Below are 71,533 nucleotides of genomic sequence, written 5' to 3'. Positions count from 1 at the left end.
TTTATTCCTCATTTTTCATTGATAATTGCGAATCGGGTATTTGTTTATGTGAGATGAAAGATAAGGGGGTGAAAACGTTAGTTTTTATGAAAGTGAGAGGGAAATTGTTAAATGCTATTATCCTTTTTAGCTGCATCTATAGATATTATATTAGATTAAAGCAAAATGTGTACCAATTTAGCGTACTTTGCTTGTTACATTCATTAGATTCTGTATTCATTTTAACAAATGTGGGAGAACATATGAAAAGGAAGCCGCGTTTGCTTTAATTGTACGTATTTTATGTTTCGCAGTTTTCATACAGCTTTGATTGCAAACTTTTTTGGCTTATTTGCTTTTCTATTGTTGTGAAACTTTAGATGGATGGGAAAGTCGGTGGGTAAAATCTGACTGGAAGAAAGATGAGAACATGGCTGGGGAATGGAACTACACTTCTGGAAAATGGAATGGAGATCCTAATGACAAAGGTAACCTTCTGGAATCACTCATAACTTGTAGAAAAAGCCTATTTTTCAAGTTAGTTACTTCTGGCTCTGCATCCTGTACAGGTATTCAAACCAGCGAAGACTACCGGTTCTATGCCATTTCGGCTGAGTTCCCTGAAGTTAACAACAAGGACAAGACTCTAGTCTTCCAATTTTCTGTGAAGCATGAGCAAAAGCTTGACTGTGGTGGTGGCTACATGAAGTTGCTCAGTGGTGACATTGACCAGAAAAAATTTGGTGGTGATACCCCATACAGGTTGTCTCATGCCCTGTGTTCTAACCTATTCATATCTCTAATAGATATTATCGTTAGATTTACTGATTTTTTTTTCTTATATTGGTTGCAGCATCATGTTTGGGCCTGATATCTGTGGCTACAGCACCAAGAAAGTACATGCTATTCTTACCTACAACGGGACAAACCACTTGATCAAAAAGGAAGTTCCTTGTGAGACTGACCAACTCACTCATGTTTATACATTCATTCTTCGACCAGATGCTACCTACAGTATCCTTATTGACAATGTTGAGAAACAAACTGGTAGCTTGTACTCTGATTGGGATCTTCTCCCACCAAAGAAGATCAAGGATCCTGAGGCCAAGAAGGTACTTGGTCATACCCTATCTCAATTGTTATCTTTTTTGGTTTGTTTTTTTCTCGTATGCATTTTGAGTACAACATGACTACTTTGCATGATGGGCAGCCTGAAGATTGGGATGACAAGGAATACATCCCTGATCCTGAAGACAAAAAGGCAGAGGTAATAACATTCTCTTATGCTACATTATATGTACTGTCTGAAGATGAATAGGCAACTAACGTCTAGTGTTTTGGTATCACAGGGTTATGATGACATTCCCAAAGAAATTACTGATCCCGAGGCTAAGAAGGTAGTTATTTATTTCTTTTTAGAATGTCTTGTTTGAACTAAAATTTATTAATTAAAATCATCGACCCCAGCCCGAAGATTGGGATGATGAGGAAGATGGTGAATGGACAGCACCAACAATTCCCAACCCTGAGTACAAGGGCCCATGGAAGCCAAAGGTTTGTGAGATCCTTACCTAATTGCAACATATGGCATGGCTTTTGAGCTAGCAACTTGTAACAATTCTTCCTCTATTTTTCAGAAAATCAAGAACCCCAACTACAAGGGCAAGTGGAAGGCACCAATGATTGACAATCCAGGTCTTTTGCTTGCTCATTTCTGTTGTGCCTTTTTTTTCTTTTTACATTTAACTACGTAGTGTGATAGTTTATTTAATCATATGCTTTTCTATGGTCCATAGATTTCAAGGATGATCCAGATCTCTATGTTTTCCCTAACTTGAAGTATGTTGGTATTGAGTTGTGGCAGGTACCCTTTTGCCTACTATCATGTTATCATTGCGACTTATTTTATAACTATATAACGAGACAAACGTTTGTTTTTTGCAGGTGAAATCTGGAACAATGTTTGATAACATCTTAGTTGCCGATGACGTAGAGTATGCCAAGAAAGTAGCTGAAGAAACATGGGGCAAGCAGAAGGATGTATGTGAATCTTTGTATTTTATGTTCTCATAATTCTATTGTCATATTTGGCTGATTCCTGATGTAATTGGCTTTGCAGGCTGAGAAGGCAGCATTTGAGGAGGCTGAGAAAAAGGAGGAGGAGGTATTTTCTTGACTAGAGAAACATCTAGTTTCAGTATTACTTGTACTTGCTGTTTTTCCTTTCTAATTAATGGAAACATGATCTTCAGGAATCAAAGGATGACTCAGTTGATTCTGATGTAAGAATGCAACATACATTTTCAAAAATATGATTGTTCTGTTTGCTATTTTTTGGTTTTTTTTATTGTGTTACCCGTTTTTCCAGGCTGAGGATGAAGATGATGATGTCGATGACGCTGAAGGACACGAGTCTGATTCTGATACCAAATCAGACGATGAGGCCAAGGAAGATTTACATGTGAGTAATTATTCTGATGTCATGACCTAACTAATCAATTTCTTATATGTTTTTTGATCAATGATTGTGTTTTGTATGCAGGATGAGCTGTAGGGCAATTGATCACTGCTATTTTTCGCTGACAATTTGGTTTGGAGATAAAACCACTCTTGGCACTCTTAAATTTTCCAGTACCGCCCCCCCCCCCCACCAAAAAAAAAATAAGGGAATTGTAGTTTTAGGAGTTTCCAGTTAGAGGAAAAGGGAATTGAATGCTTCATGCAAATGAACTTTGACTGATGCTTCCCAAAATATGATTTACCTTTTTTTTCCTTTCTTTTATGGTATCCGGTAGCTTGAACTATTCAAATTCCGAACTTAGTCAATGCATGTCTCCAAAGATTGCTTATAAAAGGTTTTAATTTAATGGGGGAAATATCAGAAACTTTTAGGTTCTTGATTATTTCTCTTATTTTCACGTTCGAAATCAGGACTCACTTATGATCTTGAATTAATGTCGTTAATGAAGTTAAGAGGAATGAAAATGTCCTCGAGGACAAAGGCTGCAACATTTTTGGTACAAGTCACTGGCCAATCACTCTGACCCAGTGATGTTAATTCATGTGATTATTATTACTATTATTATTCCATTGCTAGAAACACGTAAAAAGTTGCCCCCCTCCCTCTTCCGTTGCCACTTGTCTTTTGGAATCTGGATAAAGCTAAAGCTCTCGACTTAACTAGCATTTACACAGTTCCCCACTGTGCTCACTTCTTAAGCTGTCATCCTTTCTGTTCTGCAACACTAAATTATACTCTTTTTACGTAGTTTTAGTAAGGTTTTTTCTCATAAAATACATGATGAAAATTAATTATAAAGATGCTTTATTTCCTGAAAAATTGAATACAGTGAAAAGTTAAGAGAATAATAAAAAAGAAAATAAGATTTTTAATAGTTGAAATTTTCAAAGTGACAATTTGGATGAGATAATTGGAAAATAGATGAGTTACATTTATTGGATAAAAGGAGTAATCCGTATGGACGAGTTAGTGTTAGAAGTTGCATAGAAGAATTTGAAATTAAATGTCGTTACAATGTGCATTGTGCAACGTTAAATGCACGATGGTGAGCACGAAAGAAGGAAAAGCCCGGATAGAAAAAGCTAAAAAGAGCCCAAATCAAGTCATTGTCGCTTAATTTTCATCTCAATGCCTACCAACCAAAAGGACCCACTCCACACATTTTTCATTTAATTTTAAAGCTATTCATCTTAATCACCAATGACGTTATTAGTACTTCATTTTCAACACCACAATAGTTTATTAAAAAGTTTTTAAACCTTACAAGCAACATATTAACATATTTAAGCCTTATTTGAGAAAGTTAACACACAATGGACATTGATTTTGAAATTAACCAATATCTTCTGGTTTAAATATTTTTAAATTTTTATTTATTTTGATATTAAACAAATTAAATATGACCCTTATTTTTAAATTTAATTGCTAATTGAATCGTTATCAATTTCAAAATTAAATAAAAATTCTTAATCCACTAATTTTAAATTTTTACATTATTAACTTGATAACTATCTGTCAACTCTCATTTTATTACCATTTGTAGTTATTCAGTGAACTCTCGTCCTAATTATATCCATAGATGATATATATATATATATATATATATGTATGTGTGTGTGTATGAGAGAGAGAGAGAAACAAAAACATCATGTGCGTGTGATTTACGAAGTCGAATCAATAAGGAACAAACAAAAGCTTGCCGAGTTTTGTTTTGGATTGGTAGGTCATATATCATGTGTGATGTCAGTGATGTGATTGCTTCAATAATCTAACGGGAAAAAACAGGAAACCTTTGTTACCTTTTTTATAAACTCGCGTCTTACACAAATGGATCAATGATGGGAAGTCCTCTTCTAAATCATTGATCTTTGCAACATTTGTCAGATAAAAAATGATAGTTTTACAATTTTCCACGGCCCTTAATTAACTTGATTCAAAGCTCTAGACAGGCCATTCATGGCATTATAACTCCTTGAACTAAATCCCAAGCAGCCAAGCAAACCTTGCTTGTAAGGCAAGAATGTCTTCTTCCTAGTCTCTTCAGCTTGTGCTCTATTTGTAATGTAGAGCAACTCATGTGGCGATGGTGGAACCCTCCTTTTCCCTATCCCATTTACCGGTTTCTTCTTCGATTCACCACCTCCACTGGTTTTTGGCTTCTTTTCTTTTGCTTGAGAGAATGAAATTGTTGACCATAATTCATGATAATTGTTTCTGCTTCTTCCTTCGTTTTTTTCCCTTAGAAAATCTTTCAAGAAAATCCATCTCTTTGACCTTCTTCTCCCAGCTTTGTTGGTGTCACCTTTATTGCCCCTTAAATCTTCTTCGTCGTCTTCGTGTTCTAGATCCAGCAATGGATCCAAAACCTGAGGCCTTTCCAAATGAGTGGATAGCTTCATGGGTCTGATCTTTCCGTCGAAGAAAAGCTCATCGGCCGAGCCCGTGGAACCTGTTCGACCCGGCCCCGACGACTCGGAGAATTCGAAATCAGGAGAAGAGGGTTGGGTTGTTGATGACGACACCACTATTAAAGAACCAAGTGATGATGGCATTGCGAAATGCATAGGGCTAGACGGTGCACTGTAAAAGAAGCAGCCGTTGATGAACCCGGGACTTGGGACTTGGTCCGGGCGCCCGTCCAGGTCTTGAAGGCGCACTTGTGAAGGGTGTGGAGCTGGTGCTTTCGTAGTAGCCTTCATGGAGATGTTGAGTCTGGACATTTGGGGTTCGGGACTCCATTTCTTTTAGTCAGTGATTGGTGAGATACTTATTGTGAAATGTATGTAAATAGAATAAGATAGAAAATAAGCAAAGTGGGTGTGTTTCAGATTTGGTCATCTATGGGGTTTAAGTAGGGGAGCTTTATAAATTGTCAAATAACCCCCCGAAAGGTCAATTTGGACTAGCCATTTGTGTTTGTCCCTAATAAATGACTCTTGTAAAATACTAATTCATTAATTCAAGCGATATTATTATTTTATTTTATTTTTCGAATTAAAATTTTAAATTTAAATTTGATATATATTTCAGTAATATTGTTAGTAATTAATCTATTGATTAATTAACACGAATCAAATCACTTCAATGATTAAGAGATTTGTTATTATTACTTAAAGTTTCATGTCTATGCAAGAAGTTAATTTATGAGTTGATTTGATTTATAAAAACATTAATTAATTAAGATTGAAAAAATATTTCTTGTATTTGCCCTGAATTTATAAAAAATAATAATTAATTAAATTAAATCGAGCATTATAAATATTTGTTTTTAAGTTAATATTTTTATTCATAATATCAATATTTTTAAAAGAGATTGAACACTTTATAGAATCTAATCAATATTTATTTTAAGTAGGTGATTAGATTCTATACTCTAATTTAATATAATATAATTTGATTTGTATATATTTTATGTCATTAATATAAAATAACTTATTAAATATTCATAAGAAGAAATTTTGGAGGTTCAAAGGTGATAAAGAACAACCATGGGAGTATAGTATTGAGGTGACATCGGTTGAATTCATAAATACTACACACCTCTTCGAAAAATGTTGAAATTCAATTTTCCACCCAAAATTGATAACTCAGTGTCAATTAATAATCCCATGCTTATAAGCGTGAATACTAGTATAAATGTAGATTCCAAATTTTTGTGCAGAAAACAAAAACATAGAAAAATCATAAATTTAGGGTCAAATTTCTATAATTTTATCATTCAATAAATTAAAAATTTGTTCGGTTTACGCCCTTAATTTTGAAACTGTGGTGCAAGTTACCCAGACTCATTTTTGTGTTATTAAAAGTTTGTGACATTCTACGAAAATATCACATGACACATGATATGTATTAAGTTATTTTTGTAGAAAAAATAATTAAAAATATTTTAAAGAACAATCAAGAAAATATTTTAAATCGTTGAGAAATTTCTCTTGTATTAAATTTGATTGATATTTGTATAATTTCTAAACTAATAATTGCATCGCTTTGTTGAATTCTAGAGATTTATGAAAAGACTGAAAATTCTCGAGACATTTGCTCGAGGAGGAAGACTGAAAAAAGGTATAGTGTTTAGAAATATTTTACAGTAAATCAAGGAGTCAGAAAGACAGAGCGAGTGTTAATGATAGAAATTACAAATTAAAAGTTAATGACATAGACTAATATTTAAAAAAAAAATTATGATCATCGTTTAGATGAGGATGAAAATTTTAAAAAATGATTAAATTAAAGTACATGACTAAATTCATAATTTATGCATATCAGAAAGGTTAATCATAAAATTTCACCTAAAACTTACCCCCTCCTGCCTGTTGACACGTGGATATTGCCCTCCTCAAAAATATTTTGGCGGGTGTTTCCGTAGTATTTTCATTTTCACCAAGAACGGCGGCGGCGCTGCTTCGCTATTAGCAAGGTCATTATCGTCTTTTCATTAATCTCTGTCTAGGGTTTTTGTATCTATCCATATCGGCTCTATTCTCCCGCTGGCTTTCTTTTCATTTTCGAATGTTTTTTTTCTTCCTTTTTACCTATGTTCATCACCGAAGCATCTCTTTCCTTTTGGGGAGCTTCGGTTTTGATGTCTTAAGTTTATTTTTTCATTTCCTCTGTTTTCTTTCCCGCTGGTTAATGAATCTCTTTCTACACATGCATCATGGGTGTATTGGATCTGAAATCAAAGGTTGATTGAAAACAACAACACTCAACTTCAATTTAAAGGCTTCTTCTTCTTCTTCTTTTAAATTCTGATTTGATTGGTGTTTATGATTCAGGAATCATTGGATGAAGATGCTGCAATGAGGGAGACTATCAAGAAGTTTTGTACTGATTGCAAAACCACAAAGACCCCTCTTTGGAGAGGTGGCCCTGCTGGCCCCAAGGTATTATCAATCATTTCAACTTTCCATTTCACCAATTCCTTAATCTTTTTTTCTCTCTAAAAAATTTGGGTTTATTTAGTGTCTTCTTTAGTACCATTTACTGGGTTTATCCCTAAATCCTTTTCTCATCTGCTTTTTGAAGTGTCGACGGCTTATGATTGATGGGTTTTTTTTTTGGTAATTTCAGACCTTATGCAATGCATGTGGGATAAAATATAAAAAGAAAAGAAGAGCAATTTTGGGTTTGAACAAAGGGTCAGAGAATAAGAAAGTAAAATGGCATTCATCATCATCATCCAGCACCATCACAACAAGCTCAGCTTCTACTCCTACAACAAATAATATCGCTGTTGATGATAATGATGATGATGACATGAAGCCTAGTGGCAAATTTAGTGAGTTGTGTGAGCCATTGAAGATCAGATTAATTGCTTTGGGCAGTGAAGTTCTGTTGCAAAGATCATCATCATCGTTAACATGGATGGTGAAGAAGCAGAGGTGTCAAAGAAGAAGGAAGTTAGGAGAGGAAGAAGAAAATGCTGCTGTTTCTTTGATGGCTTTGTCCTATGGCTTAGTTTTTGCGTGAAAAACAAATTAGAGACGGAGACAATGTTGAAACCCCCAAAACAAAACCCTAACCCATAAAACTCCCTGTGCTTTTTTATAATGCCATAGTTCTTGACGGCTGTTTTATGTTGTTTTTTCTTTTCTTGGAGAATTGAAGGGGAAGTAAGCTAGAAAAATGGAGTCTAACAGGAGTGATGGGGTGATGGCTCAATCATTTGTGTAAATAGCAGTTTTCAGAATTAATTGACAATGAAATTCGTTTAAGGTTCAATGATGAGTTATAGTTTATCTACTTGCATTGGTGTCTCTAATAGATATTTTGTATCATCATAATTCTGACATTATCCTATCTTTCGAGGATAGGATTCTAACATTCATTTGTTTAATGAAACTTCTTTTTGAATCAAGTCATGACTCATTCATTGTTCATGTAATGTTTCAAAATTTGAAGTTAAAATTTTGTGTTTTGATTGGAGCTGAGATGAATCAAATAATAAATTCATTTAATGAATATGAGTTAAATATTGTTGTGACGAGATATGGACAAATATGAACGTACCATGTAGTTTTAAGGGCAAATTATGTAGTTAATCATTCAACTATCATTTCGGTTATGTTTTAATTATCTAATTATTTTTTTAAAAAATATCATTAACGTTATGTTTTGGTTTAATTTTAGTTATCTGTCGTTAAAAAATTAACAGTGATATTGACGAGTCACCGTAAGATAATGTCACGTTCACATTGAAAAAATTTAAAAGAAAAAGTCAGGTTAGCAATTATGTTGATTTTTAAACAACGAAGATCAACATGAAATCAAAATATAACGTTAATGATATTTTTAAAAAGTAATTAAATGACCAAAACGAAACTAAAGTAATAATTAAGTGATTAAATACTTATCTTAATTTTATTACCTTTATGATGTTTGAAATGGTCTAATCGATGACAATAACATTCAAAGTCGAAAAAGAAAGAAAAAAATATAAAAGAATAAAATAAATAAATGATAAAACTTCTTAAATAATATAGTGGAGAAGAGAATATCCTCATATAAGTGGCGTGAAAATGTACTTCTTCAGCTTAAGGTGTTTGTTATAATATCCGTCGGAAATTGTTTGAATCAATTTACGAATTTTAGAAGATATTTAGACGATTTGTCGACTTCTAAACTATACGATTGTACGTTCTCAGAATCTATCTTACTAGATTATATATTGATTAAAAAAGATATTGTATCTTCTGTGCATCTTTTCAAAGATGTCAAATAATTCGTAAGATTTTCTATTGATATTATAACATTCGTTTTATCTCAACATTTAATTTTCTCAACAACTTAAGTTAATCATTTTTCTCCAAAACATTAGCTCATATAGGTGATTTTATTTTTAAAAAACATTTAAAATAATAAAAACTATTATAACTGTCGAATGTTTATTAAATAACAATCTTTATCAAACTTAAAATAATAACGGAAAAATATTAAGCACTTAACTTAAAAAAATAGTCCCCTAAAACAAAAAATAATTATAATTTTGTAAATTGGTTTTCGGTTACGCTAATATAAAATGCAAATACTTGATAGCTCATATAGGTCATTACCATTTCCTAGAGATGTAAACTTTTTTTTTTCTCGAGAAAAACCCAGTTCTGTGACCAATGAAATCAGGATTCCTTGAGCATAAGATGAAGCCAAATTCATCCAAATGAAAACACCCATGAAAATCTCAACAACCCTGTTTTTCATTAGGATTAAACCCCAAATTAAGCATTCGAAAATCCATGTCAGTATGTAAAAAATTTTAAAACAATTTATGGCCCACACAACTCGTATCCTCATACGACTTGGTACATAAATGCATTTATTATGAAAAATAGTGTATGGAAGCCACACCCAAGTAATATATATTTAGTAGGGTTAGGTCTCAAAATCTGAAAAAGAAACAGCATGCAAGAACCCAATCATAATGCTGAAAACAAATTTTTAGAAATTCATATAGTGAAAAGTTGAAGAAATGGTCAACATTTATGGACAGTTGAAATAGCGTCAACTTGAAATTGTTCCGCAATATTTGAAGCACCGTTGCATACGTCTCCCAAATAAACTTGAACCATCCAAGGTGTAACAAGTTCACGGTCGGACCAAGTCTTGTGCTTGACTAAGAGCCTGCTCAGTAGAAAGATGCATGAAGTGCTTGATAACCTCTTCCAAAGAACTAACATTCACTTGTTGCCATACAACTCTACATATTTGAACATTATGTTTTCAAGTGGCTTCTGCCAAGCTCTTTCGAGTTATTACATTTTGAAGCGCCTGCAATGCATCTTGCTTCATCTGGCCCACGCTAATCTACTCTGCATAAACCCCATTACAAAGTCACACAATCACCTATATCATCAAAACCAAAGGCAAAAACAGATTCACGTTAAAAGCGCACAATTCTTCCAGCATCAAACAAAGGGTACGCATACATTCACAAAAATCAATTAGAAAAGAAAAACAGATCTTAGTAAAGGATTTCTTTTTGTATCTAACCTTCTGCTCGCTTCAATGCATTCTCTGGTTTCACAAAATGCGCCATGTTTGCCAACCAAATTCTTAACACTGCCAGCTATTACCTAAAAAAAGACATTTTTTATCAATCAATTAAGATCAAAAGATAATTAATCGAAAAGATCAAAATGCGATTTTCAAATATATTAAATATGAGATTAAATTTTCGATATAGTCGCACGAAAGTTTTTTAAGAGCAGTGGCGACTCGCCTCGCAAGCAATGGTAAGAAGAAGCTTCAGCAGCTTACGAAGAGAATACACTAATTTACAAAAAAAAAAAAATCTCAAAATCTAAAATTCAATATTTATATTATTAAATATTAGACTTGTCAAACTCGAGTATCTTGCCATATTATATGTATATGATATATTTTGATAATTAAATTTGGATACAATATTTATGCTATTAAACAATAGAGAAAATCGCCTCAGTGACCAAAAAAAAGTTATAATATACGATTTTAACCAACTTTTTTTGGATTTGCCAAAATGACCAACAAAATCGCAACGCGAAATAAAAATCGCAACGCGATCCCCAGAATCGCAAATCAGTTTCCAGAATCGCAACGCGATTCTTGAAAATCGCGATGCGATAGTACAAATTCGCATTGCGATTTTCCATAATCGCAACGCGAATATGAAAATCGCAACGCGAACACATAAATCGCAACGCGTATCCGTAAATCGCAACGTGTATCCGTAAATCGCAACGCGTATGGGTAAATCGCAATGCGTATCCGTATATCGCAACGCGTATCCGTAAATCGCAACGCGTATCCGTAAACCGCAACGTGTATCCGTAAATCGCAACGCGTATCCGTAAATCGCAATGCGTATCCGTAAATCGCAACGCGTATCCGTAAATCGCAACGATAATCCGTAAATCGCAACGCGTATCCGTAAATCGCAACGATAATCCGTAAATCGCAACGAGAATCTGTAAATCGCAACGATAATCCGTAAATCGCAACGAGAATCTGTAAATCACAACACTGAAATTTTGGGTATATAACACTGAAATCATAAACTAAATCCCTAAATCGCAACTCATTCCATCTCCATCTATCACTCTCTCCGGCGACATCCGTTCCTATATCCAACGACATCCTTCCCCATCCGGCAACAGGTCTTAGTTTCGCATCTCGTTTGTTTAGTTACAACCATGAAATCATCTAATGTTGATCATGTTTGGATAGATTTGTGTTTTGGAGGGTCATGGGATAATGTTAATGGTGTTTTACAATATATGCCTTTACCCATAAATCTTCAACTAAAATTGTCTTTACAAAAGTTAACTTATGAAACTCTAATGCTACGTGTTTCAAATAAATTGAATTTAGAGCCCCTAAGTGGATTTAGGCTATCTTATCAGAGAAATGGTAAAGTTTATTTGTTAACCGACAATGAAGATGTTGAACGATTCATTGCTTACATTAGTGTTTCACAAGATGATGTTACATTGTATGTTGTTGAACCTAGAAGTAGTATTGTTGGGTCAGTAGCGGGTAGTAATCAACTAAGTTTTTCTCAAAACCCACAACCTTTCTCTAATCCAAATCCCAATCAACTTTCAGCACCAAATTCCGGTTTTCGTATTGACCAGTTAGACGATGATGAGCCAACAGAAAAAATTGTGAGTACTAGTCAGTATTCGAAATTTGGTCTTGATCAATATCCGGACTTTGATATTGGTCAATACACGGATTTTGATGATGTTTCAGAAGAAGAAACAGACCATGCGTGTAATGATATTGATATTGGTCAATACCCGAATTTTGATGATGAAACAGCCGTTGCCGAAGAATGTAATGTTGATGATAATGAGGAGGAAGTTACGACTGTGAATGAACATGTTGAACATCCATTCTGTAATTCATATAATCCTGAAGAAGAAAAAGAAGAAGAAAAAGTCCCCGAAGAAAAGAAAATGCCACGGGCGTATAACTGGAATATGCCAGAATTACTTCAGATACCGGAAGAAGAGTTGATAAAGAAAGCAGTTGATTGTTACACAAAAGTTATTCGTATCAAGAAAGATGATTGTTTTGATACAAAGGAAGACTTGAAGATAGCTTTATATACGAAATGTGTGGAAGATGGCTATCAACTAAAAGTTAACAAATCAAGCAAAGATCGTTTCGAAACAAGGTGTATGATTGACAAAAACTGTACGTGGCGTATGATTGCAAAGAGAATAAAAGATTGCAAAATGTTTCAAGTTAGGACTTTTATTGATAAACATACATGTTCAAGAACCCAAGTTTTTCCTCACCATAGACAGGCAAACAAAAAGGTGTTGGGTGGTTTTCTGGCTGAGTTAATGTTTTTGAATGGCAGGGTATATCGGGGACATGAAATTATGACTGACATGAATGCTCGGTTCAAGATTAGTATATCATATTCTCAAGCTTGGAGAGCCAAATGTTATGCCTTGGAATTGTTGAGGGGGTCGCCAGAAGCATCGTTTGCCCAACTGCCGGCTTATTGTCACAATTTAAAGCTGAAAAATCCTGGGTCGGTAACTCATATCAAAACAGATAGAGATGGACGCTTTGAGTTGCTGTTTATCGCCATTGGTGCTACGGTTAGTAAATCAATATAATTTTGTTGACTCATTTTTGTTAGTTACATGCATTTCACATTTAAATGATTATATTTCTTGTGTATATTATTTTGTAGATTCGTTCGTTTATTACTTGCATGCGCCCAGTTATTATAGTTGACGGAGCACATTTGAAAGGTCGATACCTTGGAGTAAACTTATTAGCAGTAGCCATGGATGCTAACAATGGGATATTGCCAATAGCTTACGGGGTTGGCAAATCTGAAACCTCTGATTCATGGACATGGTTTATGGGGCATCTTAGGGATTGCATAGGTCCTATTAGCAATCTGACAATCATATCCGATAGGGCAAACTCAATTGACAACGCTGTTAGAAGGTGTTTCCCAGATGCTTTTCATGGACTTTGTGGTGTTCATTTGTATAGAAATCTAAAATCAAGGTCTGCTGGTATAAAAAAGCACAAATGGACATACTGGAAGGCTGTAAAAGCTTATCGGGAAGTGGATTTCAATAAGCATATAAATTGTTTAAGACGTGTTTTGCCTCAGTGTGCTCAAACACTAGAAGATGTCGGGTTTGAAAGATGGTCAAGAGTACATCAACTTGGAGCAAGATATGGTTTCATGACGTCTAATAGTGCAGAATCAATCAACGCTCTAAGTCGTCATTCCCGGAAATTACCCATTACTATGTTAATGGAGTTTTTTCGAGCCTCTATTCAACAGTGGTACTACAAGAAAAGAAACCATGCAGGTATTATTTCTTTGAATTCGTAACTTATCATATTTATATATTTTACTAAGTATTGTTTATTTAAATTTACAGGAACATTGGAACATCGTGTTACACCATGGACTGAAAAAAAGATAACGAAACGTGTTGTGAAGTCAACGTCATGGAGAGTTGAACCATGTTCAAACACTTTGTTTCAAGTACTGGATAATAACTTAAATGGGCTAGTCGATCTAAATGCAAAGACGTGTAGTTGTATGAAATGGCAAACATCTGGTTATCCGTGTGGCCATGTTATAAAAGTTGCTCTTCATTTAAACCAAGATGATTCAAGCGCATACGCTATGGATTGCTACACTACAGAAGTTTATCGACAGACTTATGCCGAGATTGTCTACCCTATTCCACATCCTTCTGAGTGGGACATACCAGATGACTTACAAACAGTTTTGCCACCAGCCATGGACAGAAGGCTACCTGGCCGACCAAAAAGTCACGATCGTATACCGTCTAAGGGTGAAGAGAAGAAGAGATCGACATGTAGTCGGTGCAAGGAAAGTGGTCATACAAGGTTGACATGTGGATCACCAGTGCCATCAAAATCATCTTTTCCTCTACCAAAATATGGATCCTCATCAAAATCCAAAGCTCATATGGTGTGAACTTTGTATTATGTAAACGTTGTTATTCAGTTGTATTATGTAAACGTTTTAACATTTAACATTTTATGTGTATTATGTAAACGTTGCCATCAAAAGCTCATATGCAAACGTTGTATTATGTGGATTTTATGTGTGAACTTTTAACATTTTCAGTTGAATTAATGACTCAGGCCAACCATTTTGACTTAACCAACTCTTGTTATTCAGTTGTTATCACTATTAGGCATGCATTTGACTATCGCAACACGGAAAATACAATCGCAACGCGAAATGAAAATCCCAACATGAAAATCGCAATGCGGAAATGAAAATCGCAACGAGAGAATCGCAATGCGAAATGAAAATCGCAATGCGAAATGAAAATCGCAACGAGAGAATCGCAATGCGAAATGAAAATCGCAATGCGAAATGAAAATCGCAACGAGAGAATCGCAATGCGAAATGAAAATCGCAATGCGAAATTAAAATCGCAATACGAAATGAAAATCGCAATGCGAAATGAAAATCGCAATGCGAAATGAAAATCGCAACGAAAGAATCGCAATGCGAAATGAAAATCGCAATGCGAAATGAAAATCGCAACGAGATAATCGCAATGCGAAATTATAAACGCATTGCGATTTTCATTTCCGCATTGCGATTTTCATTTCGCATTGCGATTCTCTCGTTGCGATTTTCATTTCGCATTGCGATTTTCATTTCGCATTGCGATAGTCATTTTTGCCTTCAACATAATGCAGATTGAAATCAACAAAATCAACCATTACATTTCAATCAATTAAACAAGCACAAATAAGAATTATGTTCGCATCAATTACACAAATCAACTTTTACAAATCATCTTTTACAAATCAATTAAACAATCAAAAATTGAATCAACTTTTACAAATCAATTAAACAATCAAAAAACAATCAATTAAACTATTGAATCAACTTTTGCAGCTCGACATCATTTTCACGCAGTTCACTTCTGAGATTAACCTGCAGAAACCAAACATTTGTTCAAACAACACTTTCTACGCAAATTATTGAATTCTAATTACTTAACCAAACATTTTCATTTATAAGTATATAAACTTACCAATTGTTTATGGACATTTTTATAACGCGGATGCAGGTAGGCAGCGTCTCGTATATATCGATTTAGCCATATAATGCCGAAACCACAAGCCTACTGCAGCTTTATCTCTATCGGTGGGAGGTAGATACTTGATGCTTCCCGTCGTCAAACGCTCCAACGCCAAGCATACGAGAGGACCACAATCTCCTCTGGCTCCGCTCGTTTGTTGTGGCGCGGTCTCGTCTCTAATAACTGTAATATTGAGCTTCTTTGGCTTCTTGTTTCCAGAACGAGTCCAATAATTGATCGCATCCAAGAATTTAGCCAAATGAGAGCTCCATCCCTTAATAACATCTCTTAAATCAGCCAATGATATGTAATTTATCATGCTGTCATACACTATTGTCTTAAGGGATGGGAGCTGAAGCTCGACGAGAATCCAATGTTTACGTTCCAAAACAGGGATAAACACCTGCAATCATAAGTAATAATTCATTCATTTGCGCACTTATTTCATAAAACCTTTAAACTCAATCTAAAATAAATACTAACCTTATCGACCTCCCACCATGCAGGATAAAGTTTAGCTTGTCCATTGCCCAAATCAAATGATTCATCTCGTGCATTCTTCAAGTGAACGGCGTGAAAAGACGTCGGCATTATTGTATATCGTATATTTTTATTTTTCTTAAGTTTTCTTATTATTAGAAGACGTGTCACCCACGCATCGATATGCTGTTTTACAAAAAAAGACATATATTAGTGACTTACATAAATTTAAAAAAAAAATTAATCAAATTGAAATATAAGAAAAATATAAGACTTACCCCCCCATCGAAATAGCCATTGTCTTCGACCCCTAATAATACGCCCCACCAAGGCCGTTCAAGCAACAAAAAGATATCATCGGTGAGCTTGCATATGTCAGTGAAACACCCCTTGCTCCGCTCATGTAGATAAAAATCAACTGCGGTCTTAGCCCAAAGGGTGTTATCCAAAATTGTGTCCGGTAGTTGTTCCCTCTCCTCTTCAGATACCGGTATGGTACTGGCCGGTAACTCATACGAGAGCTAACTCTCATCCATCATGTCCGGAACCGGTGGGGGTTTCTCAATACTTCGATATATTACCCCATGTGAATCGGGCTCTGGAATGGTGGGAGGGACCTCTTCAACGATGACAGTTGCCTCTTGAACGGTGGGAGGGGACTCTCGAGGAATGATATGGGGGGCCTCTTCAACGATAGGAGTGGACTCTTGAGGGATGACAGGCGAGTCGGGCTTCTTCTTGCGGTGTCTTCGCACTATTGGGGTGTACGGAGACTTAATAGCACGTGCACGCTGTCTGATGCGTGAACTCCGTCGTGCAAGCATAACCCGACGTAAAGCATCCACTCTATCGGGCCGCTAAATAATTAAATACAAAAATCAGTAAATAAACAGACATGATATTTAAACAGTGAAAACAAAGACAAATATGTTTCAAACTTGCATTGTATTCACCCAAGTCATTATTCTATCATAGTTCACAAAATGCATCAGATAACAAAGAAAAATATGTTTCAAACTAATACCCTGAAGTTAGTATTTGTCTTTGATTTGTCTATTGGTTGAAGTAATGCAATCCATTCAAGTTTCAATTTGCAGAAGAAGAAATAGTTTACTTTCGCAACACGAAACTTAAAATCGCAACGCGAAACCAAAATCGCAACGCGAAATGAAAATCGCAACGACAGAATCGCAATGCGAAATGAAAATCGCAACGAAAGAATCGCAACGCGAAATGAAAATCGCAATGCGATTTTGGTTTCGCGTTGCGATCTTGTCGTTGCGATTTTGGTTTCGCGTTGCGATTCTGTCGTTGCGATTTTCATTTCGCGTTGCGATTTTGGTTTCGCGTTGCGATTTTAAGTTTCGTGTTGCGAAAGTAAACTATAAATTCTTCTGCAAATTGAAACTTGAATGGATAAATTTACTTTCAACCAAAAGACAAAACAAAGACAAATACTATTTCACAGTGTTAAAGAATACACAGTTTAGCAGAATTGGCAGCAACCGAACAAATTTACTTTCAACCAAAAGACAAAACAAAGACAAATACTATTTCACAGTGTTAAAGAATACACAGTTTAGCAGAATTGGCAGCAACCGAACAAATTTACTTTCAACCAAAAGACAAAACAAAGACAAATATATTTCACAGTGTTAAAGAATACACAGTTTAGCAGAATTGGCAGCAACCGAACAAATTTACTTTCAACCAAAAGACAAAACAAAGACAAATATATTTCACAGTGTTAAAGAATACACAGTTTAGCAGAATTGGCAGCAACCGAACAAATTTACTTTCAACCAAAAGACAAAACAAAGACAAATACTATTTCACAGTGTTAAAGAATACACAGTTTAGCAGAATTGGCAGCAACCGAACAAATTTACTAAGCAATCTAAGTGAAATGGCTAATCTAAGTGAAATTACGAGTAAATTTATCATTAAGTTAAATATGGAAAATCTTAAACTTACCTCGTTGCGTAGAGTATGAACCTCATTCTGCAACGATACTATCATCTCACGTAGAGCGGCAACCTCACCACGTAAAGTTGACACCTCCACACGCCATGCACCATCGTTATCGCGTAGAGTACCGATCTCCTCACGCAAGGCATTGACCTCATCACGTAACTCCCTTGACTCATCCCGTTGAGGTGGAGGTGGAGAACAGGGAGATAGGAGTCGTGGCATCTTTGCCGGTCGCCTATCATGAGGTGATGGTGGAGAAGAGGCTCGATGATGTGACGGGATAGGTGATGGCTCTCGTTCTAGAGGTGTATAGTCGTCACGATCGGGTGATGGCTCTAGGTGAGGTGATGGCTCTCGAATTGGAGGAAGTGGATGCTGCTCATCATCCGTGCCATCAAAAAAACTCTGACTAGCTTGCCACCAATCAGTGGCAAGCTCTTCCTCCGTGGGTGACAGTCTTTGTAATGGAATGTTGGCCTCCTAAAATATAAAAACTCAAACAAAGTTAAACGTCTACTATTAATAACTTGTTTATATATTATATGAAAGTATTTGTGTTAACTTACATTATTTATTGTGGCATATGGTATTAAGTCTTCCCAATCCAACAGAGTTTTCCTCTTCCAGGAAATAGCCCTGGGAATATCATTTGACGTTTTTATTGCATATGTACGCATGCTGGGGAAAGCCTCGAATATCCAAATCTACAAACAATATAATAACAAAATTAGTAATTGTTAAATAATTAATTATAATTTTAGAAACATTATATAGAAATTCTTACCTTAAAGGCCCAAACAAAGCCTGACAAAGTGTATTTGGACCCATCGCCCCGCAAACTTTTGCGGTCATCAAAGGCAGACGACAACTTAGTCCAGGTAGCTTTCCATATATACGAACCCCACGGAAACAGATTCCATGCATTCAGGTCCTCTACCAATATTATTAGCTCCCGATGAATAGGTTGTCTGGCCTCTCTGCCTAAAAAGCCGGCATACACAAGTAGTAGAAGGCATACTCGGACAACATCGACGTCTTCCATCCGAGTGAAACTAGCTTTCTTATTAAATAATTTCTTCAGGTCGTCGACATGTAGGTTCGGCTTCTCCATTGACTCATCCGGAAAAACCCGGGATAACCATGATGGGCGGGCGATATGACGAGTGTACCGGCCTACATCATCGTGTCCGAATCGTAGACCAGTGATTAAGCAGAACTCCTTCCGCCCAAAGCAAGTATACGCTGGTGGAAAATGAAACCATATCTCTTCCTCACCACGTTGTATACTGTCGGGTAGATTTGATGTCATGGTCTGAAGCCACAAATGGGTCAAATTAGCATCTCCACCCGGATGCTGTACTCTCAGCCATGGCCCGAAGCAGGTTTCCTCAAACAATTGTCTTTGAGCAGGTGAAAGCTTCTTTGCAATTGTAGTGGCCAGGCTGACTTTATTTCTCAAGGTCAATTGAGCCGAAAAAAATTTCTACAAAAACAATAAACATACCAAGTTAGATATACCAAAAACTACACTGTGAAGATATACCAAAAACAATAAACATAAAAAGTAGTAGTTTATTCTTGAAACTAAAATTTGCAACACTGTTTTGTCTTTTGGTTGAAATGAAAATCGCAACGAGAGAATCGCAACGCGAGATGACAATCGCAACGAGAGAATCGCAACGCGAAATGAAAATCGCAACGAGAGAATCGCAACGCGAAACCAAAATCGCAATGCGACAGTCATTCTCTCGTTGCGATTTTCATTTATCTCGTTGCGACTCTTCTGCAAATTGAAACTTGAATGGATTGCATTACTTCAACCAAAAGACAGAACAAAGACAAAGACAAATACTAACTTGAAAATCGCAACGAGAGAATAGCAACGCGAAATGAAAATCGCAACGACAGAATCGTAACGCGAAATGAAATCTAAGTGAAATGGTTAATCTATTATTGAAATGACCAGTAAACTTATCATCAGTTTCAATATGAAAAACCTACAATAATGCAAACATTTCAAAATAAAAATAATTAAAAAAACTAACCCTCGGAGGTTGATTTTCCATTTCTGAATATTGTGAGGGATTTCTGACCGTGAATGGTTGTGAGGGATTTCGCCGGAGATGGGGACGGAAATCTTCGGAGATGGGGACGGATTTCTTCGCCGTAGAGAGTGAGAGATGGAGATGGGACTGAGTTGTGATTTTAGGTTTTAGGTTATGAGTTGCGATTACGGGATTTTGTCTTAATATTCTTTTTGTAATTTGAAAATAAAATACGCGTAGCGATTATAATGGCGCTTTAAATATCGCGTTGCGATTTACGGATACGCGTTGCGATTTTATGTATTATCGTTGCGATTTACGGATACGCGTTGCGATATACGGATACGCATTGCGATTTACCCATACGCGTTGCGATTTACGGATACACGTTGCGATTTACGGATACGCGTTGCGATTTATGTGTTCGCGTTGCGATTTTCATATTCGCGTTGCGATTTTGGAAAATCGCAATGCGAATTTGTACTATCGCATCGCGATTTTCAAGAATCGCGTTGCGATTTTGGAAACTGATTTGCGATTCTGGAAACTGATTTGCGATTCTGGGGATCGCGTTGCGATTTTTATTTCGCGTTGCGATTTTGTTGGTCATTTTGGCAAATCCAAAAAAAGTTGGTTAAAATCGTATATTATAACTTTTTTTTGGTCACTGAGGCGATTTTCTCTTAAAACAATAAGAAGAAGAATAAAAAGCATGTGAGGATTAAGATTGAAGCTTAGAACTGATCTGGGTCACGAACAGTGGCTTTGACAGTGTAACCACGTTGGAGTAAGAACTTAACCAGCCATGAAGCTATGTAACCTGATGCTCCTGTTACACATACCACGCTCATTTTTCTTCTTATTTTCTGTCACTGATTTGGATGGAAGTTTAGCTGGAACTAAAGGGTGATTCTTTGTTCTGTTTATATATTTAAGAAAAATCTAAGCCTCCCATTTATCCCTTTCGTGGAATCTTTGAATAAGAACACGTGTTTGTTGAGGTGTGTATTAATCTTCCGTTTGTATCCGTACAATTTTTTTAATATAAATGATTATAAGATAATATTTATTTAAAAAAATTTATTTAATTAATAATATATATTCTATAAATATATAATTGCTCGAATTTGAAGGGAAGAAAATAATATTTATTTTTATCACTTAAATTGCCTAATGAGCTCCTATTTAATTAATTTTAAAAAAATCATAAATTACATTAATTTGACATTTTAACTTAGATAAACTGCCATTAATTATTATTGATACGATATCACAATTTAAAATATTGATATAAAAATTAATCAATCGATTGCAGTAGTTAAAAAATTGTTATATTTTGAGGTTTCCAATTTGAGAAACATATGCACGTGTGTATGTACATTCAACATCAACAACAATGATATCGGGATAAACTAACTCAAATATGAGTATCGAATACATTTGTATATCCGGCACACGAATGTTTGAGATACAAGTATTTTAAAAAATGTCAAATCCATACGTAATTAAATATCGATTTTCCATGAAATTATGTCGAAATTCGTTACATCATTGTTTATAAAACATACATGTATGTTGTTTGACCAATAAACAAAGATGGATTTCGCATCAAATCATCGTATATATTCGTTCTTTAATTTCACATTATGTATGTGATAAATAGCTAATATGGAGAATCAAACTTAATTCATTTTCTTTAAACAAGCCTATTGAGGACATTACAAGCAAAAGAAGTTGAAATAAACATATTACATGACTGCTGGGATTTCATTTTCTACTTCTGGTTGTTACTTCCCTTCTTCAGTAGGCTCACGAATTTACTGAGTAAAGCATTCTTCTTCTTCTGTTGCCCCTTCTTCTTCGACGCCGATTTTCTGCCATTGATCAGGCCTTTACTAACTTCCATTTCCTGCACAAGGGCTTTTTGCTCAGGTTCTCTTTCCCGGGAAAATTCCTTGTTTTCAATCTTGCAGCTCTCGTTCATGTTGAATTCAACCTTTCTCGAATCATCTTTGTTGTGTTTTGTCTCAGCTTCCTTCACTTGTTGTCCATCCACATTCTCCACTTTGGCACCGCCTTCATTTACCTCCAGGTGCTGTTCCGATGGGAGCTCGAACTTGGGGTTCTCTTCACGTCCATGTCGATTTTCTTTCGACACTTGGACCGCTGCCTTAGGCTGCAAGTTATAGTCCTTTTCGCAGTTCGATGGCTCATCTCTTTGCCTTTTCATCGTAGCTTCTTCTAACAACTTAGACAACTCCTCAGCTTTCTTAAGAGAAGCAGCTTCCCTAGCATGGAGTTCCTCGTTTTCTCGAACGACACTCTGCAGCTCGGTTTCTTTATGCAACAAACTTGTCTTCAATTCTCTGCTCTCGGTCTGGACTTCCCTCAGAGCTTCTTGCAGATAAATCACCTCAGATTCAACCTCCTCTAGGCTCTCCTTCAACTGAGCTTCTTCCTCCTTGAATGCAGAAGCTTCTTCCTCGGATTGTTTCAGCAAATTCACCAGCCTACTGATCTCTTTTTCCCGAGAATAGTTTTCGTCTTTTCGTTCCCACTCGGTTCTGGAATTCGGGTATTCGTTCTTCGACTGTTCGAAGGCACTCGTAAGAAGATCAATCTCTTTCTGCGCATCGTCTAGCATTGTTTCATACTTCTCCTTTGTTGCTTTCAGGACCGATCTTAGAGCCTCTAGCTTGGCCTCGTAATTTACATGCTCTTTTTCACTTGATAAAAGCTTCTCCTTCGCCTCCCTTGCTTCTGCAGAAACTTGATTCAAGGCTGAAGCTAAGCTTTCCATTGCTTTCTTGTTCTTCTCCATCTCATCCCTGGAATTCTCCAACTCGCCGATCAGTTTGGTTTTCTCTTCTAAAAGAGTTTGAACACTGGAAGCCGCTAGCTTTTCGTTATTTAAAGCTCGGGTCTTTTCTTCCTTTGCAGTTTCTAACTCGAATTTCATAGACTCGACTAATTTTGTCACTTCGCTAGTTTCTTCCTTGGCTATATTGATGTATTGTTCTGATTCCACAAGGTCGCCTATTTGTTTACTTATTGTCACTTCCAGGAACCCCACCTTCTCTTTAAGAGCTGTGATTTCGGATTTTGCATTGAGCAACGACTTGTCGTTGTTCTCTAGTTGCTCCATGACCGAGTCGAGAGATTCGGATGCAGATCTTTCGAGCTTCTTTTCTTCTGCAAGCCGCATTTGTAGTTCCTTGAACCTTTTCTTCCATTCTTCTACTATATTGAGTGCATACGATTCGGCTATTCTTGCAGCTTCTAGCTCGACATTAAGTTGTTCGATGAAGGCCTCCTTTTCGATTAGCATCTCCTCATAGGCCATTGCTTCCTCGAGTTGTTGTTTCAATGACTGGATCTCTTGCTTACACTTGATCACCATCTCCTTGTTTTCATTAGTCTCTTTTTCGCTCTCCGAATCAATCAAGGACTTCAACTGAGCCAATTCAGCTGAAAGAAACTCGACCTCCTCGGCATGGATTTCGGCAATCTTGGTTGCATCATTGGCATGGTTCAGAGCCTGGTTCTTTGCATCGCAAACCATGGCTAGCTCTTGCTTCACCCTTTCGAGCTCCTCAATCGTAGAGCAAAGGGCGGCTGCATCCGAAGCATGCTTCTTCCTTATGGATCTGATTTCATTGAGCCATTCTTTATCTTTCATGTGAGCAGCTTCGATTCCAGCCTCTTCCAACTCGACGGACCGGAATTTCTCGATCTCTAAGCTCTCTTCGGCTCGCTTTTGCCCAACTAAAGCCTCTCGAAGCTTTTCGTGTGCTTCATCGGCTGCTTTCCGTGCTTCTTTCAGTTCATCGATTGCTTGTGCCTTCTCTTTCTCGATCAGTGATATTTGCTCCTTCCTCTTCTTTAGATCATCCTGCACTGAGTTCAATTGAGCCTGCAATTCCGATCCCTTACCAATCCGTGTTTGTGATTTCTAGAATCGAAACCGAACAAAATATTAGTCAGATTTGAACTCGAGCATGCATAAGACGAACTAGTAAACTTACTTCGGATGGCGTAGCAAGCCTTGGTGATCCCCGATCAATCGATGGCTTCGAGTTAAGAGACGATGATCGTGGGGATGGGTCGACAGAATGGCGAGTACCTTGCAAGGGAGAGGGTAAACCACGTTCCGGCTCAACCTTTGGCGGCCTCCGATCAATTGCCAGCTTCGAGTTAAGAGGTGATGATCGAGGAGACCGATCAACCAAATGGCGAGTACCTCGCAAGGGAGAGGGCGAACCACGTTCCGGATCAACCTTCGGCGATCCTCGATCAATCGTCGGCTTCGAGTTAAGTGATGATCGTGGGGATCGATCGACGGAATGGCGTGTACCTTGCAAGTGAGAAGGTGAACCAGGATCTGGTTTAGCAGCCAGACCCCTGCTTAGTTTACTAGCCACTCTTGCAGTAGCTGGTGAAACCTTGGTAGGAGTTTCAGATAAACCAGATCTGTTTACATGTTCAAAGTCTCAAATTCCCATGATTTAAAAAGGCAAAAAATGCACAGAATATCAACAAAATCAAAGATGGATCTAATATTAGATTATGCAACCTTTTCCCCCCATAAAATCCAGCTCTGTTTCATCAAACAACAAACTTGGGTGGGGGAAACCCATTTGAAAAAGAAAACAAAGCTTGAGCGTAACTTACTTGGATTTAGTAGCCATGTTGTTCTTTTAACCAGGAAAGGCAAACCAAGAGAAGAACTTGGATTGAAGCTGATGTTAGCTAAAATGTTGCCATTTTCGAACAAAACAAGGGGGGAAATGCACTTTTGTTTAGCTATGAGATTAGAAAAAGAGAAAAAAGAAGAAGAAGAAAATATTGGGTTCCTTTTTCTGCAATTCAATTGTAAGTTTTAACAATAAAGAAAGAACAAGAAATGGAAGCAAAACAATGAATAATTAGAAGGAAAAAATAGTAAAGTAGCGAACCGTAACTACTGAAAGATGAGAGAACGCAGCACAAATCTCAGAACTTTCAAAATAAACGGCTCACTATAAATACATAAAATAATACGAATCGTTTAAGTATTTACATAAATTATAACTATAACATAAGGTATTAATTTATATTAACTTCATTGTTTTTATAATTATAACGTAAGGTTATTTATAAATATATATATATATATGTAATTGAGATATAGCAATATATGTATATTAATATGTTTCGAATTCACTTACATAGTCTAAAACTCTTTTAACTTTACATGGATTTAGAATCATTTGATAAAAAAAATAAACTATTAGAATTAACTTTTTGCTTTTTCCTAATAATATCTTTTTATTTTTTACTATTATTTTTAATCATTTATTTTCATTCTATATAAAACTAAAAGAAATATTTATTTATTTCACGTAATTTTTTCAAGAGAAACAAAGGAAAAACCGTAGCCCGCTTTTGCTCTTTTTTCACGTTGTTCCATTCAAAAAGAAAACCAAGTATATAATTATCATGTGCCCACCCCCTACCTTTCTTCTTCTTCTTCTTTATTTTACCTTTTTGCGAACCCTAACATGGTAAACTTTATATTTCATCAATAATTTAATTCGATCTTAATTTTTAAAAAAATATTATATGAGTCTCAACTCGACTCGTATGAATTAAAATTTTCAAACATGAGTAGGTCTATCAAAATATGATAACATAAACTTATAAATTTCGAGGATCGAAACGAACTTTAAAACCTAATAAACAACAAAATAATTAAATTTGCAGTGCTTGGGAGGAAAAGAAATTGAGAAATGTAAAATTAGATTAGGTGGAGGTTTACCTAAAAGAATTTGTAACCCAAAATCTGATATTCTCCGGTTGCCCAGTTGGAATTATTATTGAATGGTTCCCATCTTCCACGCTTACAACCTTGTTTTTGGGGGATTTATAGGTTGAGATTGTGCAATTTAGTTTTTTGGGTTTAACCTAAAATTGAAATCCATTTGTTACATTTAACTATTTAAGGTTGTTTGGTCGATGTTGTTGCTTACGCAATTATTGACGGTTAAATTGGTTGGTCCAACCATCTGTCATTACTTTAATTACAATAATCCATACTTTATTTAGTTAAATTCCTATATTTTATTTTATATAAGTATAGGAATTTTACATCTCTTGGTGTTAGAAATAAAATATTTATCACATCCTCTTACGACGTGGCTGAAATAAAATATTTTATGTATAATACTTTTTGAAATTTCATTGAATAATGATTAGAAATTGAACGATAAAGAATTTATGTTTAAAGACTACTAATTTGTTTCTTAAAATGATTAGTTTTAATTATTGTATTTAAAGACTATAAAATATGAGAAAAAAATAAAACGTCATCGTATTGATATTAATTATTTTTTGAATAAAAATATTTTAATTTTTTAATAAATTTTAAATCTAATCCTAGTTTTACCTAAATGGGTGGAGAAGGCGAAATTCTAAGAAAAGTAATAGGAGTACTAATGGGTCTAGAATCCATGACCTAAATGAATATGTAAGGATAAAAATGAGCAACTTAACCAATTGACCAATTGTGTTTGCTCTAATAATAAATTTTTAATTGAAATGACACTTAACTAACTGACAATATCAACTTAATCAAAGATTTAACGATACTAATAATTAGTTGGTTCAGTGGAATGAGGTATTGAATTTCTTAAGCAAGATCGATGATTTGAATCATGTCATTTGCGAATGAATTAAATTGAGTACGGAAGGTCGTCTCCTAATAAGTATTTATGAAATCTGATTTGAAAGAACAACATTCTCTTTAATTATCGAGTTTCCCTTAGTAGTTCAACTACGTCCTTCCTCTTTTAAAAGCTTCTTTTCTAAATTAGGAAACTAGCAAAGAGAGTTTTGAATTCAATTATTCATCTTCAGAGATAATTTTCTTCTCTCTTCTTTAGTGATTTTAGTTGAACTGAACTGTTTCATACATTAAATTATTCGTTTTGTTCGTTAGATTTGGTGAAAAATGAATGGATTTTGATTATCTACTATAAATCAATCCATTCATTAAAAAAATAATAATTTAAGTGATCTAATATTTTAAATATGTTTCATAAAATAAAATTAAAATTATTCATTTGAGTTTCTCAAGAAAAAAGTCTAAAAATGTTAAAGAAAATAAGTACTTCCTAATCATTTAATAGAAAATAATTTTATGTTCTAAAATTAAAAAAAAAAACAAGAAGAAGAATAAAGACAGAAAATAGAATAATGAGAGAAATATGTATTATTTTCTTAATATAAACAGTCTATAATGTTTTTTTCTAAACTCTATAATTATAATCATAAGTAATAGATACCATATATAACTTTAATCCCAATGAACATTAAAGTCTTAATAATACAATACATCAAAAATTTGTTTAATATGTAGAGTTATAATCATAATAGACATTCACATAAATAAATATTTATAATACCCTCTTGGATGTCTATGAAGATAATGTGTCTTGTTAAAATTTTACAACGATAAAAATCACGTAAAAAAAATAATCTTAGTGAAATAAAAAGAGTACACACATCTTTAATGCACATAACAAGTTGCCTTATTAAAAATCTTACCAGAAAAATCTATTAGGGCAAAATCTCGGGTAAGAAAAAAAGTGTACAACACATATTTACTCCCTCTAATGACAGCATCGCATAAGATCTTTGAGTCTTTGCAATTCAATCTTAAATAAATATTCCAATGTTGAAAAAAATAATACATTGGTTAATAAAACTTCCAAATTATTGCTTGAATGAATTCACCGAATAATTATATTACTATTTTCTGCCAAACACATTATCAATTTGTATCGTGCATTATTGCTTGTTTTGTATAGGCACATGATAATCCTCAAATTATATGTATCTCAATATAATCCTTAAATTGATATGTATCTCATGTATCTCATTTTAGTCCTTAAATTGATGTTTATTGTTTGTATGCATGAGTTAATGTCTAATTTAGTTCCAATTTGATTTAAGTATATGTTTTAATAAGCTAATATGATATCTCCAGTCCAATTTATATTTAAGTAAGGTTAATAATGTTATAGTTTGTCAATGACTCATCATTATTATATGTATTTTTACGTTAGTATTGACGGTGTTTATCTTTTACCTTCAATAATAATATTTGTTTGTATCTAATATTTGTTTATATTTTTAATTTTTTTATATGATATTTTTATTAACTAGTATGTGCTTTAGATTGCGTTAAAAAAATTCAATCAATTGTCTCTCTTATTAGAATAATGAATGCCAAGGTTCCACTTATTCATTATCTGAACTAAAAACCTCAAATAAAAAATAAAATTAAGCTTAAAAATCTGACCCACCGTTACATAAATGGCTTGGTGGGTGTACTTTTGGTTCAATCTTAGCTTGCATTATTTTAAATATTTATATTAATAAACTAAAGTTTTATGATTTAACTACTCAGAATGTATAGATTACTAATTTATAAGGAGACGATTTCAATTTTGTTCTTCAATTATGTCTGTTAGGGTTTGTCAGAGGACAATAATTAATTAAGTGTTAAACCAAAAATTTAGAAGAGTGAAAAGCCCTACAGCCTAAAACAACATCAAATAATTGGGAGGAGGTCAAATCACACTAATTTTAAAATAAAAGAAATTAAAAAAATAATAAAACAACTTACACACACACATATATATAAAAGAGTATTATTGATTTCCAAAGGACCAAATTGATGTGTTAATTATGACTTAGGGATCAAATTATATATTAATTGTTAATGTGCTTTGTGATTTATCGATAACTTTAATAACCATATCATAACTTTAGAAACTCCTGTGACTAGAATAAAATTTTACTCAAACTTTAGTCATCATGGGGGCGTAGTTAACCCTACTTAAAATTATTGTTAAGAAAATAATTAGATACTAATATGAAAAGTGGACAAATTCAAGCGCTTAAATGTGAATTACACCCTATTTGTAACTAAGAACATAAAATTTTCTCTGTAGGTGTGTAAGGCCGTCGATCTGAATTCTGAAACATTTTGTTTTGCTCATCCCATGACCAAGCTCCCACATCGTCTTCCTTTGAGTTGTATACTTTCAGCTTTCTCATCAATCCAAACCCATTTTCATCTCAACTCATTGCCCAGATTTCATTCAAGGATTGTATCGTCGTCGTCTTCTTCATCCTCCACAGGCCTTGTCGTCCCCAGCCATGACCATATTTCTCGTCTCATACTAGACCAGAGTTCCCCAGAAGCAGCGCTGCAAACCTTCCATTGGGCTTCAAAACTCTCAAATTTCACCCACTCTCAATCTACCTACCGTGCTTTGATCCACAAGCTTTGTGCTTTCCGACGGTTCAATGATGTTAACCAATTGCTCGACGAAATGCCAAGCTCAATAGGGGTTCCCCCCGATGAAGACACTCTCGTCACCCTTGTTCGAGGACTTGGACGTGCCCGGATGATCCGGGATGTCATCAAGGTTGTTGATTTGGCTTCCAGGTTCAACACCCAACTTTCCTTGAAGATTTTCAATTCGATACTCGACGTTCTTGTTAAGGAAGACATTGATTTGGCTAGGAACTTTTATAGGAAGAAGATGATTTCGACTGGTGTTCATGGTGATGATTATACTTTTGGGATATTGATGAAGGGTCTTTGCGTGACTAATAGAATTGCCGAAGCTTTTAAGCTTCTGCAACTCATCAAGTCCAGCACTGTAAAGCCAAATGCTGTGGTTTATAACACTTTGATCCATGCTTTATGTAAGAATGGCAAAGTTGGAAGAGCCAGAAGTTTGATGAATGAATTGGATGATCCCAATGTTGTTACCTTTAATATCTTGATATCCGCCTACTGTAAAGAAGAAAATTTAGTTCAAGCTCTTGTGTTGTTAGAGAAGAGCTTCGCCATGGGGTTCACACCGGATGTCATCACTCTGACTAAGATTCTGAAAATCATCTGCGACGCCGGTCGTGTAGTAGAAGCCTTTGAGATTTTAGAGAAAGTCGAGAGCAAGAGGGGTGTAATAGATGTGGTAGCTTATAATACTTTGATAAGAGGCTACTGTAGGATAGGAAAGGTGAGACTTGGGCAGAGGCTTTACATGGAGATGGAGCGTAAAGGCTGTCTCCCGAATGCCGACACATGCAACATTTTGATCTCCGGTTTCTGTGAGTCCAACATGTTGGATTCAGCTCTGGATATGTTTAATGAAATGAAGGCAGATGGGATCAGTTGGAATTTTGTTACTTATGATACATTGATTAAAGGACTGTGTTCAGCAGGGAGAATGGAAGACGGGTTTAAGATTTTAGAGCTAATGGAGGAAAGTAAGGCGGGTTCAGGTGGACGTGTTAGTCCTTATAACAGTGTGCTATATGGTTTATACAAGAAGAATCGTTTGGAGGAAGCATCGGAGTTCCTTTCCAAGATGCAAAATTTATTTCCCAGAGCTGTTGATAGGAGCTTAAGGATATTAGAATTTTGCAAGGAGGGAAGGGTCGAGGACGCAAAGAGAGTTTACAACGAGATTACCGGGCAAGAGGGGATGCCGAGTGTTCTCGTTTATGATTGCTTAATCCGTAGTCTTTGCCTAGAAGGGTGCACACGAGAAGCAGTTGAGCTGATGAATGAAATGGTTGGCTATGGTTATTTGCCAACAGCATCGACATTCAATGACGTGATTAGAAGGTTTTGCAGTAACGGTAAACTCGCTAATGCTTTGAAGCTAATGGAGGACATGGTCGGAAGAGGATGCACGCTTGATGGTGGAAGTTATAGTCTATTGATCAAAGGTTTTTGTAGGATGGGGGATATTCAGAAGGCTATAATGCTTTTGCTGCAAATGTTGGGAGAGAATGTAATACCTGATGAGATGACGTGGAATTCGGTACTTGTTTGTCTTAGTCGAGAAAGAGAATGGTCGGAGAGCAAGAAGATGTTGCATGTAAATAACCTACTAGAGTGTATTATTGAAACGTGAAAACATCGGCCATGAGTTACTCGAATCCACTCTTTTAGAATGAATGATTTGGTCCTAATATTATCTTTTGCTCATTCTCAGGCTAAACTCTTTTGTAAGTTGGTTGGTTCGTTCGGTGCACCCAGGGACATACATATGATTTTATGTTAGAGTGGTGAAATTTTAAAATTTTAAAGAAAGACGAACTTATAAAATTTTAAAGAATGAAAACAAATTATTAATAGAAAGTACACAAATATCTAAAATATATGATAATTTGAAATTTTCAGGGAGGACTACCTTCGTTCTCTCCCTAGTACCCTTTTTATTCTACCTATCATTTTCTTCATCAAAGTTATGGTTCATTCGTTTTTAATTGTCACTAGAAACCACAATTCTTCATAATCTTTTACGTCTAACTTAGATATTGATGAACTCGTTTCATTATCCTCTTAGATTTAATTTGGATTTCTCCAAAATCTCTTTAAAATTAATTAAATTAATCGCTGAAAATCTTCAGTTTATGGAGGTTTGAGGTTTTCTTAGATTTTAGGAATTTAAGGGTTTTTTTCAAAAATTCAAACAATGAGAGACATTATTTTGAGAAAATGAACGGCATATCTCAAAACCAGCCTATTCCGATGATCATTGGAGGAGATCGAAGTATTAGTATGTTGAATTTTTAGATGAACTTTTATAGATTTTGAGTGAGTTTTATGAAAAATTAATTCGACGAGAAAAAAGAAGAGTGAAATACGAACTTTTCGATACAAATCTTGTCGCAAATAGTGTGACCAGTGACGGACGAACATTGACCACTAACAAAAGTTGAAAATTCAGTATCAAAATCGAAACGTTTTAAAAATATAGTAGCAACATCAATACAAAAGTTAAGTTAGTGAAAAAGAAGACGATCATATTAACGCATCGATTACTATTAAATCAACCAATGATATAATTGTATATAAAATTAAAATAAAATTAAAATTCAATACTATAATGTAACAACCCAAAGTTTAATGATAATTTCGATAAAAAAAACACTAATATTTAGTGATATCTAAAATAATTGGCCCGAAAACAAATTATTATTATTATATATTAATACTCGGATGTATTATTTTATATTCTATAACTAAATAAAATAGCCCCTCAAAAAATGATGAAATCAATTTTGGTTGAGTATAGATTTTTACTTTTAAACTTAAACGTGTATGGTAAGTCTACTTGAAGCACTTCCTCTTGTATCCTTTTCTCATGTTATTAGGGCACATAAGACAAAATAAACAGGAAATATGAACAAAAATAAAAGAAATAAAAAACGAGGGAGTGATGCATTGTCCACTCTACTTTAATTCCCCAACTCTAAATGCAAAAAGGAAACAGAATGTTTGTGTAATTTGACTATTATTCCTCACTACAAAATCCAGATTTCTCTCTCTCATAGTCTCATGTTCACACATACCTCTTGTAAGTCTACTTGAAGCACTTCCTCTTGTATTGTAAGTCTCTCTTTCTAACTACACTGCTCTTCTCAGTTTTCGTTTCTGAATCCCTTTGCTTCCATTGATGAATAACAAACAAAGGGTTCCTCATTTTCATCCCTGTTCATTTCTCTTGGAGCTTTATGTTTTTTTAAGAGCACCAGAAGAAATGATTCTTTAGTTTTGGTTTGGTTATCTTTATGGAATTGAAATGGGACGCTCCTTTTTTGCTTCTACTGCTGTCTCTATGCTTTCTAAGCTCATCTCGGTGTTTTGATCTTGACCCACGAGACCAAGACTCACCGTTACGATTCAGGTCACCGGTTGCGGACCCTGGCCTGAGATTAGCGACATGGTCAGGGTGTAACTGCACCAACTGGACCGGTGTTTCTTGTGGAAACCAGACTGGGCGGGTTGTTTCTATGAACCTGGCTAACATGAATTTGTCTGGTCAAGTGCACCCCGCTTTATGTGATGTTTCATTTCTTTAATACTTGAATTTGTCCTGGAATGGCTTCAATGGAACAATTCTAACATGTTTTGGTTCATTGGGTAGCCTTAAAACACTGGATCTCAGTCACAATAGCTTCGGAGGGGTTGTACCTGATGATACCATGGAGCTGAGGCAATTGAGGGAACTTGTGCCGAATGGAAACCGAGAACTCGGTGGCGTTTTACCGTCGTGGATCGGTAACTTTTCGAGCAATCTCAAAAAACTAGAACTCGGTTCTAATTCCTTTCATGGGGAGATGCCCGACAGCTTGTTTCACTTGAAGTCCTTGAAGCACTTGGATCTCGGAGACAATTGTTTATCAGGCAATATTCACGAGTTTCATCAGTCGTTGGAGTTCCTAAATCTTTCTTTGAATCGGTTATACGGTACTTTGCCGTGTTTCGCTGATTTGACACGGAGTCTAACTGTTCTGACATTGGCTGACAATTCACTCGTGGGAAGAATACCTACATGTATTGCCTCCCTGCAAGTGTTGGCACATCTTAATCTATCATTCAATCACCTGAGTTATGGTATCTCTTGTTGGTTTTTGGCAAAGTCCCACATTGGTTGTGTATAAGGAGGAGGAGAAATTCTTTTGTTATAAATAAAGCCATCATCCTCCTTAGTTAATCATCCCACAAATATAAGTCTTCTTCTATTTTAAAGGCTATTTGTATTCTTTCTCTCTTTGTAATATTTCCTCTATTAGTGAAATATTTTGGTGTTCTCTTTTATGTCTATTTAATAGCTATTGTCGGGTATAGTTGTTGTCAATTATTGTCCTATTAAAATTACTTGTCTTGGTAATTCTGTATAAGGAAAGTGGGTTTTAAGAGGGACCATTGTGACCCCTCCTCTTTCCTGGGAATCTACCTTGGGGTGATTTTTAGTACAATCATTTTCACACTAGTCACCTAGATAATAGTTTTCAAGGTGAATTGTTATTGGTGGAAATTAACCCGAATTCTACAACAATTGGTATCAGAGCTCTTGGTTTATTTTAGTATGCTCTGTGGTTGTGGCTTAAGCTGATCTTCCACATCAGAAAAATTTCCTTGGGATAATTGACATTCCGCATTAGCAGCTATTAAATAGAATTTGTAGCAGAAATGGCAGACGCTTCTTCATCTTCAATTTTGGCAAGAAATGATGTGACAAATGTTAGATTTGCAGTGGAGATTTTTGATGGCACCGATCATTTCGGCATGTGGCAAAGCGAGGTTTTAGATGCCCTATTTCAGCAGGGTCTAGACATTGCTATTGAAGGAGAGAAACCAGATGATGTTGAGGAGAAAGAATGGAAGAGGATTAATAGAATGGCATGTAGTACTATTCGATCGTGTCTTTCTAGAGAGCAGAAGTATGCATTTTCTAAGAAAACTTCTGCAAGTAAATTGTGGAAGGCACTGGAGGAGAAATTTTTGAAGAAAAGCGGTCAGAACAAACTCTACATGAAAAAGATATTGTTCCGCTTCAACTATGTACCAGGTACCACTATGAATGATCACATTACTAGCTTTAATCAGCTGGTGACTGATCTGATGAATATGGACGTGACTTTTGAAGACGAAGATCTGGCTCTGATGTTGATGGGATCACTTCCTGATGAGTTTGAGTATCTTGAAACTACTCTACTTCATGGGAAGGTTGATGTGTCTCTCAGTGAAGTAACTGCTGCCTTGTATAGTTATGAATTGAGAAAGAAAGAAAAACAAGAAAACACAAGTGTCGAAGCAGAAGCTCTTGTTGTTAGAGGTCGTTCGAAGAGTCAGAATAAAGGAAGCAGAGGGAGATCGAAGTCAAAGTCCAGATTGAGCAAAGATGAATGTGCCTTTTGTCGAGAAAAAGGGCATTGGAAGAAAGAATGTCTCAGGCTAAAGAATAAAGGCAAACCTGAAAGGGGGAAGGCTGTCTCAGAATCAAATGTGGTCGAGTATGATGATGGAGATTCAGATTTCGCATTCGCTGCTACGCCATCAACCAGCTGTTCCAGTTCATGGTTGTTAGATTCAGCTTGTAGCCACCATATGACCCCCAATAGAGAATGGTTCTTTGATTTTAAAGAACTAAAAGATGGAATTGTCTACACAACAAATAATTCCCCTCTTGACACACTTGGGATTGGTTCAATTCGCTTGAGGAATCAGGATGGATCAATCAGAACCTTAACAGGTGTCCATTATGTACCAGATTTAATGAGAAATCTCATCTCTATGGGAACCTTAAAGTAAAAAGGTTTAGAAGTGAGGGCAAAAGATGGGATTATGAGGATTATCTCTGGTGCACTGGTGATAATGAAGGGAATCCGAAAAAGAAACAATGTGTATTACTTTCTGGGTAGTACAATTGTTGGGACAACAGCAGTGGCAGCTTCTACTGATGAACAGGAGTCAGAAGCAACCAGGTTATGGCATATGCGTTTGGGGCATGTTGGTGAAAAATCCTTGAAATTACTGATAGATCAAGGATTATTGAAGGGTGCTCGGGCTTGCAAATTAGCTTTTTGTGAGCATTGCATCAAAGGGAAGAAGACGAGGGTGAAATTTGGAACATCAATCCATGATACTAAAGGTATTTTGGATTATGTTCATTCAGATGTATGGGGGCCTTCCAAGACAACTTCATTGGGAGGAACACACTATTATGTCACCTTTGTTGATGATTTTTCCCGGAGAGTTTGGGTGTATCCAATGAAGACAAAGGATGAGGTGCTAGGATTTTTCCTTAAATGGAAAAAGATGATGGAGACTCAAACAGGCAAAAAAATCAAACGTCTCCGTACAGACAATGGTGGAGAGTACAAAAATGATCCATTTCTGAAAGTCTGTGAAGAGGAATGTATTGTTAGGCACTTCACTGTCAGAGGTACACCACAACAGAATGGGGTGGCAGAGCGTATGAACCGGACATTAGTGGAGAAGGTTCGGTGTATGTTGTCTAATGCTGGGTTAGGCAAAGAATTTTGGGCTGAGGCTTTGGTCTATGCTTGTCACCTTATCAACCGCTTACCATCGACTGCTATTGGTGGTAAACACCATTAGAGAAATGGTTTGGAGTACCTGCTACAGATTATGATTCCTTACATGTGTTTGGTTCTGCTGCATACTACTATGTTAAGGAGTCAAAGCTGGATCCAAGAGCAAAGAAGGTGATCTTTATGGGGATCACCTCTGGTGTGAAAGGCTATCGTCTTTGGTGTCCAAAAACAAAGAAAATAATCTTCAGCAGGGATGTTACCTTTGATGAATCTACCATGTTGAGAAAGGTGACTTCAGAAAAATTGGAGCAGACAGATGGAACTCCCAAACAGGTGGAGTTTGAAGGAAGCAAATTTGTCCCAACCAGTAAAGAAACTGATGTTGACTCTCCTATGGTAGAAGAAGAGTCAGATGAAGAAGAGGTTCAGACCCAAGAACCTCCACAGCAACATGAATCAATTGCACTCAGAAAGGGAAAGAGGACTATTAGACAACATGCTCGTTATGCTGATATGGTCTCTTTTGCATCACCAATTGCAATTGATGACGTTCCTGCCACTTTTAATGAAGCAGTTCAAAGTTCAGAACATAAAAAGTGGAGGATCGCCATTAATGAAGAAATGCAATCCCTTCAAAAGAATCAGACGTGGAAACTAGCTAGTCTTCCGAAGGGAAAGAAGGCAATTGGGTGCAAGTGGGTATATGCAAAGAAAGATGGATTTCCTGACAAGAATAACATCCGCTACAAAGCAAGATTGGTGGCTAAAGGATACGCTCAAACGGAGGGAGTTGATTATAATGAAGTATTTTCTCCAGTTGTAAAACATTCCTCCATCAGAATTTTGTTGGCTTTGGTAGCGCAGTTGGATTTGGAACTAGTTCAGATAGATGTAAAAACTGCATTTTTACATGGAGACTTGGATGAGGAAATCTACATGACTCAGCCAGATGGATTCAAAGTTGCTGAAAAAGAAGAGATGGTGTGCAAATTAGAAAAATCGCTGTACGGATTGAAGCAATCTCCAAGGCAGTGGTACAAGCGATTTGACAAGTTTATGATAGGGCAGAAGTACACAAGAAGCAAATATGATCATTGTGTGTATTTACGCGAGCTAGAAGACGGATCATATATATATCTTATTCTTTATGTTGATGATATGCTGATAGCTTCCAGGAGTCAGATAGAAATTGCGAAACTAAAGACTCAATTGAACAGGGAGTTTGAGATGAAGGATCTTGGTGAAGCGAAAAAGATTCTAGGCATGGAGATATCAAGGGATAAGAAATTGGGGAGGCTTTGTTTGTCTCAGAAAGAATATCTGAGGAAGGTACTAAAACGTTTTGGCATAAATGAGATGTCAAAACCAGTTAGTACACCTCTTGCTCCTCATTTCAAGCTCGGTGCATCCATGTCACCTAAGGATGATGCAGAACGGGAATACATGTCAAAGGTTCCGTATGCAAGTGCTGTTGGTAGCTTGATGTATGCAATGCTGTGTACGAGACCCGATATTTCACAGGCAATTGGGGTTGTGAGCAGGTATATGCATGATCCTGGAAAGGAGCATTGGCAATCTGTGAAATGGATTCTGCGGTATATTTTGAACACCGTAGATGTTGGTTTGGTCTTTCAGCAGGACAAACAAGATGGTCAGTGTGTATTTGGGTATTGTGATTCAGACTATGCAGGTGATTTGGACAAGCGTCAATCAACTACTGGTTATGTGTTTACATTTGCAAATGCACCAGTCAGTTGGAAGTCCACCTTACAGTCAACAGTGGCTTTGTCTACTACAGAGGCAGAGTATATGGCAGTTACAGAGGCTGTGAAGGAGGCAATTTGGCTTCAAGGGTTGCTTGGTGAATTGGGAATGGAACAAAAGCACATCAAAGTGCACTGTGACAGTCAGAGTGCTATTCATTTAGCAAAGAACCAGGTTTACCATGCAAGGACGAAGCACATCGATGTTCGATATCACTTTGTACGAGAGATTCTAGAAGAAGGTGAAGTCATAATCCAGAAGATTCGGACCACTGAGAATCCTGCTGATATGTTGACAAAAGTGGTAACTGCGGTCAAGTTTAAACATTATTTAGACTTGGTCAATATTGTTACAAATTAAAAGATTGTTTTTTAGAGATGTGTGTGGAATTTGCCAAGATGGAAATTTGTTGGTTTTTGGCAAAGTCCCACATTGGTTGTGTATAAGGAGGAGGGGAAATTCTTTTGTTATAAATAAAGCTATCCTCCTCCTTAGTTAATCATCCCACAAATATAAGCCTTCTTCTATTTTAAAGGCTATTTGTATTCTCTCTCTTTGTAATATTTCCTCTATTAGTGAAATATTTTGGTGTTCTCTTTTATGTCTATTTAATAACTATTGTCGGGTATAGTTGTTGTCAATTATTGTCCTATTAAAATTACTTGTCTTGGTAATTTTGTCTAAGGAAAGTGGGTTTTAAGAGGGACCATTGTGACCCCTCCTCTTTCCTGGAAATCTACCTTGGGGTGATTTTTAGTACAATCGTTTTCACACTAGTCACCTAGATAATAGTTTTCAAGGTGAATTGTTATTGGTGGAAATTAACCCGAATTCCACAACATCTCTCCCAAGCTTGTGTTTACAGAAAAGTTACTTGTGTTGGACTTGAGTTTCAATGATTTATCAGGTCCTCTCCACGGGAAAGTTGCAGAGGCAACCGAGAAATCAGGCCTTGTTCTTCTCGACCTCTCTCACAACCGTTTTTCCAGTAAAATTCCGTTGAAGATCACAGAGCTGAAAAGCTTGCAAGCGATGTTTCTTTCTCATAATCAACTTGCAAGGGCCATTCCGGCAAGGATTGGGAATTTGACTTATCTCCAAGTAATTGATCTCTCACACAACTCCTTGTCGGGTTCGATTCCTTTAGACACTGTTGGTTGTTTTCAGTTACTTGCGTTGCTGCTCAATAACAATGACCTTTCCGGCGAAATTCAACCAGAGCTCGATGCATTGGATAGCTTGAAGATACTGGATGTAGGCCACAATAAGATTTCTGGTGAAATCCCACTAACCTTGGCAGGTTTAAAGTCACTAGAGGTTGTGGATTTTAGCTCCAACAGCTTCTCTGGAACACTGAACGATGCGATAACGAAATGGTCGAACCTCAAGTATCTATCCTTAGCTCACAACAAATTTACTGGGGATTTACCGAGCTGTCTGTTCAGTTTCGGAGCAATCCAGATGATCGACTTGTCTGGGAACAAATTTTCAGGCTTCATACCAGATGGTAACTTCAGTATCAACTTCCACAGCAAGGAAGGAAATAGTGATAGAGCAGCTCAAGAGCCAATGAGAAATGCCTATATCAAAATTTCTGCCGCGGTCTTTGATAGCACTGAATTAAGCTTCAGCTACAAGGTATCTTCAGCCGTTGCAATCGACTTATCACATAATTTGTTGCGCGGTGAGATTCCGAACGTACTCCTTCAAGTACAAGGATTGGAATATCTGAATCTATCTTACAACTTCCTTGACGGTCCGGTTCCTAGGTTGGACAAAATGTTGAACTTGAGGGCATTGGATATGTCACACAACTTGTTATCCGGACATATCCCCGAGCCCTTAAAAATCTCGTACTCTTGAACCTATCGTACAACAGTTTTTCCGGATCAGTTCCTGTTAACCAGGGATATCAGAGATTCCCGGGAGCACTGGCCGGTAATCCGGGTTTGTGCGAGGGATGTAACGGAGCAAGCTTCCCAGGGAAGACATTTGAAGGAGAGAGGGACCAATACTGGTGTGGGTGTTGTGTGTAAGTGGTTTTGTTAGTTTCTATTTCGGTGTTGTGGGTCTGTTCTGTTGGGCACAAGCAAGGAGTTACATTCTCCACACTAAATTTTAATGCTTTCTTCTTTACCTTTTATTAATCAATGTATGCCTTAGGTGCCCAAATTTCTTACTGAGATTAAACCAATTGCTCAACACATTAGAAGCTACATCCTCTCTTAACAACTTTAAGTATCAAAGTTCTGCTTGATTTTCATCGATTTTAAATATATTTTAAATAAACGAGAATGTTTTGATGTCAATTTTATTGTGAATGATGATGATTGAAGAAGGTTTAATGTAAAAATAAGTGTCTAATTAACTTTAGGCGCTTAAAAAAATTTTGTTAAAAATAAATGTCTAATTTTTCGAAGTTACACTTTTAGGTGTATAACGTTTTTTCCGTTACACTTTTAGGTACCTACGCAGAAACAACCGTTAAAAAAAACCTCTTTCTCCATTACACTTTTAGGTGTCTACGTAGTAACGACTGTTAAAAAATCTGTATAAATGATACGTGTTATGTTTATATTTTGGCTTAGTACAAAAATAAGTGTTCAAACTATATCCTAAGTTAACTTTAGGTGTCTATTTTTTTTTTTTGAAAAAAATAATCATATTATTAATTTTTTTAAAATATTTTTTTTTAAATTACAAAAAAAGTTTGTAACCCTAAATCTCTCATTTCAATATTATTACTAGTTGTCATCTATCATCACGGGCAACCTTCTCTATTAGGGGTGTATAAATTCGGATATTGAATTTAATCCGATCTAAAAATTTTATATACCTAAAATAATGACATGTATCACATTTGAAAAAATCAGATGCCTATATTTTTCGATATCTGAATATTTGAATATGAATATAAAAGTTAATTTGACAAAGAATCTTTATGATACGGATATTAGAAAATTAACGATCCAATAATTTAAAAAAGAATTCGAAAACATTAATATTATAATTGATTTTTTTATATACTTTGATGATTAAAACGAACATACAGTAGTGAAAGAATAAAAGGGTAAACTACACATTTAGTAAGCCAATTATTACTTTAGTTCTGATATGGTCACCTAACTATTATCATTTTCCAAACCATACCTATATTACGTTTTGATTCTGTTTTGATCACTTACCGTTAAAGAATAAACAAAACTTCTGACATGAAATTTTTATATTTTTTTCAGTAATGATATGGTATTAACTTATGGTATCATGTCATCATCGACGTTATTTTTTAATGTTGGGTGACTAAAATGAAACCAAAATATAACATTAGGTAAAATTTTGAGAAAATAATAGTTACATGACTAAAATGAAATCAAAATGATAGTTAGGTAACTAAATACGTAGTTTATCCAAAATAAAAATCAGCAAATTACTCGGCATTTTCATTTTGTGCCCGCACAATTTGATTTATCCGTTAAAATTCCCATCTTCTCCCTTCAATCTTCCGCTAATCCATCCTTGTTTGCCTGGAATTTAACTAGGGTTTTCGTTAATTACGTATTCGTGTTTTTGAATCTCCAATTTCTTATGGATCCTAAACACACCGGCGAGATACTCAAGTAAGTTTCGCCCTAATTTATTTGTCATGGATATTTGAAAATCAAACTTGCTTTCTTTTAATTTTATATTTTTTTGTAGGCACTTGGAGAAGCAGAATGAGTTGCTTTCAGGATCTCTTTCATCAATTTTTCACGAATTGCATAAGCTTCAAGTTAGTTTCTTCTTCCCCTTTTCTTGATTTATACTAGTGATAATATCAAAACGATTAATCGGAAAGAATGATTTTTTCCCTTTTGGCTCTTGTAGGTAGAAGAAGAGATGTTGATGCGGAAATTTCATGAACTTATGCAGGCTAGGACTCCAAATAAAAAGGTACGTTTTTTAGACCTTATTGTATAAATATTAATGGGATTTTAGATGTTATATAAACTTTTATTTCAGTTGAATTTCTAGATCAACTATGTTTTTGCTTATGACCAAATTGTGTATTTATGGTCTTCTCAATTTTGTACATGGATTGAAGAGTAAAAAGATAACTACAACACAAAAGAAGACATGGATTCATCATGGTAGCCTACTATGTTACTCTGATGATTCATTTATGCATGGCCGATGAATTTTCGGATATGGATATAAAGAAATAAAATGTCGAAAATCCTCCACTCACATGGAAAATTAAGAAAACTTGAATAAACTGTAACGGACACATATTTGTATCGACAGTTACACTCGAGTTCGAGTAACATAGACGTGCAACCTGCATCCATGAAAATGATTCGAAGGGCTATATTGTACAGATTCTGATATTCTGACTTGCATATAAGTTTGTGTGTGTGTGTGTGTGTCGTGCATTTACGTATCCTTAGTGTAATTTTTTAATATATGCAATTACATTCTTTATATTAACAAATTCAATGTTTTAAATAGGCTACTTCGTTTTCGTTCCCCTCATCTAGTTTGTCTAATACTCATTGGTTCTACTTGGACAGAATAAAAACAGTGATCCAGTCTGCAGTGAAGATGATCAAAAGGGTAATAGTGCTGATTTGGTTTGTGAAAAGAGCAATGCACAGTAGTTTGAAATCTTGTCAGTAACTCGAATCAATTTTTAGTACAGGGTAAGGAGTTTTCTTTCCACCCTTCCGGTTAGGGGGGTAGCAAATTGTGTCATTTTTCATGGACTAGTCAATAATTTTTAGTCTTGACCTTGTTTCTTACTATATGATAATTCCACTGAAATCAAGCATTTGGTAGACAAATTTTCCCGGAAAATTCTATGCTGATATGCACGCTAGGATCATTTTGGAAGTGTCTTCTCTTCTTTCTATTATTTTGTCGGTTCTTTAGGATCAGTGAATGCTTTCTTTGTTCTGTAAAAAGACAAGAAATTACGTTGGATGTGAATTTGATTAACTTTGTTTACAACAAATTTGTAATTGGATGTGCATTGGTTTCTTCTGGAAGATGCTTCTTTATTCAAAACTCAAGTCCTTTCGTATACTAGGCAGAGAATTTGTGTAAATACGAGAGGATGATTGGTATGGTAGCCGGAGCCAACGGTGTCTATACTTACGGTAGGTTCAATGAATAGACAACCTACCCTGAGAGAGCGTTTGATTCACAGAATGTAAGATTACCGTTGGGAATGTTATTATTGGAATGTAACATTACTATGGGAATGATGCATTATCTTGTTTGGTTTGCTTAGCAGAAATGTAAGATTACAGTGCTTGGTTGGATGAATATAAGATTACTTGTATATTTTACCAAATATATTTTTTTAAACTTTAATATCAATTTATAAATATTGCAATGAAAATTCATAAAAAAATATTTTAATCGTTATATTATCTAACTTTTGAGGAAAAATACATTTAATCTATAATAAATATAATTAGTATATTAAATTTATATTTTTAAATAATGTTCACAAGTATCATATTTATAATATAATATAGTATAATATAATATGAAAAAATATATTATGATATTGAGTGGATAAAGATATTTTTTCAATATATAAGATCGGTTTCTTAATAACTAACAATTAAATATTATTTTAAATAATTATATTTTTACAATAATATTATTTTTTTAATTCCATAAATTTATAAATAGTAAATATATTGAATAATAAAAAAATAAATATTTTAAATTCTCAGTTTTATTAATATTTTAGTAAATCAAACTCTTTATATATTATTATTATGTTTATAATTTTGAGTAAAGTATAAAAAATAAGAATTGAAAAGGATAATTATAAAAAGAATTCATTAGTCTAAGGGTATTCTTGTTTAAAGTGGTAGGAATTGTGTAATACCTAAAAATTTGGAGGTAATGATATTCTACCATTTTAACCAAAAAATACTACTATCGGAAAAAGAATATTTTCGGGTAATAATCTTTTCCGTGAACCAAACGTGATAATATAATTTCGGAAAATATTATATCCTTTGGTGATAATTTTTTCTACGAATCAAGAGTCACGTTGAGTGCTTTAGTTATTTAGTTCAGTTTATGGTCTAGTAATTTTTGGTGACTTGAATCTTTGCCTTGATATGGTTGCCGGTGATTCGCTTCGTACACTCCAGTATGAAAATTACATTATTTTTTTATCAAACAATCTTTATATATTAAGAGGAGAGATTTACCTATAACAATATAAAACTAAAGAGGTCATCATTTTCAATTAAAATTTAATTTATGAATAAGATTAAAACCTTACTTTTGTTAAAAAATTTCTATTTTTTTCTTATACATTTATCATATTCCAAAATTGACATCATCTCTTTTCCTTGTAAATCAGAAAATGTTATATATTTGTGTCGTTTTAGATTACAATTTCCAGTAATTATTTAAGTAATTTTTTTTTGATATTTTATATCATATATTAGTTGATATACATTTCGTAACAAATTATGAAAAAAAAAATATATGATATGAAATGGTATTAAAAGTTATAAAATGGTCTCTTGATTATAAGGTGATGTTTTGTTGAGTCCCTCAACTATTAAAAATTACAAAATATTCATCCTACTATTCATATGTTTCAAACTTGTCCTTTTCTATTAAAAGATTGATGATTGTTTGAGTTGGTCGTTAACCTATTGACTGAGATATGATAAAATCATATTTTGATGATGTTTACTGGCACCACCGTTGCTATCAAGCACTAGCTCGACGATATAATGTAACCTGAGAGTCGATCCACAAGATATTGTTCAAACAAGTATGGGATCATATTTTATTATATTTCGGTTAACATGTTAACGTCCAACTCAATTAGTCACTAATTTTTTTAACAGAAAAATGATGAGTTTGAAACATATGAATAGTCGAATGATCATTTTATAACTTTCAATAGTCAATGACTCAACAAAGCAACGTCCTATAATTGGAGATCATTTTGTAACTTTTAATAGTCGATGGACTCAACAAAGTAGCACCCTATAGATGGGGGACCATTTGTGTGTTTTACCCAAAAAATAATCACTTATTTTGATCCCAACAACTTAATTTAAAAACAAATCCAAATTTAACTTTTTATAACTACCCCTCAACTTAATGTTAACCCCTCGTACTATTATTCGTCTCAAAATCAACGAATTAGATTTTCAAATTGAACAATCCCATTGATATAGCTTTTATCTATTGTTATAGGTTAAACCGTTTTGAGTTGTTCTTTCTCATAGAATAAGCTTACAAATTTGTTTCTGCGGTCTCCAAACATGGTTCGTTGTTGTAGTTTTCTTCGGTTCCAAAACCCCTTCTCCTTCAACGAGGGGTTCCTTCAATCCGTTGAAGGTTCCCCGCCTTAGCCCATATCTGCTTCATTGGGAGATTGCTTCAATCCCCCACCGCCTACGCCTCCCTTCACCAAACTTCAATTAGCGAGGAAGTCTAGGGTTTGGAATCATGGCGAATAAGATGAATTGCTTGCCGTGTTTCGCAACGCACAAAGGCAGGAAAGTGAGCGGCAAAAGGGATCATGTGTCTTCCTCTGACGAGCTTATTCGATCCAGAATTTTATTTGGTATGCGCATCTTTGTTTTCTTCTTTTGATTCCCTTTTTCCGGTTCTGAATCTGCAAATCACTGCATGGAAAGCATATTATACTGTTCTATAGATGATTTGAAAGCTAAAATAGCTAGAAAATAGAGGTAGCTGTTATCATTGAAAAATAATGAGGTCTTAATACCGGAGGGACCGAGGATGGGAGCGGAATATGGTAATAAAATTTTTAAATTATTATATTTTATAAATATTTTTTTCTTTTGTATTAATAATTTATTTTTAATTTTAAGTTTATATTCTTAAAATTTTAGAAGTTAAAATTTCTTTTTAATATAAAAATTTAACTTCCGTCCCTGATTTATCAGACATCAGATTCGATTTTACATTAATTTTGCAATAAGATAATTGTCGAAATCTTTAGTTCACATGACGTGGTAACACAAAATATTTATTTTGTAAAATAATTTATACAAAAATTAGAGTATATATAAAATTTTCATAATTTATAGAAAGTCAGATCATTTTCAAAAATCATATTTTTCAAAATTATAATATATATTGATTTTTCTGCAATTTTATAATTTTAATCAATTTTCAAAAAATATTAATATTAAAAGATATTTGTCTACCTTTATTACTTTGACTTTCTATATTTTTAAATCTAAAACATTACTATTTTTTTGTGCTATCACTCGTTTCACCTAGATGTTTAAAGTATGTCACGTGTTAACTTTAGGTTCTTTAGATGAAAAAGATTATATATGCTAGATATTTTGACAAAGAAAATATTTTATGCACTCGAATGATAATATAAATGTTTTAAATACCTATTTTATAAAAAAATATTTTTAAGTGGCTAGATTAAAAAAATGATATTTAAGTATATTTTTAAAATAAATCTTTTTATAATAAAGGAAAGAGGTGATATGCCAAAATTACAATATGAAACTTATTAGGTAGTGTTTGGTTCGCTGGAATGTTTATGAGGGAATTGGAATCTGTAAAAGAATTGGAATCTGTAGGAATTGAAATCTTAATCTGAAACATGTTTGGTTGGCAGGAAATTGAATTGGAATCCAATTTCATATTCTGTTTGGTTCGCAGACATGTTAGATGAATTTGATTTCAGTAATGTAAAATAACAGAATTGTCATTCTTGTTTTTTTTGCTTAATTTTAGTTTGTTTTATAACTTACATATAGCAATATATTATAAAAATTTAAAAAATATTAAATTTTCATTTTATTGATTGATTATTCATTTCAATAAATTATAAAAATCATACTAATAAACATTATAAGTAAAAATCATCCCAATTAGGGATAGTCATAGGTCGGGTTTTTGGTCCACCCAACCCGACCTGAGAACAAGGGAACCTCCACCCGAGACCCGACCCGACCAAAATAAAGTTTCACTGATCCGACCCGACCCGAACATCACACTTAAAAAAACCCGACCCGAATATCACAGTTAAAAAAACAGTGTAAAAACAGTGACTTAATTGAAAAAATTATATATAGAGGGGTATTATTGTAATTATTCCTAAATATATAAGGTAAAATTATATATTTTTTTGGGTTGGGTATTTTTCACCATAAACCCGAACCCGACCCGAATATCACACTTAAAAAACCTGACCCGAATATCACACTTAAAAAAACCCGACCCGAATATCACACTTAAAAAAACCCGACCCGAATATCACACTTAAAAAAACTCGACCCGAATATCACACTTAAAAACCCCGACCCGAACCCAATTTTTTTTAAAAAAAAATCCGACCCGAATACCAAAAGATTGATGAGGGTAGTATGGTCAAATTTCACGTTCCCTCCTCTAAAGGATTTCAATTCAATCATGTTATGGATGAAATTTACTTTCCCTCCCTTAATGGAATTTACTTTCCCTCTCTTGATGAAATTGGATTTCAATTCCCCTTTAAAATTTTGAACCAAACATGGGAAAATGGTATAATTGAATTCCAATTCCCCTTAATTCCAAAGGATTTCAGCGAACCAAACGTCACCTTAGATGTGATGTCATAACTGCATGAATTTGTTGAATTAAATCCAAAATTCTCGTTTAGTAGTTTACTGATAAATTTAATGATGTAAAAGCAAAACAAGAACATTGGACGTCAGAAAATGGAGAAACGTTTAATTTGTTGATTTGTAATCTGCGTGCGTTTGTTTTTGGTATAAGAAGGTAATGAGAAAACAAAAACTGACTGATAAAGCAGGAATGGAGGCGAACCAGTCACAGCATGCGAGGATCGCGGCTCAAAAATTCAGTTTCCGAGAGCTAGCCGCGGCAACCAAGAATTTCCGTCAAGAACGTTTGTTGGGTGAAGGTAGTTTCGGAAGAGTTTACAAGGGAACTCTTCAGCCTAATGGCCAGGTACTTGATCGATCTTTCTTGTGACTATAATTAAGAAAATTAGGTAGTTAATTTACGTTTGGATTTGAATATTGGATTTGTTAGACGAGACTTGCATTGATCGGATCTAAATTTGAAGATCGAATAATTGAATCTGATTGAGAATAAAGAGATAGAAATGTTGACTGGTTGGTTTTTGTGATCTGAAAATCGGCGATACATATAGGTGGTTGCCGTGAAAAAACTTGACAGGAATCATATGAAAGGATGCAAGGAGTTCCTCGGAGAGGTAGCTCGATTGAGTCTCTTACAGCATGCAAATCTGGTTAATCTCATTGGATACTGTGCTGATGGAGATCAGAGGCTTTTGGTTTATGAATTCCTGCCTGGGGGTTCCCTTGAAGATAATCTACTTAGTACTATCATTTTCTTCTTCTTTGCTCCATTCTCGCTGAATTTTTAAGAAATGATCAACCATAGTAATATATTTGTTGTTTGTTGTGGTAATTGCAGAATCCGATGACGATGATAAGCCAGAAATAGAGTGGTTAACCCGAATGAAAATAGCATATGGGGCAGCTCAAGTTCTAGAGTATTTGCATGACAAGGTCAATCCTCCTGTGATATATTGTGATCTAAAGTCCTCCAATGTGTTGTTGGATGAAGAATTCAACCCCAAACTGTCTGATATTGGACTGGACAAGCTCGGGCATTCGGCCGAAATGCAGTCGAGGGTGATGGGAACATATGGGTACAGTGCTCCGGAGTATACACGATCGAGTCAACTCACAACTGTTGCCGATGTATATAGTTTCGGGGTTGTGCTGTTGGAACTTATCACCGGACGAAGAGCCATCGACACTACCAAACCGGTGAACGAGCAAAACTTGGTCACTTGGGTAAGTAAATGTGTTTCTACCTGTAGTTGTTAAGGGTATGGTGCATATAACGTTAAGGTATTGTGCTCTTTTGGATGTTGTTGCACTTACAGTTGTGTTATGAGCATGATGCTCTATAGACATTTATGATTAGTTGTATATGGAATTGGAACAGGCTCAACCCTTATTCAGGGAACCGAAAAACTTCCCGGACATGGCGGATCCTTTACTCAACAAGCAATTCCCGGAAAGGGGTTTGAATCAAGCAGTAGCAATAGCAGCCATGTGCTTACAAGAGGAAGCCACCGCCCGTCCTTTGATGAGCGATGTGGTGACGGCATTGAGCTTTCTTTCAGCTGCCACCGAAGAGAATAACATCCTTCCCTCTCTCCCTCCTTCCATCTCATCTAGATTGCATAGCATCTCAACCAGGCTGAGCATCGAGTGCGGCGGCGATGGAACTGAGGACAGGCTAGGTGATTTCCATTCCGAGACCGGATCCGACAACTACCGAAGTGATGAAGGAAGTGATTCTTCCCCTCTCCAAAGCACAACCTCATGAGAAAAAGCACCTCTGACCAATCATCAATCATTAATATTATTAGCAGAATATGACAGTGATGATGAAATGATTCTTCCAAACAAGAGCTTAAAGCAGAGCTATCTGCAGGATGGGGTTCATTGATGATTGTTGTGGACTAATGAATAAATTTAAATGCCAAAATTCCATACTTTCTTTTAAATACCAAATACGGTTTGGTTCATTGATCGGCAACGTTAAGATGTTCCCTTTGCCTTAAACATTCGCAGACATTTCCTTTTCTTTCAACAAAAAAAAAATCTGAGTATCGTTTTTATTTCTTTTCTGCTTTTAGTTCCATTTCATGCGGTATCAAACCGTGTGTCGGTCTTAAATTGCTGTCACGGTTACGGTTTAATTTATGTGTATGGTTTTTGTTTTTATTTTTTTTCCTGCTTTTAGTTTCATTTCAACAAATTTTAATTTTAATGTTTAATTTTTTTATTAAAATAACTTCTATTAAACAAAAAAATTGATAAACTAATAATTAATGTATCTTTTTGACTTGTTGGGTAAATGAAAAAACCTTTTCGTGCATTTGCCTTGCTGATTCTTTTATTTACCCAAACAACATAGGAACTAAGCATGGAGTGCTGGTTCCAGGCCTTATCAATGTCGGTCATTTTAACAATGATTGATTATATTAAAGATTGGATATCGTCGACATCTTTTAGAATTCCTAGAAGATTGTTAATTATTATTAAATTAAAATTTAATTCTTAATTATTATTAAATTAAAACTCAATTCTTAATTATTGTTTAATATGATAATGTACTATTATATTATAATTAAAAAATGATTAAAAATGGGGCGGGAGAAAATCGGAGTAGATTAAAATTCATTTGCAAAAAGGGTAAATCGTGCTTTAAGTCCCTCTTATATTTAAAACATATTAAAAATAATAATAATATATATCAATGTGTATCATTAGTGATGCATATCAATAAATTATATTTATTGTAAACTCATCTACAATAACAATGCTTCATAATATAAAAAAGTTGAATATGAATCTAATCAAGTGGTTTCGGTGGTTAAAGAAAATGTTATTCTTCATAGAGGTTTTGAGTTTGAACATTTAATTTACAGGATGTATTCACGTTGTCAATAGTTATTTTTTTAACATATATTATTTTATAATCACATTAAACTATTGAAAAATATTAAATAAAAATTATAATAATATAAAGCTTTTCATAATAAAAATAAACTTTGAATTATGACTATTTAGAGTAAATATATAAATCCTTCGAATAAAAAATTATGATATAAATCTCAACATGTGCATCAAAATAATAAATTTAGCACTATGTAGGTTAAGTAGCAAGTTGCAAAGGGCTGATATTAAGTTATCAATCAAAATTGATGTAAGTGATAAATAATTTGATATCATTTAAGTATATTTTAAATTTGAGGTTTTATATATAAAAAAAGTTTTTGCTTAAAAACTCACATATTAAAATCATATGTATAATACGAATCAATTCAAATTAATCAAGATAAAATTTTAAAAAATAAAAAAATGACGCATGTCACATCGAGCACATTAATAATAAAAAAATATACACAATAAATCAAAATATTATTGTTTTCTATATTTAGACTTTGCAAGCAACCTGAAATCATTAATAATTTATTTTAATTTAAACAATAAAACTAAATTAAATTCTTCGACATCCGTGCCTCACTCTTAACAATATGATCGTGGGTCAACTTATATATTCGCTGTCTATCATAAATATAACTATTATTTAATGGCTAGTGTTAGTGCAAAAGTGATGGAAACAATTTTTTTTTTCATTAATGATTTTTTAATGACTAGTTTAAGCATTGATTTAGATTATTTTGATGATAACGTTTTTTTTTGGAAAGATTATTTCATATTAAATGATGTATGTTGTAAATTAATATAAAATTTATTTGAGAATTCATTGAATAACATCAATTATAAAAAAGAAATGTTATTCTTTCTAAAAAATTCAGATTCAAGCAGTTATATTTGTAAAATATATATGTTAGCAATGATTAAAAAAAGATTTTGAAAAGATATTATCTTATAATTATACCCCAAACTATTCACAAAAATATAAAATTTATTCTATAAAATTCTCATTGATTTGGAAATAAAAAAATTTAGACTAATCTATCATAAAGTTATTTTTTATTTAAGCAATCTTTTATTCAACCAAACAAGATACAATGAGATTATTCTAGAAGATATACATTGATGATAAAAACTCTTGTTTTCGAAAGAACATTGTTTGATAAAGCCAAGTTTATCTTGTGAAATTTACTTGTTTCACAAGGATTTTTTTGTTCGAAAAAGAATATTTGATCAATTATTTTAATTTCTTATGAGGTAAACTCTACTATAAATGAAGAGACCTAATTAAAGAGACATGCAATGCCAATGTTTAACTTATTCGTACGAACCCGTGACTTTTGTGGTAAATAAATTATTGTTATTCTTTAAGGTCCCGAACTTGAGTACTTGGAATATTAGGGATACAAGTATTTAATGTCAAATGGTTTAGAGTTATATTTGAGCAGATATTATCTTGTACTTATCTCAGATTATAAAAAATAATTTATTTGTTTTTTAAAATTTGATAAAAATATAAAAATATATATATATATAAAACTGAAAAAATAGATCAAGACTTAATATATTTAATTTTAAAATTAAACTCTAAAATTTTGATGGGATTAAAGTTTAATATATTTAATTTCAAAAAAAATGGAAAAAATGGTTTCGTCGCTGTATACAGTGAGCATTATGAATCTTTTGTTAAAGAAAAGAGCATTATGAGTCTTTTATTAAATTCAGAAAGAGCATTATGAATCTTTTATTAAAGAAAAGAGCATTATGAATCCGGTGCGTCCAATTGGAGAGGATTGCAGCCTGCACATGGACATTGACACCGGTCTATAAAAGGTGGCCACCAATGCACATAAACATTTCAACCGCAAACCATTTCTTCAAAGCTAAACCCTGCTATATTCAAACAGAAATCCAGGTGTGAAACAATGGCATCGTCGCCTCTAACCGGCAAGCTCGAGTTTGACGTCGAGATCGACGCTACTCCCGAACAGTTCCACCATATGTGGGCACACAGGCCGCACCATGTGCACCACACCAGCTCCGAGAAAGTGCAAGGATGCGATTTACACGAAGGCGAATTCGGGAAATCCGGCGTCACCATTTGCTGGAAATATGTGCACGGTACATATATTTTAAATATTTTCTATTGATAATTTATTTTCGTCCTTAAAATTTAAGAAGTTGTTCTCTCTAACATAAAATTAATCTACGTCCGTCCCTATATATAGATGGAAAGGCTAAAACAGCGAAGCAGGTGGTGGATTATGACCACGATGGCAAGTCCATAGTATTCACAATGCTAGAAGGTGATCTGATGGATGAATACAAGAGCTTCGTGATCACGATTCAAACTCTGCCCAAGGAGGATGGTAAAGGCTGTATAGCGCACTGGATTTTGGATTACGAAATGCTGCATGAAGGCGTCGGACACCCCGAGAGTCTGCGTCAGTTCTTTATCGAACTCACCGCCGATATGGCTGCTCACCTCGTCAAAGAGGAATAGTTTAAAGCTATGAAAAAGAAATCCCATCTAGAACCGCCTGCTGTTTGTGTTATTGACTGTAAAGTACCCATCTGAGAATAAAAATGGGATCTTTGTACTGTGTTTGATGAGGCTGTACGTAGCTTTCTGTGTTTCTCTGTATGTCTTCTGTTTCTATGTTTCTAAATGAAACTTCTTTTGTGCTGTATATGATTTCTTTGATGTCTTTCAACGTTTTCAGGGTTTCCTTTTTCGGAGTGACATGGAAACCTAAAAGTTTGAATATTTCAAGTTAATCTCTGACCTATGTCCCTCATTCTAAATAGATCACTAAACTTTTGAATGACCCAATAACATCCTATAAAATCATTTAAATGTCGAGGATAAAACTGGAATTTTTAGAAATTTGGGGATTGTTATAGAGAGTCAATTTGAAGATGAATTTGAAATATTCAAAAATCTAAGAATTAATTTAAAATGAAAATTATAGCATGAGGATGAAATTAAAATATTAAAAAATTAAAATCAATTTATAACTAAAATCATAATTTAAAAACGTATAATATAATTAATTTAATAAAATTATAATTTTTGTAAGACTTTAAAACTATACTTTTTATCTTAAAAAGATTATAGTTAAATACAAAATTTTTATTTAATCAAAATATTAAAAAGCTTAAATTAAATTATTAATTTTTAAATGCGTTGAAAGTATAATGTATTAAATAAGTTCCATTATTTAAATACAAGATTTGAGTTCTCCGCTGATAGTAGGTGATGTCAAGTATAAATCTATTATATATATGTCGGATGGTCAACTTACATTAGTGTACGCACTTTATACATTTGTACACGATTCATATATAAAAAGTGACTAATGAATTTAAAAATATGTCTTGTTGATATAAACTATTATTCTACATAAATATACCAATCATACAAATTAAACTTATAAAAGAATTAAAAATCAATAATTTAATCGGTTTTGTCTGAATTTTTCTGAAAGAGAGAGAGAGATATTCAAAATTCAATAATTTAATTGATTTTTCTGATTTTTTTTAAAAAAAATCTACACGTTTGTATTTAAAATCAACAAATTGAAAAACGCAATAACAAAATCAAACATGTTAAATATTAACTCGCAATCTTATACCAAATTTGACATCAATACTTTTTTTGGTATATTAGTATAATTTAAATTAAATTAAAAATTTTAGAAAATTAGTTAAATCCTTAAAAAATAATATATCCGATTGAGCTCTGATCCATTAAAATAAAATGAATTGATTATTAATGAAAATCAATATTAATTAATTTTTCTGTTGCTAATATTAATTAATTTAATTGTCATTAACATGACAAACGAACACTTTATAATGATGTCATGTGGTACTTTTTAAATTGTTTAATTGATTTTAAATTAATTTATTGAAGTGTTAACTGATCTTTAATAAATAAAATATGATTTTATGAATTTGGAGTGAACATAATGTAGTATATATTTGAATATTCTCAACTATTGATAACATATACTTATATCCCATGCATACACGATGATGAATAGCAACAAATCTCTTAACTACTAAGATTAATTAAGTATCTAATTAATAAAAGATATCTAATTTAAATATTAAATGTTTATTTAAATCATTCAAAATATGAAAAAATAAAAAATATAAACAAAACCTACCATATATTTGATATTTCTAACTCCTAACCAAATTTGGATTTTCTTTAATTTGTAATGGCGCAATCGAAAACTACAACGACGACTCAAGTTGTAAAACGATGACGTGTCAAACATAAAACAACGATGATGAAAGTCGTAAAGAGCTAAACTATGAAAAAAAGAAGCTGGTGAGAGAGATGCAGAAACAATACTTTGAGTATTGGATTGGTAATTACGTTGCCATTGATCATCCATTAAGCTTTCGTTAGGTTAATGGGGGAATTATCAATAATGATGGATTAAGGCACTACAACAAATTTTTTTATTAGTGGTATTTAGGTTATTGTCACTAAAACTTCAATTTATGTCACTAGATGTATTTTGTGACGTAAAAGTCAATGTCACGACATCACCCTAAGTGTGTCACTAAATGTCAAAAGTGACGATATATGTGTTATCGTCATGTATTGTTAAATATAAAGTGACGCTAATGGATAACGTCACAGTTTAATTTGCATTCAGTGACAATTACTTTTGTCACCAAATGATGTGTATTTTCGTCATTAATAAATCATATCGCCACCAATAACACAATAATTTCATTGTATACGTGACGAAAAGAAAATTGTCACATTGTTAATAACGTAGTATATCGTCACTTAATATTAGCATGGATGACATTTATATATAACGTCACTATATAATTAATATTCAATGACAACTAATTATGTCACTAAATTATGTAAAATTTCGTTATTAATGATTTATATCGTCACGGATAATACATTAAAATCAACATATATGTGACGAAAGAGATATTGTCACTTTTTTAGTGACATAATATAAATGTTACCTAATAATATTATGAATGACGTTTATGCATAACGTCACTTTATAATTTATATTCTATGATAGTTGTTTACGTCACTAAATTAAATAAGATTTCGTTATTCATAATTTATATTGTCACAAATAATGCATTAAAATCATCTTATATGTGACAAAAGTGATATTGTAGCAAAACACAAATAATTTATAATCTATGACATTTTTAATGATAATATATATTAAAATAAAATTATTTATACAAATCTAAATAAAAATAAAATAGTTCACTTATTGCAAAATAATAAGATTTAAACAAATATTTCACTAAATACATAATAATTTCATTTATATAAATATAAAAATGTTTAAATGTTTACAAAAAATAAAAAATAATATGACTTGTGGAATATTTCGTTGTAGCAATCTCAATTCAAACCTTGAGTCGGTATGAATTGTCGAGAAATGATTCCAATTTCAGAAGATAATTTAACTGATTGAACTGCATCAATAGCTTTTCCCTCTGGTATCTCTACTATCAACTTATTCTTACTTTTCATGAGATTTTCTAGTCCCTTACCTTGACTTGGTCCTCGTACCTTTTTGTGTGATAAATTGATTGAATTTATAGAATAAAAATATTAATTTTGGAATAATAAAAAAAAATTATTCAACGTTAAAGTCAAAGACTTTGCTACAAAGAAAATAATATGTATATATACATATTCTTAGTTTTTATATTTTTTAACTGTCATTGTTACTACTCAATCCTCATTTGCTATTCATTTATATAAATATTGGAAATAATGTTTACTTGAATTTTCAATTGTTGTATTTGGATCAATTTCTTCATGTGTTTGATTTGGAGCATCAATAACTTGTTGAGGTTCAGATTCTTGGGTTCGATTTAGTTTACTGGAGACTTTTTGAGTTTCATTTTCTTGTGCTCGAATCCTTTTACGAGATACTTTGCCTGGTGTCATCCTAAAACATATAAAAAAACTATTATAAATACTTTCACCAGCTTTTGCAATCGATTGCTCTTAGATATTAGAGGGAATTGCAAAGGCACATTAAACCACAACCAAAATCATCAATTATTATAGCACAGCTTCTCTCCACTGGCAGAGCATTCTACAACTTAATTCATAAACACAACAATTCGGTTACACTGAGAGAGTGATTCATTTGTAATCCAACTACATTGATAATTATGCTAAATTGCAGAATTTTGCAAACTTACACTGAAATGATGCTAATAACAATATTTTCAATTAGTTTAAATGAAAATGAAAATAAATTAACATAAACAAAAAGAAAGATATAAATTCAGGATTCACAAACACATGCACCTAAACGAAGCATAAAAACATAACAGAGTTTGAGCATACATTGTAAAGGTGAAATTTTACATCAGCAACATTTATTTATTAAATGAAGAATTATCAATGTGAAAAGGAAACAAGACATGCACATGTTTTTGAATGAGCTTTCCAATCAGATTGCACAATATCGATAATAAAAGCAGCAGTGTTTAGCAAAATTTAAAAGAAATAATTAACAATTATTTTGTAAAAAGCAGCAGCGTTTAGCAAAAAATCAGAAATCAAATAATAAAACTAACCCTAAACCATATGAATTCAACAATATAAAAAAACCATATTTAACAGCAAAGAAAATAAATTTAAAAGAAAACAAACAATTACCTGCAAATTAAAGTGGGAGAAACCTTTGTACTACTGCAATCTGAATCAAAACAAAAAATAATTATAAAAATAATAAAACTATAATGCAAAATTATCTCAATATAGAATATAGAAAAGAATTTTCTTATTTCACCTACTTGTTTATGATAGTATTCTTTAGGGCTGAGCAACGAAACCGAGAAAACCAAAAACTGACACGAACCAAGTAAAATGGTTTGGTTCGGATTTACCTTTTACAGTTCGGTTTCTGGTTGATTTAGACACTCAATTGTCTTAATTCGGTTCGGTTCGGATTTTCCATATGGAACCCACTTGTTCCATATTGAACCGAATAAACCAGTTTGGGTGATAATCCCTTCTTTGAACTCTAGAGACTCTTCTCGTGCTATGGCTTCATGTAGCTGTATCCAACAAGTGAGACCAGATGAATCAATAACAGAAACGACTAGGAATATCCTATCACTCCAAAGCCTACAAGTTTATTGTTCAACCAAATTTCTGGATAGTAGTATATGTCTCATTTTCTAGAAAGGATACACCTAAATCAAGAATGTATTCCAAAGACCTAACTTATGCCGACTATAAGGAATGGATCCATACATGAAAACCACAGCTAACGGGTATATGCACCAAGCATTGTAATATTCTCATTCAAGATTCAGTACAATCCCTAATATGGACTCATCCTCTCAATTCTAGAGGCATGCTTTTGCTGCTAACATCCACTCAATTCTAGAGGCATGCTTTTGCTGCTGACATCCAACTTCGAAAGTCGAAAGCATTTGCAAGATATCATATGAACCTCGAAGTAGCACAAACACACGATATAATTTTCGCATAGGATATGACTAACATAACAAACCCCATCACGTGCAAATTTCAAAGATTATCAGGATAGTAATGGAGTTTGAAACTTAAAAGAAAAACCAAAAAAGACAAAACTAGCAATTAAACCAAAGTGTTTACTTGACTGGAGATTTGGTTACTATAGTACATATTCTCAGGAACATTTATACAATTAACCGAACTGTGTGCGTGTTTACATAATATATCTCAGTATGCTACACTTGCAAGATGCTTTTCAGTGTGATTGAATCAGACGAAACCCTATAGATGTCTAGCAACTAAAAAATCAAGCATTATGGATAGCATTAAGACACTTACAGAGGGATCAAAGGGCTTTCCAACTGTTGGGACAACAGCCACTTGCAAACTCCTCATGATCTCCACGAATTGCTTGTATATACCCTGATAACTCGTATCTATCTTCTTTTCTTTCTCTGTTTTCGGTTTTATTTGTTGCTTGGCTCTCTCGAAACTGTCAACCATGGGAAAAAGACTCTCATCAGTTCGCCTTGAGCATTGGACCCCGTCGTAAGTCTCTGATTCTTCGATCTTATTCGAAAATTATCAAAATCAGCTTGCAAACGGATATACTTCTCTTTCCCAGAGGTTATCTCTGCTGAAAACTCCAAAACTTGTTTTCCAATCCATTCTTCTCATTTTCTAAAATGCTTATTCTATTCTCAATCTCAGCTACAATCCTATCATCTCCACTAAGAAGAGCCTCCTTGTAAACTCTAATCATGCCCTTTAAACTGCTTCCCGATTTTTACATTTTCCTGATAAAATTCCTTAATGAAATTATTACTATTACAAACAATTAAACTATAATATGCAACTCTAATAAATTCAATTGCCATCTCTTACTAATTTTCTTCTACTTTGAAATAATAAAAACTGGAAAATTATACAAATCCTTTTTTTTCCTATCTAAAGTTACGACTCACTTCGCAACACGTATAATGAAAAGAAAACAAAAAGCCCAAGAAGGGAAGGATGAACTTACAGTGCGAGCAGATTCCTAGGAAGAAAGAGAAGCCTTGAGAATCGACCTATTGGGACACTTTGTGCTGTTCATAGGGAAGGAAAGTTTAGATGGAGAAAACCCAGAAATTTAGATAATTTCTATCGATAATTTACTTTTATTCTTTAAACCATTATAATTTTTTCTCTTAAAATATTATAAATTCAGTCTCTAACATAAAATCACGAGTCTTTCTTGAAAATTATAAAGTAATAAATAGCTGGTGGATATGGGATAGTTATCGGACCGAGTTATTATAAGTGAAGTGATGGTGGTTTTTTTTTAACAATTCTTATTTAGAGAATGAGAAAGAAAAATTTTATTCTTAACGAGTATTGAACCCATAACATAAAAGAAAAAGAAAATATCAACCGAAAACTTTTAATATGCATACGGTAAAACATTGCTTTTAACAATCATTCCCTTTCATTGTTATATTGAAAAAAATGAAGTCTATCCAATTTCGATGATTTGATTCCAACTCTTTTTTAAAGGGTAAATTATATGTTTAATACTTTAATTATCACAAGTTATTGACGTGTTGTTGACGATATTATTAAAAAATTAATGATGTTGTTGACATGTCATTATAAAATAACGTCACATCATCACTGTAAAATATAAAAAGAATGTCATGTCAACGTATATGTTAATAGTTTAATAATGAGGGACCAAAATAAAACCAAAATATATTATTAGGTATGATTTTAGAAAAAATATATTTAGGTGACCAAAATGAAAAAGAAAGTGATAGGTATAGTGCTAAACGTGTAGTTTACCCTTTTTAAAAATTTGGTCGACTTCTATGTACTGATTTGTTTTATATATATTTAATTGACACTAAATTTTATTTATCAAAAAAATTGTTATTAAACTTTCTATTTATACGCTGGATGTATGATCACACACCATAAAAATATATTATAATCACAAAAAAATATTAAATATATTCCAATCACAACTTAATTAGAATATTAGTTTTGTTAAGTGAGTTTTGCCAAAAACAATTCATTAATATTGCAATATCTATTAGGGTATATATATTTTAATTTTTTTTATTAAGCTAAAATTAACAAAGTATTATATGTTATAAATATTCACAACCATTTCACAATTAACGCTCAATCACCCTTGCAGTCGTTGGTGCTTAAACGCATGACTTTTAGGAACAATAATAGTTCCTTTAACCACTGAAGTAAGTTGATTCGTGTTGATAGGGTATATATTTAAATACGTTAATATTTGTACAGCTTGATAAATATTACATCATATTTATTACCTCCAACATTTAAAATTTTAAAAAAAATTCCACAAATAAATTGATAGGATACGTTATTTTTCCTCCATTTAAGTGTATAGAGATTTTTTAACGAGGCTCGTATTAATGTAAACTTTTTGTATGATTACTTAATCCATTTAATCATACAAACGTCTCCATTCAAAAAGAAAAAAGAAGTTGAGGGTTGTTTGATGAAAAATAAACAGGGATGGTTGTATAGGGATATTAACTATCTTATTTAGATTTGATCCGAATTCAGTTCAAATCAATTTATAAATAAATTTAATTATGATTTTGCAGATATGGTTGAGAGTAAAAGGTATTACAATTCTGGCATAAAATTAAAAATGATAAATTTAATTATTTAAACTTGATATAAAATTAGTTAATCAATTAATTATTTTTTTAAATAATATGAAAGTGATTATTAAGTAATATCTGTTTAAAAAAAATTAACTATAGGCAATTAATATACTACAGATGTAACTACTTGAAACCAAGACCTTAAGGAATAACAATATTTCCTTTAATCATTCACACCATTTGATAGATTCAATTAATGAATAATTTAATTTGATTAACTACACTCCACTAAAATATATTCCAATCTTAACTATTATTATTATTAGTGGGGTCTTTATAAAAAATGATAATTTGGTTGAGTGGGTTTTGAATGAATATTTTTCTATTAAATAATATTAAAAATAGTTTTTAATTTTTGATTAAATTATCATTTGACTTTTATTTTTAAGCATTTTATCTTTCATTGTTTCAACTTGAATCAAAATAATTTTTTTAATATAAAAATTATAATTAACTAACGATTCAATACTTATTATAACGTATCAATTTTTAATTTAACAATTTATTAATTAACTAATAAAGTCCACCTTACTAGTTAGTCAAAAATGAGAAAAACTAATTTGCTAATAAGAGTGTTTGAACTTAGAAGACTTTATAAAGAGATCCAATACTAAATCACAAGAGATAATTATTATACAATTGACCTCTTCAGCTATTGGAATAGCACAAACATATAGTATATTTTTTTAAAAATTAATCTATTATGATATTTCATGTAAAACACAATAAGATATAAACATACTATAAATACAACATTCATTTGAAAAACATTAAATATATAAAGTAATTTATTTAAATGTAAATAGATTTTATTTTAAATACAGTAAAATAATACAAATATGATATAAAAATATCATGAATGGATAGTAATATACTAACACGACAAAATTTACTTGAAATTATGTTAAATAAAAACTGTATGCCCCCATTTGTTAATAATAATCATCAGTTGTCTCTTCATGCTTGCCTAGACGTTTAGCTTGGAAATGTAAGATATACGTCGACAGCAGGGTTCGAACCTCCGCAGGCGTAGCCCAACAGATTTCAAGTCTGTCTCCTTAACCACTCGGACATATCGACTTCAATGCCAAGAGAGAGAATTTCTAATAATTGTTCTCTCTCTAACAGCTGCTTCGCTGTTTGGTAGATGACTGTGTGTAATATATATTAGAGGTGGACGTAAGTTACTCCGTAAGAATAAGGCTTTTAATTCAAAAAATTGATTTTCTTCAACTTAAATCATCTTTAAGTTATAATTTCATAAATTTGATTTGAAATTTTTTTAAGTTAAGTCGAGTTATAAAATACAATTTTAATAACTCGAATTTTTTAGTAACTAGTGCATTGATTTTTAAGTTTAAGTCGAATCTCTTAATTCTGTATGATATATGTATATCAAGAATTAAAAATAGATGAATAAATATATATGTATCGTATATGGTTATAAAAATCTATTTAAATTGAAATAAAATAGTATCATAATATTAAAAATATTAACAATTAAATTTAAATAGAAACTCAAAACATCGATTTGAATAAAAAAATCAAATCAAATTTGAGTTATAAAATAAAACTCATTAACTCAATTTTTTTTTACTTAGGTTGACTTAACCGAATTCTCACTCCTATATAAAGGAGTAATTACACATTCATTATTTTCTAAAAATTGTTAAATTTATTTTAATTTATTAAAAAGATACGAAAAATAGAAGAATGTACGTACCCAATTTGTTTAGAATGTAATATTTAAAATTTTGAATTCTCAATTTTATATATATTGACAAGGGAATCAAATTGTTAATTAAATGACGCTTAGTTTGGAAGAAAAAAATACTAAGTTGTATCTTAAAAATGATTTGTCAGAACATCGGTTCGGATTCATTGAATTGAACAAACCAATCCGGTCTAAATCGAATAACCCTTTTTTTTGTTAAACTATATTGGCGGTCACTTTATTTGTTTTCTTATTTTGATCACTCAACTTTTAAAAATAATATTTTACTCACTTATATTATCGATTTATCACGAAATAATCATTCAGACGATAACTCACCTTAAATTGGAGACATAGTATGTTAAAAAAAGTTAATTTTTTTTATTTAAATTTTAAATAAAACATTAATTTAATATTTTTTACAACATATTAATTGTAATTCTATAAGAACTCTAATTATTAGCATTACAATCATTGTCGTTACTTTGATATAACATCGACTGTCATTAATGACAATAACAACTGACGATTGTGATTATAATAAAAAATATATTGAAATTTACTAATTGTAATACAAGTTTTTAAAATTTGATAATTAAAAAAATCCTTTAAAAGTATAATTATTACAAGTATAATTTATTTAAATTAAAAAAGACTAATAATTAAGTGACCAATACGATAATTTACATAAAAAAACAAGTGCTTAGAAAATTGAGACGTTGGGTAAAAAATAAAAGTGACGTGTGTTAAAGGAGGAGTTAAAGAGTTTAAATATGGTAACAAACACCTGCCGTTACCATAGAGCAACAACATCAGGTGGTCGATGAAACCAATGGTGAGACATCTTAATATAAAAATATATTTAAAAGCTATTTTAGTATTATATTATTATTAAAAAAATTCAGTTCATTCACGAATATTATATATTTAATTGATTTTAAAATTTAATATTTTCATTTAACTTTATATTTTGATTAACAAAAATCATAATAGATCGTTATGATATTAATGATAATTAATAATATTGACATGATAATTTATATGTGTATATTATGTAACAAATCAACTTAACTATTCTTTACAATATTTGAAGGTTTATTTAAATTTTATTAAAAAATAAAATTTTGAGATCTATTGATTGGTTGAGCAGTTAAAACTATTCATATTATCCCACCTTGTGTAGATTCATACAGTAATATTTATATCGAAAATATGATAACTCTCAACTCAATCAATTTTTAAAAATATTATCAAAACTACTTAAATATTCAAAAACATATAATAGTGACACACGTCACTTAACAGTTAAATTTAATGGTGTTATAGTCTGAACACCTAAATATGTAACGTTAGAAATATTAATTACTTATTTTAACGAAAAAAAATTAGACACCAAAAGTTAATTTTGGATATTTATTTTTACATTAAGCCAAAATTCTTCTTTAAAAATAAAATATATGAACATTCCAGTTACACATGCTAAAAAAAAACTAGAAACCTCAACAAAATTTGTAATTTACTTAAAAAAAAAATTATTTCATTTAAATAAATACGTTAACACAAATTCTTTTAAAAATAGAGTAAATTGCATCATATATCTTCAAACTATGACCAAATTAGCCCTTTATTTTTTTTTGTATTCCATGTTTATCCCTGAACTGACTCATTCTAAATTAATTCTTAAACTTTTAAATATTCTAATTTCATCCCCCAAACTATAATTATCATTCTAAATTAGTTCCAAAACTTTTGAATCTTCCAATTTCATCCCCAAATTCATTCAAATATATAATCAATTTCAACCATAGTTTAACCTAATTTTTTTCCCAAACATATAATAATATAACATGGCCTAACAATTTTATTAACAATGGATGTGATTAGCATATATATATATATATATATATATATATATATATATATATATATAGGATGAATTGAAATATTCAAGAAGTTTGGGGATCAATTTAGAATAAAGATCATAGTGTGAAAACAAAACTGAAATGTTAAAAAGTTTGAGGACTAATTTAGAATGAGTCATAGTTTAGGGATTAAATTGAAATATTTAAAAGTTTGAGAACTAATTTAGAATGAGTCATAGTTTAAGGATAAAATTGAAATATTTAAAAGTTTAAAAACTAATTTAGAATAAAAAGTGTAATGCTATTAACTCTTAAACCCTTATAAATATAAGAAAAATATTTATAATTATGTAATAACTACAAACACATGCCAGACTAAATTCGCATCGAACTAAATAAATAACCCAACTCATGAACATGTCTAATTAATTACTATGCTGGCTAGGTAAGGTAACATACTAGTTATCATCTCAATTTGGTCTGCAACATAGATTAAGACGCACTTTACTTTCAGGCTGCGAAATGACCATCCAACTCAGTTGGTAGAGCACAAGGTTCTTAATCTTGAAGTCGTGGGATCGAGTCTCACAAAGTGCATTTCATAATTCGGATGTCTCTTACGAAAGCTGCTCTCAACCTGGTGTTGGGAGTAGCTTACTATTTTACCTCCCCTTACCTCATATATATGGGAAAAAGGGATCGTCATTTTTTTACTTTCAGGCTGCCTTCTTTTCCCCAAAAAGTAAGCTCAAAGAGTAGGTATTGCCTTTCTGCGCGGCAGCTTCGACTCGACGCCCTCCAACCTGAAACTCATTCACATTACATTAAATATAAATCGGATACGACTGCGGTGGTGGGGAAGGAGCAAAACCCACGGCTTCGAGAAATTATAAGAAGAGAGAGCATGAAATGATACAATAGTTTAATTGCAGTTAAAAAATATTAGTGTCTGATAGGAAAACTTTGGGATTCATCAAGACCATGTCATGGAATGGACTGAAAGAAAAATGACAGACCATACCTTGTCCATGAGCCAATAGCCAATGGTAGGCATGTACTGCACCAGATACATTACCGCGAGCACAGGCTGAAGAAACGAAACCGGAAACATCAAAATTTATTCTTACCTACTCTACGTGCACAAGATAAAACCATTCACTTAAACACGAGTGTATCAGAGCAGACAGAACGAGAAGAAAAGGCTATAGAAGAATGATGTAGACGACTGTCTCATGAGTGACGACTAAATAAAATCTTCCATTTGCAACAACTTAAAAGCAAAGTGTGACCTCCAGACCATTATTTGTAAGCACATTTTACTTGTGTTGGCTCTTGGAATGAATAGCGAAATAATCGACTACATGAAATTCATATACATAAAATATATAACTAATATCTTGATACCAAATGTTGAAGAGTAACAGTTTTATACGGAAACATTTTCATTTAAAGAACATGTTTTTATTTATAAGTTATTAGTATTTGTCCATTATATTTAAGCGAATATAACAAATATACCTATGCATTATCATTACAGTACACTGAACGTAAAATTCCTAATTTGCAAGGATTATTGAATATCGAAATTTTGTTCAAACATGAAAGGACAAGAGCAAAAAAGGAAATGGATCTCAGTAAGAATTCGATTTATAGGTAAATCTCTCAAATAACAAACAACAAAACAAAAGGAATTAGTAAATAAAAAAGAATTATAAAAAACATTAAGTCCAGAAAGAAGGATCAGCATCACACTGGATTTGTAGAGCTTGAGAAAATTAAGTGATTATACCTTCGCATCCAATGTTAATTCGAAAGCACGAGAAAGTCCATGCATTGGGCTCTTCAGCAAAGGAAACTAAGGGAGGGGACATAGATGCCTTAAGGAGTAGCAAATCAGTATAAAGTTGTGTTTAATTTCTTTATGCTTTCTCCTTTCAATCATTCTTAAATTTTATATATTTCTTATATTTTTAGTTCCCGCAGAAATTATTCAACATCTGAAATTTGAAGCCACTCCAACTAACTCCCACCCACCTTAACACTTGATTTAACATATGGCATATAGTAAGTAATTGGTTATTCCGTTCAACACTTCTTGGTTGTAAGGTGCGACACGTAACAAAGAATGAGAAAGATTATCATTAAACATAAAGATAGAAACAAATGAGAAGAAATTAAACTACTATGCAAATACCTGGTAGGATATCCAAACTTCTTTCAATCCATGAGAGGCAGCAATTATTGTGAGTTCTGCACACCTTTCAGCTGGCACACGCATCTATTGACATTTAAAAAAAGAGAGAAGACTATTAAAAACTCATGTGCAATGTATAACAATTAGATCCCAAAAATGTTTTACCCGTGGACATGTAGAAAAGGGGACAAAAACCGGCTTCTATACAATGTTGTACTATCACAAGAAATGACAGTAAAAGGGACAATACTAAATGACTACTAAAGAGCATGAACAAATAGAAAAGAATATCTCTACAAGAAAGTCCGTAATAAACTCATTTCTTGTGATAGTACAACAGCATTGAAAAGGGGACAAAACAAGGCTTTTTATACAACGTTAGGGAAGACAAAAAATTTGCAGTATTGGACCCTCAAGCCATTTAGGTTGCATATGATAAGTTGAGGTTAATTGAAAAACATTTTGAGAACCAAAAAATTTACTGTTAAAGAAAATGTCAATGGCTGATTAGCTACATGATTAACTTAATGACCATAGGAACATACCTCAGAGGAAACCTTAGTTGTAGAAGTTGTTTCTCCAGAACCATTTGGTGTTGCTACTGGCCCTGGACAAACTACAGTAACCTTGATCCCTTTCTGAAAGAGCTGCATGCCGAAAAATAAAGAAAAAGGGGAAAGAATGAGACAGAGGAAAGTAGAAACAAGGAGGAGACAGACGGCCATTAGAAAAACTTAAGTTGTGGTATATGCTTAATTCTAACTGTCAATTTCCATGTTAAGTCTAAAACAATACAACTTTTATTTTCTTTTAGGTGAGAAAAAAATAGAGTCGCCCATACTTCAAATCTCATCAATTAAGGAATAATAATAAATAAACACAAAGCCTTTGACAATCACAAAAAACTTAGTTGTCATCATTAGCCGTATAAGATGCAGAAAACCACTCACTCTTCCCAAACTTTATACCTCAGAACGCAAGGTATGGAAGTATCCATTTAAAGAATATTTAGAAGCTGAGTACACTGCCTGACCAGGTGCAGGTGTCTTTCCAGCAGCACTGCTCATCTGCACATAATTGTAATCGAATCAAACATGCATATAAATAAAAAGAAAAGGAAACAATATAAATCTACTTTCAGCTATTGAAGACTCAACTACTCAAGTCCACACCTATCAACGTATATGATGCTAAGTAACTGGTCAGTAGAAAGAAAGAAAAAGTCAGCAGCAAAACCTGAAGTGCTAAAAGCAGCAATTAAACTTACAGCATGTAGCATCTGATCACCCATTTTCCCAGAATTATAAAGTCATGGTAAATACCCCAAAATATCATGAATTCATCCGATATTTTAAGGATCAGTGGTCCTCACGTTACTCCTTTTTTCTCTTCTTACATTAAAAGAAAATAATTGCAATTTTCTATGGGTGAAATATCATTCAGTTCCACATACCACAACAAAGTGACCTCTTCCCCTCCTCAGCATAAAAGGTGTCAGCAGCCGTGTGAGAGATATTGTCCCAAATACATTGACATTGAATGTAGCCTAGCCGAAAAATAATGAAATATTTACTTTTGTAAAGACAACTAACAGAAAATCATGCAAGTATCCATATGTAATGTTCCATTATACCACAACAAAGTGAGATATTGTCCCAAATACATTGACATTGAATGTAGCCTAGCAGAAAGAAAAATATTGAAATGTTTACGTTTGTAAGGACGACTAACAGAAAATCATGCACATAATCCGTATGTAATGTTCCATTATACCTAGATTGAAAATGGGAATTGTTCCAGAAAACCTATGACCATTTAACATTTTGTAGCAGCAGAAGGAGTTTCAAATATATAAATTAGGTCTAAAAATTACTAGTGCACAAGGATGCCCCCATACCTTAAGACTTTCCTCTGTTACATCCAAAGCTGTCGTTTTCTGCACACAATAATAATAATGGGGGGGGGGGGAGTTAAAGAACGATAATAGCATAGAAAAACATTCTAGGAAAAGTCACTCTAGGCTTGGGATGCAACTTTTCAAATAGAAATATTGTAGCAAAATATCATATACACTGTCAATATTAGTCAGTTTGCTTGAGTTAGAGAATCATAAGATATGCCTCACAGAAAGCAGATGCATTTTCATTATAAAAAACCATAATCCTAAACCGAATCCACATGCAGCTGGTGTCTAACTACTGAGCAGTAGTAGTTGTAATTACAGATTAAAGATGTGGATTTTCTGTGAGAAAAGGGAAAGTAGCATTCCTACATTCTTACTCCCAAAGAAATGAAAGCACGATCTGTCCACAAAATTAAGTATCAGATCAATCTATGCTTAAGGAGTAAGGAGAAACAGGTTTTCTGCACTAGTTCATAGGATATGCTAAGGATCACAAAAAGCACATACCTGACAGGTTTCCTCCTTCCCCGAACCAAAGAAACAGGTTTTTGGTTTGAAAATAAGGTAAGCTTCATGTTTGAATAAAATCAGCTGAGGCCAGCCTGCCCCAAGCACATTTTTTTGTGCCACTTTAGTAAATTTGTTATTTAATGTGTTAATTAAGATAATAAAATAATTCATTTATATGTAATTTACGTTGAAAATATTTTCCCATGAAAATTTTTCTATGACAAGATTCGGGTCAGGTGGGTTGTACATATATAATTTGTGTTGGAGTCAGCTATTGAAAAAAATCACACGTGCCAAGGTGGGGTGGGGAAAACATGATCCTATACCCATCTGTATATATGCTCAAAGGAAATAAGAAAACAAAGAGAGGCACTTATCAGTCTAAGAAGTTTCCTCCAAAGGAACTTTGGAAGATGTTATATTGGGACATGTTACACTAGTCAACACTTCATAGGAATTTAGAGCTGTTGATAATGGGCATCAGGAAGCCCTTGAAGATAATGGTTGATGCACAACTAATGGATACATTTATTTAAACTATTCTGCATTTTGCTATGAAAAGGCCAGATAGGTCAACTAATGGAAGACACGGTTCAGAAGATATTACAAAACATAAGGGTAAGCATTTATCACTTTGACAGTGACACCAAAGAAACATGTATCAAGTATAGGTATTTATTTTATTAAATACTAGAACGAAAAAAACATTAAAATATTTTTCGAAGTTACAGGTGTGTATGTGTGTGAGAGAGAGAGAGAGACTCCACAGTAAAACGTTTAAAGGCGGGTAGCTTTTAGAAGTGAAGTATGATGATCAATAATTCAATGCATAGCATAACATATTACCGCCTTTTTAAATGATAATGTTCAATTATTCAATTGGTGCTCCTCCCAACCAAAACGAGAATGAGAAAAAGGCCGGCAACAAAGACTTCAGGACACATCTTAGCTAATTTACTTGCTTTGTTTTACTATTCTGTTTTCAAATGTTCCAGGAAATCTGGTTAGCAATAGAAAATAGTTAATTCAATGCAAATATTTCTATCCAGCAGTTTAGAAGATCAATGAATCTCTATCAAGAATTAGGTTATGCACACTTACAGGACGCTCATAAGCTGCATTGTGAAACATATAATCAACACCAACACCGGGAAAAAAGGATTCTGCTTTGTCTACAGCTTCCTTGAGCGCATCCTCTCCGGATGCCAAATCAAGGGGCAAAATCTTTACTTGTTCAGGTGCGTGTTTACCTGCAAACATTCTAACATATATACTTGAGGGGTACCAACCCAGGAAATTTTTTAAAATGTTATTAAAAATTAAATCTAGGACCCGAGCCTCGGGCGTACCAGTAAGTTGTTTCCTAACTCGCTCCAGTTCAGTTTCATTTCGTGCAGAAAGAATAAGTTTGGCCCCTAAACTTGCCAATTGTTTGGCAAGAATTTCTCCTAAACCACCATTATAAAATAGACTGTCAAAAATGTGAAACGACAATCCGAATCAACTACAAAACAATAAAAGAAAAATGCATGCCGCATGCCCGCATCATAGACGACAGACAATCAACAAATGGAGGGTGCAACTTAGCTCAAAAATGCAATTCTAATGTGCAAGATTTAAGGTACAATTGACTATCTACTAATCCTTTTTTTACCTTAGTAAGACTATATTCAAGATGCCACAAACATTCCTGTCCCTTTTAAGAGATATTTCTTCCATATTTGGAACAATTTAAATAACAAGAAAGGCAATAGAAAATGACACTAACCATAAATTTGTTAAGTAAAGGATATATGCTCTAAGTCCCAAAAGAAGAATAAAATCATCAAATTATCAAATATAAACAAACTAATGAAATAGTAAACAATCCCATAATCCATATTCTGTCATGCATTGACTTTGACGAAGCAATTTCACAAACCCAAAAATGAGTAGCAAAATTTAGTGAATGAACAAAAAATGTAAATAAAATAAATACTAGTAGAATTTTTACCAATCCCACGGCTAGCTCCAGTAATCCAAACAACCTGTTCACGGTATTAAGAAAAGAAAACATATGAACATCCCAAAAAACAGTATAAAAAACTAATACTATCTTCTAAAAAAAGCTAAAACTATCAGAAAAATAGGGAATTGCCTTATCTTCAATATCTTCACGCTTTGCATGCCTTTTTGAGAGTAAAGTAAAATCTCCTAAAGTGCACAAGAAAATTCCAAAAAAAGGTTACAACTTGATAGAATTAGCAAAAATGCAGCCAAACATGAAAAATAAAACTAAACTAGAGTTTCTCAGATTACTTCACCATCAGAAATGACAAACTTGAAGAGAAAAGCGGAGAGAGCAATGATAAGGAACAAGGAAATGAATAAAAGCGTCAGCATTTTGAAGTTCAATATTTTGTCTGTGAATACTGAATACGATGCCATCACACTTTGAATTTATTATAAAGTTGATGATGGAGCTAGAACCAATGTCAGCCCAAACACAGCTGACCCAACTCATCCGCTGATTTTATATCGTCGAATCCACGCCAATCGAGAGACAAGTCGAAGCTTAGGTTTACATATCTAAAATATAAATTTTGGAAAAAAAATTAGTCTCCGTTCTTGATTATTCACGTAAATCTGTTTAAAATATGTTAAACTTCAAACGAAAATAAAATATTTTTTAACAAAAAAAAAGATTTTTAAAAAATAATTAGATAATATTTTACACATGTCATGACATGTATATTAACTTATTAAAATTTTAAATTATTAAAAATTAAATTAAAATTATGATTAAATTAATTAAATATATAAATAATAAAGGTTAAATTTGTAAATATATTATATTTTTTAATTATCTCGTTAACTTTTCTATCAAATATTAATGTTAGGT

At 33.2% G+C, this 71,533-nt stretch overlaps 8 protein-coding genes, 1 non-coding gene and 2 pseudogenes across 9 annotated transcripts in view; 6 read left to right on the top strand and 5 right to left on the bottom strand.

The window, feature by feature from the left end:
- LOC120161611 (calreticulin-like) overlaps positions 1–2,756 on the top strand; it is a 3,337-nt gene extending 581 nt beyond the window's left edge. Inside the window, exons 2-14 of the mRNA XM_039171833.1 lie at positions 360–467; positions 549–741; positions 833–1,091; positions 1,190–1,246; positions 1,329–1,376; positions 1,447–1,533; positions 1,617–1,674; positions 1,776–1,843; positions 1,924–2,019; positions 2,099–2,143; positions 2,232–2,261; positions 2,348–2,440; positions 2,522–2,756. Of these exons, the coding sequence (XP_039027764.1) occupies positions 360–467; positions 549–741; positions 833–1,091; positions 1,190–1,246; positions 1,329–1,376; positions 1,447–1,533; positions 1,617–1,674; positions 1,776–1,843; positions 1,924–2,019; positions 2,099–2,143; positions 2,232–2,261; positions 2,348–2,440; positions 2,522–2,533 (1,154 nt within the window). The 3' untranslated portion in view covers positions 2,534–2,756. The remainder of the gene's footprint in view (positions 1–359; positions 468–548; positions 742–832; positions 1,092–1,189; positions 1,247–1,328; positions 1,377–1,446; positions 1,534–1,616; positions 1,675–1,775; positions 1,844–1,923; positions 2,020–2,098; positions 2,144–2,231; positions 2,262–2,347; positions 2,441–2,521) is intronic.
- A 1,663-nt stretch (positions 2,757–4,419) lies between these two features.
- Positions 4,420–5,199, bottom strand: LOC120162138. Its single transcript, XM_039172317.1, has one exon. It carries the CDS (start codon positions 5,197–5,199, stop codon positions 4,420–4,422), a length of 780 nt encoding a protein of 259 aa, XP_039028248.1.
- Positions 5,200–7,072: 1,873 nt separating this feature from the next.
- LOC120161877 (GATA transcription factor 15-like) lies at positions 7,073–8,005 on the top strand. The gene is made up of 3 exons (XM_039172085.1): positions 7,073–7,184; positions 7,276–7,383; positions 7,571–8,005. The coding sequence occupies exons 1-3, from the start codon at positions 7,158–7,160 to the stop codon at positions 7,967–7,969; spliced, it is 534 nt and encodes a 177-aa protein (XP_039028016.1). The 5' UTR covers positions 7,073–7,157; the 3' UTR covers positions 7,970–8,005.
- A 13,754-nt stretch (positions 8,006–21,759) lies between these two features.
- Positions 21,760–25,953, bottom strand: LOC120162540 (WEB family protein At3g02930, chloroplastic-like). The gene is made up of 4 exons (XM_039172685.1): positions 25,888–25,953; positions 24,762–24,839; positions 24,116–24,560; positions 21,760–24,042 (listed from the first exon to the last, which is right to left on the bottom strand). The coding sequence occupies exons 2-4, from the start codon at positions 24,776–24,778 to the stop codon at positions 21,865–21,867; spliced, it is 2,640 nt and encodes an 879-aa protein (XP_039028616.1). The 5' UTR covers positions 24,779–24,839; positions 25,888–25,953; the 3' UTR covers positions 21,760–21,864.
- A 3,139-nt stretch (positions 25,954–29,092) lies between these two features.
- Positions 29,093–31,145, top strand: LOC120162541 (pentatricopeptide repeat-containing protein At2g17525, mitochondrial). Its single transcript, XM_039172686.1, has one exon. The coding sequence runs from the start codon at positions 29,138–29,140 to the stop codon at positions 31,067–31,069; it is 1,932 nt and encodes a 643-aa protein (XP_039028617.1). The 5' UTR covers positions 29,093–29,137; the 3' UTR covers positions 31,070–31,145.
- Positions 31,146–32,732: 1,587 nt separating this feature from the next.
- LOC120162136 lies at positions 32,733–39,977 on the top strand (annotated as a pseudogene).
- Positions 39,978–45,227: 5,250 nt separating this feature from the next.
- Positions 45,228–49,172, top strand: LOC120161925 (receptor-like kinase LIP2). The gene is made up of 5 exons (XM_039172126.1): positions 45,228–45,360; positions 47,581–47,738; positions 47,944–48,133; positions 48,231–48,616; positions 48,771–49,172. The coding sequence occupies exons 1-5, from the start codon at positions 45,243–45,245 to the stop codon at positions 49,155–49,157; spliced, it is 1,239 nt and encodes a 412-aa protein (XP_039028057.1). The 5' UTR covers positions 45,228–45,242; the 3' UTR covers positions 49,158–49,172.
- Positions 49,173–52,164: 2,992 nt separating this feature from the next.
- LOC120162195 (MLP-like protein 43) lies at positions 52,165–52,968 on the top strand. The gene is made up of 2 exons (XM_039172369.1): positions 52,165–52,399; positions 52,507–52,968. Exons 1-2 carry the CDS (start codon positions 52,204–52,206, stop codon positions 52,779–52,781), a joined length of 471 nt encoding a protein of 156 aa, XP_039028300.1. The 5' UTR covers positions 52,165–52,203; the 3' UTR covers positions 52,782–52,968.
- A 4,222-nt stretch (positions 52,969–57,190) lies between these two features.
- On the bottom strand, positions 57,191–58,917 carry LOC120162135 (annotated as a pseudogene).
- A 2,550-nt stretch (positions 58,918–61,467) lies between these two features.
- Positions 61,468–61,549, bottom strand: TRNAS-UGA. The gene has a single exon. It is a non-coding gene; the product is annotated as a tRNA-Ser (tRNA).
- Positions 61,550–64,761: 3,212 nt separating this feature from the next.
- LOC120162193 (dehydrogenase/reductase SDR family member 7-like) lies at positions 64,762–71,108 on the bottom strand. Its single transcript, XM_039172368.1, has 12 exons — positions 70,956–71,108; positions 70,790–70,845; positions 70,646–70,679; positions 70,002–70,100; positions 69,754–69,902; positions 68,137–68,175; positions 67,693–67,785; positions 67,208–67,306; positions 66,785–66,886; positions 66,240–66,323; positions 65,067–65,132; positions 64,762–64,848 (listed from the first exon to the last, which is right to left on the bottom strand). Exons 1-12 carry the CDS (start codon positions 71,077–71,079, stop codon positions 64,762–64,764), a joined length of 1,032 nt encoding a protein of 343 aa, XP_039028299.1. The 5' UTR covers positions 71,080–71,108.
- Between the last annotated feature and the right edge of the window lie 425 nt (positions 71,109–71,533).

The sequence above is a fragment of the Hibiscus syriacus genome, unplaced genomic scaffold, assembly GCF_006381635.1.
Source record: "Hibiscus syriacus cultivar Baekdansim isolate YM2019G1 unplaced genomic scaffold, ASM638163v2 tig00111402_pilon, whole genome shotgun sequence".
Lineage (NCBI taxonomy): Eukaryota > Viridiplantae > Streptophyta > Magnoliopsida > Malvales > Malvaceae > Hibiscus > Hibiscus syriacus.
Note: the sequence above shows the minus strand (reverse complement) of the source record. Positions and strands in the feature narration are given on the sequence as shown.

Coding starts and splice junctions, on each gene's coding strand:
- LOC120162138 (XM_039172317.1), bottom strand. CDS start 5,199: ATGAAGGCTACTACGAAAGCACCAGCTCCACACCCTTCACAAGTGCGC.
- LOC120161877 (XM_039172085.1), top strand. CDS start 7,158: ATGGGTGTATTGGATCTGAAATCAAAG. Junction 7,185..7,275: donor TATTGGATCTGAAATCAAAG/GTTGATTGAAAA, acceptor TTTATGATTCAG/GAATCATTGGATGAAGATGC. Junction 7,384..7,570: donor GTGGCCCTGCTGGCCCCAAG/GTATTATCAATC, acceptor TGGTAATTTCAG/ACCTTATGCAATGCATGTGG.
- LOC120162540 (XM_039172685.1), bottom strand. Junction 24,043..24,115: donor GGCTTGCTACGCCATCCGAA/GTAAGTTTACTA, acceptor TTTCGATTCTAG/AAATCACAAACACGGATTGG.
- LOC120162541 (XM_039172686.1), top strand. CDS start 29,138: ATGACCAAGCTCCCACATCGTCTTCCTTTGAGTTGTATACTTTCAGCT.
- LOC120161925 (XM_039172126.1), top strand. CDS start 45,243: ATGGCGAATAAGATGAATTGCTTGCCGTGTTTCGCAACGCACAAAGGC. Junction 48,134..48,230: donor CCTTGAAGATAATCTACTTA/GTACTATCATTT, acceptor TGGTAATTGCAG/AATCCGATGACGATGATAAG. Junction 48,617..48,770: donor AGCAAAACTTGGTCACTTGG/GTAAGTAAATGT, acceptor GAATTGGAACAG/GCTCAACCCTTATTCAGGGA.
- LOC120162195 (XM_039172369.1), top strand. CDS start 52,204: ATGGCATCGTCGCCTCTAACCGGCAAGCTCGAGTTTGACGTCGAGATC. Junction 52,400..52,506: donor TTGCTGGAAATATGTGCACG/GTACATATATTT, acceptor CCCTATATATAG/ATGGAAAGGCTAAAACAGCG.
- LOC120162193 (XM_039172368.1), bottom strand. CDS start 71,079: ATGGCATCGTATTCAGTATTCACAGACAAAATATTGAACTTCAAAATG. Junction 70,680..70,789: donor GTGAAGATATTGAAGATAAG/GCAATTCCCTAT, acceptor TACCGTGAACAG/GTTGTTTGGATTACTGGAGC. Junction 69,903..70,001: donor AGTTAGGAAACAACTTACTG/GTACGCCCGAGG, acceptor GAATGTTTGCAG/GTAAACACGCACCTGAACAA.